This window comes from Chenopodium quinoa, unplaced genomic scaffold (assembly GCF_001683475.1).
Source record: "Chenopodium quinoa cultivar QQ74 unplaced genomic scaffold, ASM168347v1, whole genome shotgun sequence".
NCBI classification, from domain to species: Eukaryota; Viridiplantae; Streptophyta; class Magnoliopsida; order Caryophyllales; family Amaranthaceae; genus Chenopodium; species Chenopodium quinoa.
This window is the reverse complement of record NW_018744469.1, coordinates 500756-572844: the sequence shown is the minus strand read 5'-3', so window position 1 is coordinate 572844 and position 72089 is coordinate 500756. Positions and strand designations below refer to the sequence as shown.

The window sequence follows — 72089 nt, the reverse complement described above, 5'->3', positions numbered from 1 at the left end:
GAAGGCGAGCCAAGATGAAGACCCATGGAAATTGAAGATTTCAAGGGGTCATGATAGTTGCCAAATGCATCTATTTTATGCCTTATATATTGTTATTATATATGTTTGCTAGGTGCATGTCTAGGATTTCTATTATGTTGCGACGATTAGTTAAGTTCACTTAAATCAACCAACATAGAAACCCTAGGTCCCTTAAATAATATTGAGCTTAAATTTGTCGTTCCAAGAACAACACTAACCGAACTAATGCGCGTACGTGATGGATTATGCCAAAGTGAGGCATCACTACTTTCCTAGGAACGTAAGGTATACTAGGTATACAAGTTGTCTTGGTTAAGCTCAACGATATCAGTAAGGAGTCCTTAGATGTCGTGGCAAAAGAGATAAAATGTCAAGAATGCATTAGATGCGACATTTTATCAAACCGAGAGTAGCTTAGAGCTATTAGAAATTGGATTGCTTACCTTAAGATATTTAATGATTAAGAAAAGCCAAAGCATGCTTAACCATTTCTTTATCTTTGGGATCTTGGAATCATTTTATTCTCGCCCATAAGGGACAATTTTAAAATGCGTGGATAAAATGCTCAATAAGTTTAAATATGTGCATGAACGCTTTAAATTTTTAACTTATTGATGTATGAATGGTTTTTCACTTCAAATTCTTTCAATTGTAGAATCATGTCTGCAAGTAACTCAAACAACAACCAAATGTGCCTGACACTCCCCGAAAAGTTAGCTATCAAGCTTAACTTAACAAACGTTGATGAATGGGAAGAAGAACTCAGGAAAACTCTCAGGAGTTGTTCCAAAGAGTATGTTCTGGATACTTCCCTCCCAGCCCTCTGTTCCAAGACCCTCTTGAGTGACGAAACTTATTGTGCATGGTCGAAAGACTGCAAATTAGTGTCACAACTCATGGCTAACTCCATCTCGGAAGAATGGAAGGAAAACTTCCATTCTCTTTCCCGGACTTGTTCCTTGGAGGACTAAGGGATGTTGTCGGTGTGAGATTCTCTAAGAGTTTCAACGACAACAATGATGGACTCTTGTTTGAAGTGACTAGGTCACTTACGGACATGAATGTAAATCCATCGGATCAAGGTTGTCTTGCGAAAGAGAGGTACCATCTTTGGTCTACGGTCTACAATACTATGTTGAGACCGGGTATGCCCCTCCGACCCCATGTGGCAAGAATGACTAAGCTCTTCAAGCACATGGAACTCCTCGGAATTCCACTAGAAGATGGAATGGCTGGTCATATTTTGCTCACTTCACTCCACTCAGGATATGATGCACTAAAGGCATATATTTCTGAATCAATGGAGACACATTACTTGAAAAATGTGGTGGAGCTACTTCACCGGGCCAACTCATTTGGGGCAACCAAAAGACCATCAAGAAGGAGGGATCTCAAGGTTAAGGCTAAGATGCGTTGCTTCTACTGTGGCGGGTAAGGCCACTTCAAAAGAGAATGCAAGCTCTTTCGGGAAGAGGAGGAGAGGAATGGAGCATCCGCCTCAGGTATCTTCCTTAACACTTGTGAGTCAAGGTATTGGATACCAAGTATGACTCACTTAATGTTGCCTTTTCAGGGACCAAGTGAAGAAGCTTACCAAGTGTTTGTGCATGGACAAGAAGACGACGAAGATGGTTTTTCGGTCGTGCTTGCATGCACTATTTTGTCTATGACATGTAATTAAACTATTTCTAGTTTTTCATCATGCTTTGAACATATTATGATCCACGGTGTTGGACACCTAGGAATCTCAAGTGTAAGACTTTGACAATAGTTGTTTCAAGTTTGTCTTACAAATTTATGTTCAATTAAATTCCATGCTTTTAGATAAGATTAGACAAAAGTTGATACCACTAGCTAAGACCATCGAGTCGAATCAAACCTACTTGTGGCATTGTCGTCTTGGCCATATTAACATCAAACGCATCAAGAAACTTCTTCAAGAAGGTGTTCTTGACCCATTTGACTTAGAGACGTTTGAAAATTGCGAAGGATGCTTATTAGGCAAGATGATAAAACAGCCATTCTCCAAGTTAGGAGAAAGGACAAGTGACTTATTATGTCTAATACACACGGATGTATGTGGACCAATGAGCACACCCGCAAGACAAGGTTACCGATGTTTCATCACTTTCACCGACGATTATAGTAGATATGGCTATGTCTACTTAATGTCAAATAAATCTGAATCCTTTGAGAAGTTCAAAAAATTTCAGAAAGAAGTTGAAAATCAACTTGGCAAGAAAATTAAAGCACTTCGATCGGATCGAGGTAGCGAAAATTTGAGCCATGAATTCGACGATCACTTGAAATAAAATGGCATTCTTTCAGAGTTGACACCTCCCGGAACTCCTCAATGGAACGGAGTGTCCGAACGGAGGAATCGAACCTTGTTAGACATCGTTCGATCAATGATGGGTCTTAGTGAACTCCCTATCTCTTTCTGGGGACATGCGCTACAAACAGCTGCACTAAAACTGAATAGAGCTCCGTCAAAAGCTGTTGAAAAGACTCCATATGAATTATGGACTAAGAAACCTCCTAGGTTGTCTTTTCTCAAGATTTGGGGATGCGAAGCATATGTCAAGCGATTAATTTCGGACAAACTTCACCCCAAATCGGATAAGTGTTTCTTTATGGGATATCCAAAAGAAACCAAAGGGTATTACTTCTACAATAAATCCGAGAACAAAGTATTTGTTTCTCGTGATGGTGTCTTTTTGGAGAAGGATCACCTTTCCAAAATGACAAGTGGGAGGAAAATCGAACTCAACGAAGTTCGAGAGGACGAGTAACAATGTCAACCTGACAAAACTGACAATCTAGATACTTTGGAAGCATCTAAGAAGATTGGTCAGAATCAAACAGACAATGTCAATGCTCAACCGATTACCCTACGTAGGTCGCAACGGCAAAGATCTCAACCAGACAGATACCTTGGTATCGTCTTAACCGATGATCAGGACATCCTAGTCATGGATGGTGATGAGCCGGTGACATACAAGCAAGCTATGACGAGCCCCGACTCTGCAAAATGGCAAGAGGCCATGAAATCCGAGATGGACTCCATGTCTGAAAATCAAGTCTGGGACTTGGTGAATTTGCCCGAGGGTTATACACCCATTTGTTGCAAATGGATCTTCAAAGTGAAGACAGACAAGGATGGAAATGTATCAATACACAAAGCTAGACTGGTGGCAAAAGGTTATAGACAAGTCCACGGGATTGACTATGATGAAACTTTTTCACCAATTGCAATGCTAAAATCCGTCCGGATCATCCTAGCGATTGCTGCATATTACGATTACGAATTTTGGCAAATGGATGTCAAAACCGCCTTCCTTAATGTAATTTTGGACACAGCCAGAAGGTTTTGTCGATCCAGGCAACGCTGGAAAGGTTTGCAAGCTGAAGAGGTCCATTTATGGACTAAAGCAAGCCAGCAGAATTTGGAATCTGCGATTTGATGAAGCCATTAGCAAGTTTGGTTTTATCAAGAATCCAGATGAGTCTTGTGTATACAAGAAGGTCAGTGGGAGTGATATTGCATTCCTAGTCCTGTATGTCGATGACATACTGTTCATTGGAAACAGCACAAAATTATTGGTGTCCGTAAAGGGCTAGTTGGGAAAGTGCTTTTCAATGAAGGACTTAGGAGAGGCACAGTACATATTGGGCTTCAAGATCTACGGGGATAGATCTAAGAGGATGATTGGATTAAGCCAGAGTACTTACATTGATAAAGTACTAGCTCGATTCAACATGGAAAATGCCAAAAGAGGGCATTTACCCATGTCCCATGGCGTAACTCTCAGCAAGAAACAGTGTCCGCAGACACCTGTTGAGCGAGAAAGAATGAATCAGATCCCATATGCTTCGCAAAACAGATCAATCATGTATGCCATGATATGTACAAGGCCAGATGTATCGTATGCCCTGAGTGCAACGAGTCGATACCAATCGAACCAAGGAGAGGCACATTGGACTGCGGCCAAGAACACCCTTAAGTACCTAAAAAGGAATAAGGATAAATTCCTGGTGTATGAGGCCACAAAGAACTGATTGTTGAAGGTTACACCGACGCTAGATTCCAGACTGATAGAGAAGACTTCAAGTCACAGTCGGGGTACATATTCTGTCTGAATGGAGGAGCGTTTAGCTAGAAGAGTGCCAAGCAAAGCACCACTACAGACTCTACAACTGAAGCCAAGTACTTGGCCGCTTCAGAAGCTGCCAAGGAAGCTGTTTGGATTCGCAAGTTCATTAGCGAACTTGGTGTTGTACTCTCAATCAAGGGGCCGATAGACCTCTATTGTGATAATAATGGAGCTATCGCTCAGGCCAGGGAGCCGAGAGAACATCAGAAGGTCAAACACGTGCAAAGGTGATTTCAAATGATAAGGGAATGGAAATCCGAAGGTGAAATCAGAATTTGTAAGATCGGCACGGATGATAATGTAGCCGATCCTTTGACTAAACCTTTGCCTCAAGTGAAACACAACAAGCACATTGAGGCAATGGATATCAAGCATGTTGGAGACTGGCTTTGAAATTCCCTGTACATGTGTTTTAATTAAATAGGATATTTAATGTAAGACACTGTATTAAAACCATTCATCAATGGAGTAATTAATTTTTGTGCAAAATTATCATTCACTCCAGTACTATTTAATTGTGGTTTAGAATTAAATAATGAGTCCATTCGATTTACAAAAATATTCAAAATAGGGTATCAAGACCATGTCTTGGATAAAGAAACACCTGTTAAGTGAACATTGAATATTAAATCGAAAAGTGTCCCTAATCGAGGTCATCTAACAGATGGAAGATTGATGACCGCCATAGATTAGTTTGTAGTATGATTTACAGCACCGTTTCTTGTGCTGCAAGGACGTGACGGTCATAAATCATTTGCACATGTACAATTTGGAGCTGTACTGGATAAGACCTATGAGAGTACTGTGAACTTTTCTTGTTTGATTACTAGACTCTTTGATGTTTTTAAACGACTGCCGTAACTGGGGATCATAACGGGAACACTCGGGAGACTATGTCCTCTTAGTAAGAAGAACTTACAATACAAGACTGGGATTGTCCCCCTACTAACAATAGGGAAAATGTTTTGTTGTTTACAAGACCGCTCGAAGAGCGAGACTGTGAAAATGCATGGCCGTGCTCAGATGGATTTTAGAAATCGTCTGCTTATTGACAGTCAAACTTGGAGATCGAGAAACACTTCTGAACATAATAAGGATGACAAAGAATCTTACCTTATAGTTCACAAAGAAACATTAAGTGACATAGGAAATGAGCTATACACTATATGCACACTTGTCCGGAAGGACAAGTGGGAGATTTAAAGGAATGGTGTCCTTTCAACAAGTGTATTCTTCCGATAGAGGGTTCAGAATTATTACAGAGCTAATTCTTCAGTAAGGTCAAGTGATCGGAATGCCTAGGTGGAGGCCGCTTCCGATTAGTAATATCGAGGTACAATTGATATTACAGCTTGATCTTAAGTGACCCCTTCGGGTCGAACCCAATCGAATCACGGATCCGAGACGACAAATTAATCCGAAAGGATTTAATGAGTCGACAGAGTTTTACGAATACTGACGTCGGACATCGAGCCTAGGGCGTCGAGACCGAGCGTCACAAAATCACAATCGACAAGTATGAGCGTAGCCATAGCTAGGCAAGGCTAGCTCATCATAGGCACTAGGCGCGCCATAGCAGCCTTAGCATCATGCCTAGGCGCTATCGCAGTCTTAGCGTGATGGCTAGGCACCATGGCTGGCTATCGCTAGCACCCGGCGCGCCAACACATCCCTAGCATCATGCTTAGGCGCTATCGCAGCCCTAGCATGATGCTGGGCGCCATCGCAGCCCATCGCAAGCCAGCAGCATCACTAGGCGCACCATGCGTGCCCTAGGATGGCTGGGCACCATCACAGCCCAAGCAGCATCACTAGGCGCACCATGCGTGCCCTAGGATGGCCTGATGCCATAGCAACCCTAGCATAATGTTGGGCGTATGGCAGGACCACACGCACCAAGCACAGCTAATGCTAGGTACTGGCACATGCGTGGTGCGTAGTGCTTGGGCGAGGCATGTACGTGCATGGTGCACGGTGCATGGCCGAGGCTGATGCGTGTAGCTGTGCGAGTATGTGCGAGGGGCTAGAAAGCTAGCAACGTTAGGCCAAGCATGCGTGGCTTGCTAGCAGCACGCATGCTAGGTATTGCGTGCGAGAGAGGCTGATGCGTGGCGCGCATGATGTGCGAGTATGGTGTGAAGCGAGAGGCAAGCATGCGTGGCTCGCTAGCAGCACGCATGCTGGGCCATGTGAGCATATGGTGTAGCGATGATGCGTGGGATGCTGGCACCAGCGCCAACACGCACCAGCCAGCACCAGCGCCAGCACGCACCAGCCAGCACAAGCGCCAGCACGCACCAGCAAGCACCAGCGCTGCTGCTAGGCTTGTGCTAGCATGATGGGCTAGCTGGCACAGCCAGCTGGCCAACAACCTTGGTTGAGGCGGTTTGTGAGGAGAGTAGGGACCAAGGCTTTGTGAAAGCCTTGGGGAGCAAGGCATTGGTCCCCCCCACCTCTCCATGGTCCTCACCAAATACGCTCTCTCCTTTTGACAATTGTCGAATTGTGATTACATTTATTTATTTATTTATTTTAGAAATAAATTAATTAGCAAATAAAACATTATCCCACATTGGTTGGGGAATGAAATGCAAGGGTTCATTTCCCTATAAATACCAAGCTTGGGTATTGGGAAATGAACAACCTTGAGTGGAATTAAAAAGGCAACTCTAAGAAAAGAGTAAACCTTTGATTCGTAAAACTCATAGTTATTTTGTCCAGTTCTTGACTAACCTTCAAGACTTAGGACGCTCGGGTCGGGTCAAGGGTACGATCCGTCGGAGATCTCGTGTTTTCGGGATTTTGAAGTAAGAGCTCTTTGGGAGCGAAGCACGCGGAAAAGGTATAATTCTTGTCCTTAATCTTGTTTGATTAAGTTTATTATGCTTGTTTAATTGCTTTAATTAAGGGGCAGGTCTTGGTGGGTTTCCTTCCGCGTAGTGTCGAGTCACTACGAAACCCTACACATGCCCCTCCGACCTCATGTGCTTGGAATGACTAGGCTCTTCAAACACATGCAGCTTCTCGGAATCTCATTAGAGGATGAGATGGCGCGGCATATCTTGCTTGCTTCGCTCCACTCGGGCTATGATGCACTTAGAGTGCATATAATTGTGGGAAAGGAGACACGCTCCTTAATGGAGGTGGTGCAACTACTCAGCCAAGCCACCGCATGTGGAATGACCGAGAGGCCCTTGAGAGCAAGGAGGAGGGTGTTCAAGAAGGTCAAGGCAAAGATGCGTTGTTTCTATTGTGGTGGGCAAGGCCACTACAAAAGAGAATACAATCTCTTTCGGGAAGAGGAGGAGAGGAATGGAGCATCTACCTCAGGTATCTTCCTTAAACACTTTTGAATTAAGCTTATCATAGGTATTAGATACCAAGTATGACTCACTCTATGTTTCCTTTTCAAAAACCATGTGAGAAGCTTATCAAGTGTTGGTGCAAGGACAAGTAGACGACGAAGATGGTTTTTCGGTCGTGCTTGCATGCACTATTTTCTCTATTACATATAATTAAACTAATCTTAGTTTTTCATCATGCTTTTGAACATACTATGATCTATGGTGTTTGACACCTAGTTATTTTGAATGTAAGACTTTGACAATAGTTGTTTCAAAATTGTCGTGCAAATATATGTTCAATGAAATTGCATGTTTTTACATATGATTAGACAAAAGTTGATACCGCTAACTAAGACATCTAAGAATTCAACTTCGTTAACAAACATTGGTAGATATGGCTATATCTACTTAATGTCGAATAAATCTGAATCCTTTGAGAAATTCAAAGAATTTCAGAAAGAAGTTGAAAATCAACTTGGCAAGAAAATTAAAGCACTTCGATCGGATCCAGATGGCGAATATTTGAGCCATGAATTCGACGATCACTTGAAAGAAAATGGTATTCATTCAGAGTTGACACCTCCCGGAACTCCTCAATGGAACGGAGTGTCCGAACGGAGGAATCGAACCTTGTTAGTCATGGTTTGATCAATGATGGGTCTTAGTGAACTTAATATCTCTTTCTGGGGACATGCGCTACAAACCGCGGCACTAACATTGAACCGAGCTTCGTCAAAAGTTGTTGAAAAGACTCCATATGAATTATGGACTAAGAACCTCCTAGGTTGTCTTTTCTCAAGATTTGGGGATGCGAAGCATATGTCAAATGATTAATTTCGAACAAACTTCACCTCAAATCTGACAAGTGTTTCTTTATGGGATATCCTAAAGAAACCAAATGGTATTACTTCTACATGAAATCCGAGAAGAAAGTGTTTGTTGCTCGTGATGGTGTCCTTTTGGAGAAGGAACACCTTTCCAAAATGACAAGTGGGAGGAAAATTGAACTCGACGAAGTTCAAGAGGACGAGCAACAATGTCAACCTGATAAAACCGACAATCTAAGTGCTTTGGAAGCAGCTGAGAAGGTTGGTCAGAATCAAACAAACAATGTAAATGCTCAAACCATTACCCTTCGTAGGTCGCAACGACAAAGATCTCAACTAGACAGATACCTTGGTATTGTCATAACCGATGATCAAGACATCCTAGTTATGGATGGAGATGAGCCAGCGTCATACAAGCAAGCTATGACGAGCCCCGACTCTGCTAAATGGAAAGAAGCCATGAAATCCGAGATGGACTCCATGTCTGAAAATCAAGTCTTGGAGTAGGTGAATTTGCCCGAGGGTTACACACCCATTGGTTGCAAATGGATCTTCAAACTGAAGACAGACAAGAATGGAAATGTATCGATATACAAGGCTAGGTTGGTGGCAAAAGGTTATAGACAAATCCACGGGATTGACTATGATGAAACCTTTTCACCGGTTGCAATGCTAAAGTCTGTCCGGATTATTCAAGCGATTGCTGCATATTTCGATTATGAAATATGGTAGATGGATGTCAAAACCGCCTTCCTAAATGGGATTTTGGAAGAAACTGTGTACATGACACAGCCAGAAGGTTTTGTTGATCCGAGCAACGCTGGAAAGGTTTGCAAGCTTAAGAAGTCCATTTATGGACTAAAGCAAGCCGGTAGGAGTTGGAATCTGCGATTCGAGGAAGCCATCAGCAAGTCTGGTTTTATCAAGAATCTAGATGAATCTTGTGTATACAAGAAGGTTAGTGGGAGTGACATCGCATTTCTAGTCCTATATATCGATGACATACTGCTCATTGGAAACAACACAAAATTACTGGAGTCCGTAAAGGGCTGGTTGGGAAAGTGTTTTTCAATGAAGGACTTAGGAGAGGCACAATACATATTAGGCATCAATATCTAAAGGGATAGGTCTAAGAAGATGATTGGATTGAGCTAGAGTACTTACATTGATAAAGTACTGTCACGATTCAACATGGAGAATGCCAAAAGAAGGCATCTACCCATGTCCCATGGCGTATCTCTCAGCAAGAAACAGTGTCCACAGACTCCTGTTGAGCGAGAGAGAATGGATCAGATTACATATGCTTTGCTAATTGGGTCGATCATGTAAGCCATGATATGTACCAGGCCAGTTGTATCGTATGCCTTGAGTGCTACGAGCCGATATCAAATAATTCCTGGTTTATGGTGGCCATAAAGACCTAGTTGTTGAAGGTTACACCGATGCTAGCTTCCGGACTGACAGAGACGACTTCAAGTCACAGTCAGGGTACATATTCTGTCTGAATGGAGGAGCGTTTAGCTGGAAGAGTGCCAAGCAGAGCACCACTGCAGATTCTACAACTGAAGTCGAATACTTGGCTACTTCAGAAGCCGCTAAGGAGGCTGTTTGGATTCGCAAGTTCTTCAGTGAACTTGGTGTTGTACTTTCCATCAAGGGTCCGATAGATCTCTACTGTGACTACAATGGAGCTATCGCTCAGACTAGAGAGCCAAGAGAGCACTAGAAGGTCAAACATGTCCAAAGGCGATTTCACATGATAAGGGAATGGAAATCTGTAGGTGAAATCAGAATTTGCAAGATCGGCACGGATGATAATGTGGCCGATCCTTTGACTAAACCTTTGCCTCAAGTGAAACACAACAAGCACGTTGAGGCAATGTGAATCAAGCACGTTGGAGACTGTCTTTGAAATTCCCTGTACATGTGTTTTAATTAAACTAGATGTTTTAATGTAAGACATTGTATTGAAACCATTCATTTATGGATTAATTAATTTTATGCAAAATTATTTTTCACTCCATTCCTATTTAATTGTGGTTTAGAATTAAATGAGTCCATTCGATTTATGGAAATATTCAAAACAGGGTATCAAGACCATGTCTTGGATAAAGAAACACCTGTTAAGTGAACATTGAATATTTAAATCAAAAATTATCCCTAATCGAGGTCATCTAAATAATGGACGATTGATGACCACCAGAGATTAGTGTGTAGTATGATTTACAGCACTGTTTCTTGTGCAGCAAGGACATGATGGTCATAAATCATTTGCACAGGTGCCAGTTTGGAACTGCACTGGATAAGACCTATTAGAGTACTTTAAGAGATTCAAAAATTGTCATAAGTACATTTCTCATTATAGCTATCGGAACTCGTTTCCTCGACCATGAGTATTGTGAAGTTTTCTTGTTTGGGTACTACTCTCTTTGATTTTGCCTAACGTCTGCCATAACTAGGGATCATAACGGGAACACTCAAGAGATTAGGTCCTCTTAGTAAGAGAAACTTACAATGCAAGACTGGGAATGTCCCCCTATTAAAAATAGGGAACATGTCTTTGTTGTTTACAAGGCCGCTCGAAGAGCGAGACTGTGAAAATGCATGGCCGTGCTCAGATGGATTTTAGAAATCATCTGCTAATTGACGATGAATCTTACCTTATATTTCACGAAGAGACATTAAGCCACATAGGAAATGGGCTATACACTGTATGCACACTTGTCCGGAAGGACAAGTGGGAGATTGAAAGGAATGGTGTCCTTCCAACAAGTGTATTATTCTAATAGAGGGTTCGGAATTATTAGAGAGCTAATTCTTCAGTAAGGTCAAGTGATCGGAACGCCTAGGTGGAGGCCGCTTCCGATCAGTAATATTAAGGTATAATTAATATTATAGCTAACTGAACCCTTCGAGTTAAACCCAATCGAACAACCGATCCGATACGACGAATTAATCCGAAGGATTTAATGAGTCGTCGGAGTTTTACGACCACAAACGTTGGACATCGAGCCTTGGGCGTCGAGGCCGAGCGTCGCAAAATCACAAGCAACAAGTTCGAGCATAGTCGTAGCATCACAGTGGCCTAGCCATGTGAACACTAGGCTAACTCGACCTAGCATGCACCTAGCATGGCTAGGCGCATGCCTAGACACACTAGGTGTGCTAGGCGCACCATCGCTAGCACTAGGCGCTAGCATGCGTGTATGCCTAGCATCGCAGCACCATGTGCATGTGTGCGTTCCTTCGCATGGCACATAAGCACCGCAACATGTGTGCCTGGGTGCCATGGCGCCATCGCAGGCCACACGCACCAAGCACAACCATCGCAGTGCGGGGCACTTGCGTGTGTGTGTGCATGTGCGTGTGTGTCTCGCACTATCGCAACAGCAGCACTAGCCTCGCTCAGTGCGTGTGCATGCATGCCATCGCAACATCAGTGGCATAGCACCAAGCATCGCATGCTTGTGCATGTGGCTGGTGAGGCGATGCCCAGCATGCGTGGCTCGCTAGCAGCACACATGCTGGGAGTACGAGGGGCCTTGCGTGTGTGTGTGCGATGGCGAGGGAGGCAGGGGCCAGCAGCTTGCTAGTAGCGCCCAGCGCCTAGCAAGCAGCAGCAGCGTAGGCACTGCCCAGCATAGCCACACGCATCATGCTTGTGCTGGCTAGGCTGGTGCTAGCTGGCTGGGCTTGTTGGCACTGTTAGCTGCGTGCTAGCTGGCTGCCATCCCAGCAGCACCTTGTACCGGTTTTGTGAAGTGTGGGGACCAAGGCTTGGGCAAAGCCTTGGGGAGAAAGGCAATGGTCCCCCCCACCTTCTCTTGGACCTCACTTAACTCTCTCTCTCCCCTTGACACTTGTTGGATTGTGATTGATTTGATTATTAATTTAATTTGGAATTAAATTAATTATCAAAATTACTCATTCTCCCACATTGGTTGGGGAATGAAAATCAAGGGTTCATTTCCCTATAAATACCAAGGCATTGGTATTTGAGAAAGAACACACTTGAGTTGAAAAGTAAAGGAAACTCCATTGTTGAGCATACCTTTAAATTCGTAAAACTCTAGTTTATTTTGTCTAGGCCTTGACTAACCTTCGAGGCTTAGGACGATCAGGTCGGGTTCGAGGGTACGATCCCGTCGGAGACCTCGCACTATCGGGGTTCAAGTAAGAGCACATAGTTGAGCGAAGCACGCGTCAAAGGTATAATCTTTTATCCTTTCTTATGCTTTAAATTATGTTTTGCTTGTTAATTGCATTTATTATGGGGGCGGGTCTTGGCGGGTTTCATTCCGCGTAGTGTGGGTCACTACGAAACCCTACACGTGTGTATGAGACCCAATAAGTTACTAGCCCTTTCTCCTAACTTGGAGAAGGGTTGTTTTATCATCTTGCCTTGTAGACGTACTTCGCAATTTTCAAACGGCTCTAAGTCGAATGAATCAAGAATCCCTTCATGGAGATGTTTCTTGATTCATTTGATGTTTATATGGCCTAGACAACAATGCCACAAGTAGGTTTGATTCGACTCACTAGTCTTAACCCTTTTGGTGGTATCATTAGCGCTTTAACCTGTTTGTCTAATGAAAGCACATAAATACCATTTTCTGAATATTCCGTACTATATAAAACATTATCAAGATAAAAAGAACAACTATTGTCCCTTATCCGAATTTCAAAACCCTTGGCGTCCAACGCCGAAATTGAAATAATGTTTTTGGTGATGTTTGGAACATGATAGCATTCGTTAAGTTCTAAAACAAGCCTTGAGGGAAAAGACAAACTGAGTGTCCCTACGGATACAGCTGCAATCCTTGCTCCATTGCCTAGCCGAAGTTCCTCTTCTCCCTTCACTAGCATTTTACTTTTCCTTAGTCCCTGAGCATTGGAACAAAGGTGTGAGCCACATTCGGTATCTAACACCCATGAAGCTTTACTAGTAAAGTTAAGTTTATAACAAATATACTTGATCCAGAAGCAACGGTGCCGTTCTTCTTATCTTCCTTGAACTTGAAGCAATCTCGTTTCCAATGTCCCTTTTTCTTGTAGTAGAAACATTCGGAACCGGATAGAGAAGATGCTACCTTCTTTTGTTTGTCTCCTTTGGTAGCTTTTGACTTAGGCAAAAAGTTCTTCTTACCCTTCCCCTTATAGCCTTTCTTCTTGCTTGGTCGCGTTTGCTTGGCTTGCTTCAACATCCTTCAGCGTTTGCTTGGCTTGCTTCAACATCCCATGAAGCTCGGTGAGGGTTTTCTCTTTGCTATGCATGTTAAAGTTCATCTTGGACTGATCACAACCTTTGTGCAGCGAGTGAAGAATGATGTCAATTTCCATCTCGTTCGAGTATCCCGCATCAAGCCTTTCCATGGTCTCAAATAATCCTATCATTTTGAGCACATGAGGGCTGATGGGATCTCCTTTCTTGAGCTTGCTTTCAAGGATTTTCCTATGGGTCTCGAACCTCTCAGTTCGGGCTTGCTCTTGGAACATATTCTGAAGTTCAGATATGATCTCAAAAGCCGTCTCCATCTCAAAGGAAGTCTTTTGAGATCCGGAGACATTGTGGCCAACATGATGCATTTGACATCTCGATTGGCAGCGTGCCATCGATTTAGGGCAGCCTGTGTGACCTTCTCATTAAGAGCGTCAGGCATTTCCTCGTCAACGACATATTATTTTTGCTCTTGCTGAAGAACTATTTGCAAATTCCTTTGCCAATCAAGGAAGTTTGACCACTCAATTTCTCCTTATCGGGAATTGAGCGTAATGAAAACTGGTTGTTGTTGGTGTTAGTTGCAGACATTTTGCTACAAATGAAAGAATTTTCAATGAAAAACCATTCATAAAACCAACAAGTTTGAAATTTAAAGCATACATGCAAACTTTCAATCTTATTAAGCGTTTTATTCACAGTTTTATAATTTGCCCCTTTTAGGCGAGAATAAAACAGTTCCAAGACCCTAAAAATTAAAAAATGATTAAGCATGTTTTGCTTGTCTTAACACTTAATATTTTAAGGTAAGAAATCTAATTGCTAATAGCTCTAAGTAATTCTTGGTTAGATAAAAAATCGCATCTAATGCTTTCTCGACGTTTATCTCCATTACCACGACATCTAAGGAATCCTTACCGTTATCATTGAGTTTAACTAAGACTAATGCGTATACCTAGTATACCTAACTCCCCTAGGAAAAGAGTAATGCCTTGCTTTGGCATAGCCCATTACTATTCTCATTAGTTCGGTAAGTGTTATTTTGGAATGGAACATTTTAACTCAATTTTACAGGGACCTAGGGTTTCTATGTTGGTTGATTTAAGTAAACTAAACTAATCATTCAAGATTCGAAATCCTAAACATGCATCCAATATCACAATTATAATAAATAAAATATATACGGCATAATTAAAGGTGCATTGGAAAACAAGCATGACCCCTTGAAACTTGAAGCATCCAATCTTCAAAAGTCTTCATTGCATCATCTTCTTGGCTTCATCGTCTTAGAAACGCCGTCTTGAGACATCACCACCAATTATGCAACTACTAGAAAAACTAGGACTAATCTAAATAATTTAAGTACAAAATACTTAATAGCACGTAGTTCGTATTAACATTTACAAAAATACAAAACGGAACGCAGTCCGTATTTACTATCCTAGTCGGGCCATACTAGTTGTCTTTTTGTAAAACCTGCATTATAATACTTATAATATTTAATTCATCCATTCACTTCTAAAGTAAATGGCTCATGCATTTTACAAATAAATCAAGCAACAATACAAAACATTGTGTCGAAACGAGCGCACACTAGTTACTAACTTAGGTGGTTAATCTGATTAACATGGCAAATTAAAATTAGTGAACTGTTTATCCGATTATGTGAACAAATGCAATAAAAAAAGCACAATCAAGGCTAAATTAATCTCAAAACGATTAATGAAACTCCCACTAAATTCCACATCCAACTTAATTAAAATTAATCCAATTAAAATTAATCAAGCCGATCAAACAAAATTTTGTTAAAAGTTTTTTCAAGTAACTGAAAAACCGAGGCCTAGCCTTAATTTAAACAAAACGTAAAAAAAATTAAAAAATTAAAAAAAAAATAAAAAATTAACGTAAAACTGAGCCAAGTTCCTAGCTCCCAAGCTAATGGCTAGGGGCTTCTAGGCACCACGACTTGCGTTGGCCGCGCGACCATAGCAGCGCACCAACGCAGGTGCTTGTGGGTGCCCAGCTATTGGTGCGTGCTAGCGCTGGCAACAGGTGCTGCTTCGCAGCCCTAGTCATGCGCTTGGTGCAGGGCGGGTAGTAGCTCATGCCCGCCACACTACTAGGTAGACCCAGCTGTAACACCCCCAAATTACTCTCTAATATTAACAATAATAATAAAACTTTAGGGGAAACTTTAAAGTATTACCGCCACGTGATTACGTAAGTCTTAACAGAGATTAATAATAATAATAATAATAATAATAATAATAATAATAATAATAATAATAATAATAATAATAATAATAATAATAATAATAATAATAATAATAATAATAATAATAATAATAATAATAATAATAATAGTAGTAGTAGTAGTAGTTCAAACATTAATACTAAAATAGGTGATTACTGCCCATCGCCCCTAATGCAACATTAAGTTCACGTCATCCGGTCATCATCACCTAACTACTCATCATTAATGATAAGTAAGGCCAAGCCAAAACAAAACAAAAATACTTATTCGCCAAAATGCTAAGTGTATACAATTGCCAGACACATAAAACCAATTCAATTAATTAAATAAGCTTTCGAATTGTTCGACTTTAATAAATCATAATTTATCCTAAAAACTCACGAATAGGAATTCACATATTAAAATATGTTAAAAGAACAAATTTCCGAAATCATCAACATTCTAAAGATAATTCCGAAGCTTTAAATCCACATTTTCAGGAGTTACTATCAGAATCATCAACATTTTAAATCCACATTTCATAAATCATTTTCCCACCTAAGTGTGCACACCCCCAAGCTATTAACTCCATTACATAGTGCTATCAGGGAGAAAGACTAGGCCATACACAGTCCATAGTCTTCAACTTACTCCACATAGTAAGAGTTATAAATCCAAAGATCCAAGGAATAAATCCTGATAAATAAACTTTCCAATATCCCTTACACGGGAAGATTTAAAATACGATGAATAAATGTTTTAATATCCCATACACGGGATGATTTAAAATTTGATAAATAAAATTTCCAATATCCCATACACGGGTGATTTAAAATCCGATAAATAAATTTTCCAATATCCCATACACGGGATGATTTAAAATCCGATAAATAAAATTTCCAATATCCCATACACGGGATGATTTAAAATCCGATAAATAAAATTTCCAATATCCCATACACGGGATGATTTAAATAATAAAATTTTCTTTTTAAACAACTTGAAGATCTTCGTAAGAATTTAAACAGTCGTATAAAACATTTTGAACATTTCAAATAATAATTAAAACATGCTTCATAATCTTTCAAACATTTTTAGTAAACATTCAAATCATAAATCAACTTGCATAAAATCACTTTATAAATGATCTAGCCATGTGTACGTACCTTGATCCTTGCAAACTAGTACGAAGTTTCTAATTACAAACTTGAAATCCCTACTACAATAAACACAAGGTCCTAATCAATCATTCTTCAACCTATAGACATAAGTACTTAAAATATAGACCCATTACTTAGTTGTGCATGGACATTTGTCTTAACTCTTTATAAAATCGACACTTATTCTTAAGTTTAAGAAACCTTTATAATACTTAGAGAGTTAGTGATAATAATAATAACAATAATAATAATAATAATAATAATTATTATTATTATGTAATCTGTATAAGTAGTAATAGTAGTAACAGGAATATATATGGTAGTATGACAAGCGCACTTTAGGGCGCGCTTTAGAGCATATTTTAGGATGATTTTGGATGTATTTGGGGCCGCTTTGGCCGATTATTACCTTGTTATGCTTACGTTCCCCATATTACGTGCTTCACGGGTTTTCGGTTTGTTTTTGATGTGTTTTCAGGTAATATCAACCGAGTTTAATCGGATCCCGAGCCCTTGATGCGTAACCGAGCTAGCCTTGACCGGAGTCCGAGGAGTTAAGGAAGTTCAAGTGTCGTGCATTGATTACATAGCACGGGCAGCACGGCCGTGTTACCATAGGCACACCCGTGCTGGCCTATAAGCAAGCAACCCCAGGCAAGGCAGCACGGCCGTGCAACCCAATAGCACGGCCGTGTCAGTATCCACGCACCCGCACGGTCGTGCAGGCCATTAGCACGGCCGTGCCAAATGTTGCCCGTGCCCGTGTCAGCTTCAGTATGAGCCCCGTGCTAGAGCATATTCAGCACGGCCGTGCCATTTTTAGCACGGCCGTGCTAGGAAGCTGCACGGCCGTGCCAATTTGAAGAAGAAATCCGGTTTACTTACTGACAAGCTAGCACGGCCGTGCCAAATTCAGCACAGCCGTGCTGATCCAGGGTTAACTGCGCGCTTGACTTCTCCGAATTAGAAGACGTATATAAGGCCCAACTTTAAGAGGATTAAAAAGACAGTTTTAGAGATAGTTTTGAGAGCCTTTTTAGAGAGTTATTGAAGAACGTTCTTAGTATTAGAGATTCATTAGTTTTCTTAGAGATTATTCTAGCGATTTTAGTTTTCTTGGATTGATTTGAAGCAAGATTTGTGAAGATTCTTTGTATTATTCATTGACGACGGATATCAAAGTTCTGAACTTTTCCATTGATTCGCATCAATACAATTGGTATTATTCATTCTTGTTTATTAATCAAGCTTTATTATTCCTTAATCAGAATTCATGTTTATATCTATTATGCTTTTGGAATTCATTATTGCTTTGATTATGAATATGTGTGAGTAGTCTCCTAGCTAGGGTTTCGGGATGAAACCCGGCCTAGGTAATCTATGTAATTGAGGATTGATTTTGATAAACGGATTGTGATTAAATTGATTATATGCGATTGCATGTTAATTCATTATAATAGGAGTAGCTAACCTAGAATCTTGAATTTGATTGCATGATATCCTTGATTTGAACAAGAGATTGTGAATTGAGTATTTCATTATTGAATGTGGTTTGATTATGTATCGAGTAATGTTAAGTGCATGAGAAATCCAAGCTTAGTATTGCCCGTTGTCTTCCTATCACATGATATTGATCAGACATATAGTCTTTGCATATCCCGTTTGTCTCTGTGATTCCTTGTTGCGTAGTTACCGATGGTTTGGTGAATTCCCGTTCTCCCTAGTGTCTTAGTTTATTGATTTATTCCATCTTATTAGTAGTATTTTAGAACACCATTTTCCATTGATTTCGAACTAGCTTAGGTTTAAGATTGATTTGCAATTACTCTCGTTCCTCGTAGACCGAACCTTTATTTGCCATTGTACTTGGTTATAGGGTGTTCGTATAAGTATTGTTTGATTGAGAGTTAGATTGTAGCGACCGATTTAACCCTTGTCAAAATGGCGCCGTTGCCGGGGAACGGTGTTTGTTAATTGCTTTTTGATTTCTTGAGTCTAGTTCATCATAAAAAAAGCACAAAAAGATTTTTCCCTTTTGGCTACACTTGTAGCCCTGCTATTTAATTGGTTTGGTTAGTGTGTATGCGCAGGTCTAAACAGAGAGAATTAATACCCTTCGATCCAGAAATCGAAAGAACTTTGAAGAGCAATCGTAAATCTCGATTGACGTCATCAAACTCTCAAGGAAAAGAACACAACACACAACAGGTTCCAATGGCAGACATACCGCGCCAACCCAATCGGCCAGCACCACGACCCCTTAAGGAGTTGGGAACTCCTGGGGCGTATAGAGCTTCAAGTGGGATTGCTCCACCCACTACTGAGGCCAATGATTTTGAGATCCGGCCGGTTATGATCACCCTCATCGAGAGAAGGCAGTTTAGTGGTGCCAAGCATGAGAGCCCTTTGGCTCATTTGAACGAATTTAAGAAGTACTGCAATACCATCAAGGTTAATGGGGTGAATCAAGAGTTCGTGAGATTAAAGCTTTTCCCCTTTTCACTTATTGGGAGAGCTCTCGAATGGTTAGAGAAGGAGGTGAAGCCGAACTCTCTACACACTTAGGATGATGTCACGACAGCATTTTTGGGAAGATTCTATTCTCAAAAGAAGACGGCCGATGCTAGAGCCTTGATTCAAGGGTTTCGGCAAAGGAGTGGGGAGTCGATCTATGAAGCATGGGAAAGGTACAAGGAGTACCAAAGAGAGTGCCCACACCACGGAATCCCAACATATCAAGTTTTACAGATTTTCTATGGAGGATTGAGTCCTCAAGGGAAGACCAGTTTGGATGCGGGAGCAGGTGGCCCAATAATGAACAAAACTGAAGAGCAAGTCATAGATATTATCGAAGATGTGGTACGACACCACATGGATTGGCAAGACGGTGAGCGAGATGCTGTGAACAAGAGTGGAGGAGCGGTCTATTCAGTGGACCACCTCAATGCCATTAGCTACCTGACATCACAAATTACGAACCTCGGGAAGGAGATGTCAGTGATTAAAGCCAAGCTCGATTCCGTGCCATTGCAAGATCTTCCCTCCCAATCTAAGGGGAGAGGTATGAATCCTAATCCTTCCGTTTCTAATATGCCTGTAGGATGTATTTTCTGTGAAAACTGTGGGTCTTATGATCATTATGCTAATGCTTGTAATTTTGATCCCTCATATGATCCTAATAATAATGATGGTAATAGATATAATAATGAACAGGTCAATGCTATGTCTTATGATAACGGACCTAGGAATGACAATAATAGATATCTTCCACCTAATCAAAGAGGGAACAATTATAATCAGGGAGGTAATGATTTTGATTATCAAAACCAGTGGGGAAATAGGGGCCAAAGGGACCAAAATTCCCAAGGACCCTATAATCAACATGGTGGTTTTGGAAATCAAAACCAATACCAACAGGGTAATCAAATGAATCATAATTCCCAAGGGCAATTCAATCAAGGGGGAAACGGCATTAATAACAGGGGAAACTGGAATAATAATAAGGGGTACTCTAATCAAAATCCCCAATAATCTAATGTGTGTGGTTCCCGAGCTACAAATGATAATTATTATGCTCATGGACCACCACAGAGATCTAGCTTGGAGGAAATGATGGAGTCCCAGGCCAAAATGTTCAACACTTTTATGTCCACCACTGATAAAAAGTTTAGTGAAGTGATGACACATAATAAGATGCTTGAAACCCAGATTTCTCAGTTGGCTAGTGCTATAAAAGATGGGGTTGGAGTTTCAAAACTACCGCCTCAAGGTATTGACCCTAAAAACTCTGTAAATGCTATCACCACTAGGAGTGGAAAGACATTGAGGGGGAGCGATGAAGTAGTACCCCCTAGGAGTCAACCTGTGACTCCACCTATCACTGATAATGTTCTAGGAAGTGAGGATGAGAGGACCAGAGAAAAAGATAAAATTAATGAGGTCCCAAAGGAACAGGTGGGAGCACAAACCAATGAACCCGTCCTTTTTGGACAAATTTGTAGGATTATCCCACCGACCGATCCGGCCTACCAAGTTCTACGACCCTTTAGCCGCTAGGGCTCTAGGGATCGAAAGCGACATGGTTCAACTATTTTCATTTACCAACTTTGATTCTTTCCTTACCATGCATGCTCTCACTTACAAGAGGCTTACCCTCGAATTTTTGTCTTCTTTGTACGTGCATCGGGATGAGAATAACTCACCCCGGTACTTGTCCTTTCAAATAATGAACTCGGGCACCATTCAAATGTCGGTGGCCCAAGTTAATGCAGCCTTTGGGTGGACATCCGACCTGAAATATGGTCCTAAGGATGGCCACTCAAAACACTACAACTCCGGGTTGTTTTGGCGGCAAATCACGGGGAAAATGGATAGAGATCCCCGTAGGGATAAGGCGACTTCCATCGTCAATCCCGCCTTTCGGTTGTCCCACAGGACCTTCTCCTCTACTATCTTTGCTAGAGGAGATAGTTCGGTGTAGTCTCCATTAGGGAATTACAGTTTATTTGGCACCTCACCCGTGGGGACGGGCGTCTAGACATGGGAGCGTGGTTACTAGACCACCTCGACGGTGTAGCCCGGGGTAGGGGTGATATTACTATCGGTGGCATGATCACCATTCTTGCGCAATATAATGGGATTGATTTTTCTGAATTGCAGGCTATCCCAGGCACTACGAGGCTTGATATGCGCACCCTGAGAGCCATGCAGTGGCTTGAAGGGACATCCCAGCCGGATTGCTATTTGTGGCTCGTAGCAGGCAAGCCATACGCCTACTTGCCCGATCCGGAGAGGACGGTGGTTTACAACAAAGACAACTGGATCTTCGACCCCGACTTCGCCTGGCACGAGGGCGGAGGCACGGAGTATGTAGACCGCAATCCCCAGCCTCACCAGGGGGATGAGCAGGCCCACGGGGGCCAAGGAGGTGACGATGCTGATGATGATGATGATGACGAGGATGGTGGCCCGGATGCGGCCCAGCAGATCCCGGCGCAAGACTTCGCCTGGCTCCGCCAAGGAATGGAAGATTTGAAGCTCGAGGTAGCGGATTTGCGCCGGTCGAACGAGGATATGACCTCCGCCTTCAGAGACCTGAAGAGGAGTGTTGATGATATGGCCTCCCGTTTCCCTTATGGCCCGGGCGGGCCTAGCTCGTGATCCCTTTCCCTTTCCCTTTAGTTACCTCCCTCTCCTTACTATTGTAAGTCCTTGATGTATAAACATTGAGGACAATGTTTGATTCTAGCTTGGGGGGGTCTTACTTGTATTCATTCTAAAACAAAAAAAAAAAAAAAAAAAAAAAGATTTACTGCTTTCCTAGACTAACCTTAACTTGTTTGCTAGTATGTCTTTCCTTTTTACAGATTGGGAACATTCGAGACGCGGCATGAGTTTGAAGAACGATGCTATGGCCGTTAATTGGAGCTCCCGGGAAGCAAATTTGGTGAGATTTTTTTTTTTTTTTTGTGCTTAGGATAGTTTAGTTTAGGAAGAAGTTGAATGGTTCGAGGATGTTTGATCGGTTCTAAAGAACCTGGGATCATTGATGTTGATATCATTCGATCACTTGTTTGTCGATTGGGATTTTATGTGATTTTTATGCCTCGTTATGTGCCTTTCAACTTATTCAGTTGGCTTAGTTGTACATATGTTTGTGTTAGATAGGAAAAGCTTCTGCTATGAGGATGTGTGGTTTAGCTTATATGATATGCCTCGTAGTCTTTTCCTATGTTTTTGGATCATAATAAACTTGTCTAATTGCAAAATTTTGGAATATTGTTCATGTTGGATTCGAAATGTGAATGAATGTGTATGGAATGTCTATTTCCACTTAAGCCAGTGATGAATACACAGTTCGAGTCTATTGTTGATCAATGTGGACGAGTCTAGGCGAAGGGTAGAAATAGAACACTTTTGTCATGTGAAACTTTATGCCTTTGGGCTGTGGTAAGATGGAGTCGCTTCCCGGTTGTGGATTTGACCCCCTTGATTGGTAGTTGCTTTATTTGTTAGATCCCGTGAGGTTTATTTGTTCTAGCCTTCATCATTCTTGTTGAGTGGCATATTTGGATCCTTGATTACGCATTTTTCGATCTTTGTGTTGACTAGTAGCTCCCGAGACCGACTTGACACTTTTAAGGGAGGAAGAGGGCACCTTTTTCATTTTTCTTATTTTGTTCCTTTTGTTTTGTTACAAATTGATTTTCTTTTTACATCATCTTACTTGCTAACCATGTTGAGCTTTAATTCCATTCTTGGTTAACCGTGTTACAAACCCGATGGCCAATGTTTTACCAACCCTTAGTTGTGAAGCGTTTACCTAGATAGATTTGTTGAGCTTATTGTTTACTAATCAAGAAATAAAGTTTGATAGTTGGTTTGAGCAGGTGTGAAAGTGAGCCTAATTGTAAATATGTAATGTGAAAGTCATTTTGCCATCAATAAAAAAAAAAGAAAAAAAAAGAAGAAGAGAAAAGTCGTCCGAATTGTGAAAAAGGCAAGGACACATAAATAAAGTTTTGAAGTTTGAAAGAGGTCATTTGAGTGTGTATTATATGGATAATTTGGGATGTGTAAGAATGTGAATGAATGAGATTGTGGAAAGTGAATTACATCTTTTGAACTATTGTTTTTGAGAATTGTGATTCTTGCGCTTCATTTAGGAATTAACCCCACTTTTTTAAATTGTTTTCACCTACCTTACCCATTGCCAATACATTACAACCCTTTTAAGACCCTTAGACTTTAGAGGTGTTCGGTTCTCAAACGGTGGAGGGAGATACCTTTCAACCCTATGGAAAGATTATGCGTAATCGAGATGTCGGGATACCTTTGTTATTTCCTCAAAACATCACTTCTTCCGGTTCCTTCGAGGAATCACGAGGGGCCAATTAGGGTGGTGATTTGAAGCAAAAGGGGAAGACGTGGCCGGTTTGGTCGGGTTTAGAGGGAAGCATGATTTCTTTGTTCTCTATGCTTGGTTTAGGTCTTGTTCGCATTTGATCAACGATATCTTGGATTGTGTGTCTCGTTGCTTGTTTGAGTGATTTTTCCTTCCGTGCATTATTGTTCTAAGTAGGATCCATTGATTTCATTCCGTGCTTAATTTGATTTGTTCGCAATGGCATAGTTTATTTGATCTTGTGTGTGTTTCCCTTGGTTTTTGCTCGAGGACTAGCAAAAGTGTAGCTTGGGGGGTTTTGACAAGCGCACTTTAGGGCGCGCTTTAGAGCATATTTTAGGATGATTTTGGATGTATTTGGGGCCGCTTTGGCCGATTATTACCTTGTTATGCTTACGTTTCCCATATTACGTGCTTCACGGGTTTTCGGTTTGTTTTTGATGTGTTTTCAGGTAATATCAACCGAGTTTAATCGGATCCCGAGCCCTTGATGCGTAACCGAGCTAGCCTTGACCGGAGTCCGAGGAGTTAAGGAAGTTCAAGTGCCGTGCATTGATTACATAGCACAGGCAGCACGGCCGTGTTACCATAGGCACACCCGTGCTGGCCTATAAGCAAGCAACCCCAGGCAAGGCAGCACGGCCGTGCAAGCCAATAGCACGGCCGTGTCAGTATCCACGCACCCGCACGGCCATGCAGGCCATTAGCACGGCCGTGCCAAATGTTGCCCGTGCCCGTGTCAGCTTCAGTATGAGCCCCGTGCTAGAGCATATTCAGCACGGCCGTGTCATTTTTAGCACGGCCGTGCCAGGAAGCTGCACGGCCGTGCCAATTTGAAGAAGAAATCCGGTTTACTTACTGACAAGCTAGCACGGCCGTGCCAAATTCAGCACGGCCGTGCTGATCCAAGGTTAACTGCGCGCTTGACTTCTCCGAATTAGAAGACGTATATAAGGCCCAACTTTAAGAGGATTAAAAAGACAGTTTTAGAGATAGTTTTGAGAGCCTTTGTAGAGAGTTATTAAAGAACGTTCTTAGTATTAGAGATTCATTAGTTTTCTTAGAGATTATTCTAGCGATTTTAGTTTTCTTGGATTGATTTGAAGCAAGATTTGTGAAGATTCTTTGTATTATTCATTGACGACGGATATCAAAGTTCTGAACTTTTCCATTGATTCGCATCAATACAATTGGTATTATTCATTCTTGTTTATTAATCAAGCTTTATTATTCCTTAATCAGAATTCATGTTTATATCTATTATGCTTTTGGAATTCATTATTGCTTTGATTATGAATATGTGTGAGTAGTCTCCTAGCTAGGGTTTTGGGATGAAACCCGGCCTAGGTAATCTATGTAATTGAGGATTGATTTTGATAAACGGATTGTGATTAAATTGATTATATGCGATTGCATGTTAATTCATTATAATAGGAGTAGCTAACCTAGAATCTTGAATTTGATTGCATGATATCCTTGATTTGAACAAGAGATTGTGAATTGAGTATTTAATTATTGAATGTGGTTTGATTATGTATCGAGTAATGTTAAGTGCATGAGAAATCCAAGCTTAGTATTGCCCGTTGTCTTCCTATCACATGATATTGATCAGACATATAGTCTTTGCATATCCCGTTTGTCTTTGTGATTCCTTGTTGCGTAGTTACCGATGGTTTGGTGAATTCCCGTTCTCCCTAGTGTCTTAGTTTATTGATTTATTCCATCTTATTAGTAGTATTTAGAACACCATTTTCCATTGATTTCGAACTAGCTTAGGTTTAAGATTGATTTGCAATTACTCTCGTTCCTCGTGGACCGAACCTTTATTTGCCATTGTACTTGGTTATAGGGTGTTCGTATAAGTATTGTTTGATTGAGAGTTAGATTGTAGCGACCGATTTAACCCTTGTCATAGTAGTGTATAGCATAAATGAGAATAGTTATGACAATAAGAATTGGTATGTAGTAGTGATGTATAGTGGGTTGGTAGTAGTAGTATCATTTTATAGTGGTAGTAGTAGAGAAATGGTATATCAACAACAATAATAATATATATTTCACAAAGGTTACCGCTTCTACAGAATCCGCCTATTCTTTAACTCCTCGACAATCAGCATTGCGGTCCATATTTTGGGGTCGGGTCACGCGATGAACACCAAGACTTACTGATGTGTGCTATGCTACCGGTTGGGTGTTCCATTATTCTCTATCACGATGCCGTGCTCTGCTTGTTTAAAGGTTTTTACTAGGGTTATTTTCGATGATCATGCGGTGTCTTATGCTCGTATTGTTGGAATTAAACATCGGCATAATGTTGTTCGGGATACCCTTGTTGATGTTTGCTATCGGTCAAGGATTTCCGCTAGAAAGGATATGGACATTAGGTTGTCTAGAGGGAACGACAGGGCCCTCAGACCTGCATATATTCTACTTTATTCCTAGGATTGTGGTCGCGATGTTTGTGCTGAGTTGACAGGGTCTTCTCCTTTAACACAGTCTGGGCTATCTGACTTTGTTCCTTGACGATTTGTGGCTGATGGGCCCATCGGAAAGCGGGTTAAGTATGAATCCAGTTGTTGAGCAATTAGATATGGCTTAATTCCTTTCTCCTTCTCTTCACTTGGGGAATTAGAAAGGGAGGTCGTTGCATTGCTAAAGCATATCCAGAATTTCTCAAAGACTCAGGACATTAGGGCACGTGCTGCTGCTCATATTTTCACTAGGATAGGTTTTGCTATAGCTAGAGGAGTTGGGGCCCAGATTGTATCTCGGCTTCCTACTAATTTTTTGTTGGTTGTATGACTTTGTCTATTTTTGAGATATAATAAAAATAATGATAGTATAACAATAGCATAGTAGTAACGATGTATATGTAGTAGTTTGGTAATAATGTAATCAAATTGGTTAAAATAAAGTTAAGGATATAATAATACTTTACAATAACAAAATAACAATTGTGTATAGTAGTAGTACTTAAATTAGTAGTAGTATCCAATAATTAGTATTAAAATTAGTGGAAATCAAAATCAATGATTAAGGGAGGAATAAGGGTAGGTGGCGTCACCTTTGGTGGTCGGCGGCCGGATGACGGCAGGTGCTTGGGGTGAAGCTCACGACCACTAAACAAAAGCTAGAAGAAAGTAAGTATGGAGAAGGAAGGAGAAGAGAGCTTGGAGGAAGAAGAGGAAATGACTCAAAAACTAATAAAAAAGGGCAAAAGCATGAAACTCTATTGCATTCTACCCCCCTTAAAAGGAGTTACGCCCCCGTAACTCGACCACTAACCTTAGAAAACAACTCTGGATATCTTTTCCTCATATCTGCTTTGGCTTCCCAAGTCGCTTCCTCGGTTTTATGGTTTGACCATAACACCTTGTCTACTTAACATCATTGTTCCTTGTGCTCCTCACTTTACTATCCAAAATCTTCATAGTTCTTTCCTTATAGGTCAAGTTCTCGTCAATCTCGATGGTTTCAGGCTGTAAGACATGGGAAACATCTAGTATGTACTTCCGGATATTGCTCACATGGAACCCATTGTGAACTCTTTCTAGTTTATTAGGACAATCCAACTTTTATGCTACCTTTACCACCTTTTGGATGATCTCGTAAGGCCCAATGTACTTCGGGCTTAACTTCCCTTTTTTCCCAAACCTTATCACTCTTTTCATTGGGGATATTTTCAATAAGACTCTCTCACCTAATTTATATTCTTCATCCCTTCTCTTCAAGTCTACATAACTCTTTTGACGATCTCGTGCGGCTTTTATTTTCTCTTCAATCATTTCTGGCCCAAGTATAACAGTCTCACTTATGTCGTCCCAACATATCGAGCTTCTACACATTTGTCCATACAAAGCCTAGAATGGCGCCATCCCAATGCTTTTATGATAATTGTTGTTGTAGGAAAACTCTATCAAGTCCAAATAATCTTCCCGCAAACCCTGGTACTCCATTACGCATGATCTTAACATATCCTCCAAGGTTTGTATTTTTCTCTCTGTTTGACCATCAGTTGCGGGGTGGAATGCAGTGCTCATCAACAACTTAGTCCCCATAGCCTTTTGTAAGTTTTTCCAAAAGTTGGATAAGAACCTCGAGTCTCTATTCGAGATGATGTCCGTTGGCACACCACGGTATTTCACTACAAATTTCACGTATGCCCTTCCCAATTGATCCATTGACCATGTACTCCTCATGGGTAAGAACGTTGCAGACCATTTTTAATGGATCCATGATGACGCAAATTGTATCATTCCCTACTCAAGTCTTCGGTAGAGCTCCCTCAAAATCCATAGAGATCGAATCCCACTTCCAACTAGGCACCTCCAAGGATTGAACTGCTCCTTGTGGCCTCTTATGCTCAATTTTGACCTTTTATCAGGTCAAACATGTAGCCACAAATTTTTCCATTTCTCTTTTCATATTCAGTCATTAGAACGTTTTCTTCACATCTTTATACAACTTATCCCCTTTGGGATGCATTGAATAAGGAGAACTATGAGCTTCTTCCATCAAATTCTGGTTCGATTTTGTGGAACACACCATCGCCCTTTAAATATCATGCTCCCATCATCAGCTATCAAAAAGTACAATATTTGCCCTTCCTCGATCTTCTCTCTAATTTTTTTCAACTTCTCAACCCCAGGTTGACTTTCTCGAATCTTATCGTAAATCGACGATTTGATTAACAAGGCACTCAACATTTTCTTTACTTCTCCTTGTTCTAATACCTCCAAATTCATTACTTAGAATTCCTCACATAATTAGTCCTGGAGAATCATTGCGTTAACCGCATGGCTTCACTTTCTACTCAAGGCATCGGCCACTACATTCGCCTTCCCCTCGTGATATCGGATATCCAAGTCTTAGTCCTTAATCAACTCCAACCATCGACGTTGTCTCATGTTTAACTCCTTTTGAGTGAATATATACTAAAAACTCTTATGGTTGGTGAAAATCTACAATTCACTCTGCATATGTAGTGTCTCTAAATATTCAAGGAAAACACAATTGTCGCTAACTCCAAGTCGTGGGTTAGGTAATTCACCTCATAAGGCTTCAACTGTCTCGAGGCATAAGCAATCCCCTTTCGATTATGCATCAACACACAACCTAACCCAAACTTCAATGCATCACTATACACCTCATACTGCTCACTTCCATCAGGCAAGGCTAACACATGTGCTGTAGTAAACTTCTCTTTTAACGACTGAAGCCTTCTCACATTCCGGTGTCTACTCACACTTACACTCCTTCCTCATTAAGCTCGTCATAGGCCTTGAAATTCTCGAAAAATCCTTAACAAATCTCCTATAATAACCTGCTAACCCAAGAAAACTCTGAACATCTTAAACACTCCTCGAGGTCAGCCATTCACTTACCGCCATTACCTTCGACCCATCAACTGATACTCCTTCCATAGAAATCACATAACCTAGGAAAGCTACCTTCTCTAACCAAAACTCACACTTTGAAAGTTTGGCATACAATTGGTGCTCTCTCACCGTTAACAATATCGTCCTCAAATGATCCTCATGCTCATCCCGGTTCTTCAAATACACCAAAATATCATTGATAAATACTACAACAAACTTATCCAAGTATGGCCTAAAGATTCGGTGCCTTAAGTCCATGAAAACTGCAGGTGCATTGGTTAACCCAAATGGCATTACGGTGAATTCATAGTGACCATAACATGTTCTAAAAGAAATCTTCGGAATGTCTGACTCTGCTATCCTTTACTAATGATACCCTGATCTCAAATCGACCTTCGAAAATATTCCTGCTCCTTTCAATTGATTGAATAAATCGTCAATCCTAGGCAACGAGTACTTATTCTTGAGTGTCACATTGTTTAACTCACGGTAATCTATACATAGCCTCAAGCTCCCATCTTTCTTCTTCACGAACAAAACCGGTGCACCCCATGGTGATGAACTAGGTTAAATGTATCCTTTCTCGAACAAGTCATCTAATTGAGTCTTTCACTCTCTCATCTCTGCTAAGACCATCCTATATGGAGCCTTTGAGATAAGTCCTGTCCCGGGCATTCAATCTATGGTAAATTCAACATCCCTTACAGGTGGCATCTCTAGAATTTCCTCAGGAAAAACATCGAGAAATTCATTCACTACTAGAGTACTCTTCCCATCATCTCTATCTCGTTCTTCTATCTTTTGGACACTACACATATACAGTGGATATCCTTTTGTTACACACTTCTTAAGTTGTAAAGCAGACACGATCTTCAACCCTGATTTCTTCCCTTCCCTTCGATAGGTTACTTTAACCTTGTCTAGGCCACACAACGTGACCTTTTGGGCCTCGCAATCGATTTGGGCCTTATATTTTCCTAAATAGTCCATTCCCAAAATGACATCGAGATCTTGTAAGTCAAGCTCAATTAAGTCTGACAGAAATTCTACCTTTGAAATAACAAGAAGTACACCTTGATGCATCTTAGTGCAACTCATCACTTCCCCTGATGAGACAGAAATATCTAAGTAAATAGACACTAGACTCTCTATCATGAGTTTATATACTAAAGTTCTAGAGATAAAAGAATGAGACGCCCCTCAATCGAACAATACTTTAGTAGACACAAAACAAATAAAGAAATTGCCAATTAGCACATTAGAAGCAGTTACAGCCTCACTGCTATTTATCACGAACACACGACCTTTGGGAGCAGCTCCATTGTTGTTGTTGGGTCTAGGATTAGGAATGAATCCACTGGTCTGAGTTGGCTTGGGTTGGTTCTTCTCATCTTGAGGCTTACTCGATTGCTCATCAAAGGTTTTCTTAAAATACGCATACCCTTGGTGTGACCTAATTTTTTACAATAGTGGAAAGTTACTAAGTTCCCCCGACGATGCCTTCCTAGATGGTTTTTCCTACAACTTTTGGAAATATAGGATCTCATGGGTTTATCTCCATTCCTTTGGTTCCCATGCCCTCTTTTGAAATCACCCCTATTGTCCCTTTTTCCATTAAAAACCCCACTAAAATTCCCATCAACCTTGGGTTTCTTCTCATTTCCTTTGAAAACCCCACTAATTTTCTCCTTTTCCCCGGAAAAGTTTCCCTCTAGCTCTTTACCCTTGATCCTATAAAGATATGCTGATCTCCAATAAACCTCATCTAGAGTTTCAAAGGTCACTCCTCCCAGTTCCCCTTGAAGGGTCAAAATTAAACCTTGCTCAAACCTTAAGTGCTTCAGTTGGTACAACCTCAGGTGCAAATCTCATTAATTCAATGAACTTGCTATAATACTCATTTATTGTCATGCTCCCCATCCTAAGGTTAGTAAAGTCCATACACTTTTGTTTCCTAAAATAGGCAAGGTAAATTTCTCTCTTAAAGCTTCCTTAAATTCAGTCTTCCCAAAGTTAGGATTACTCATCAAATCATCTCTCCTGTGGCTCCACCGTAAATCCTCTTCCTCTCTAAAGTAATAAACAACATTATTAAGCCTTCATTCCTCGGGGCAATTGATAGCATCAAATAGCTTATCATACTCTCTCACCCAATTTTCCAAGCTTGCTGGGTCTACTTTGCCAAGGTAAGTGGGTAGTTTGGTTGTAGCTACTCTTGTAAAAATTTCCCCAAAAGGATCACTATCATTATGGGACTTTCCTTGGTTTGAGACAATACCAGTTATGTTTTCGGTTATTTTGGTTAGCCTTTTGATGACAGACCTGACTTCGGAACTACTCTCTCTCTTAATTTTTGCCTTAGAGACATGGTGCTAAATAACGTGGTAATTAAGCATAATGTATTCATTTAACTTGAACAACAAATCAATCATCCATCCAATAAAGACTTAGAGAAGTGACAACTTTATTTTATTTTTCACGAAATATCTTGAGTAATAAACGTTCTTTAAATTAATTATTAATTCCAAATTACCATTTAAAAGCAACTATAGATAATATCTCAAAATGAGTCGTCACAAAGTTTCATCAGAATTTGCATATAATTATAGCACACAAATCAACAATCACTTCACCATATAATTCACATAAGAGTGTAATTCACAAAAGAGTGTAATTCACATTTCAATCCATTTCTAATTTAGGAATAATTATCGAATAATTCATGAATCTTCACTAATATACCTTGGAATATAAAAATTCCCAAAAGACCATTAATAAGCTTGCTATAATTCGAAATTTAATTTGAAACTAATACTCTAAAAATATAGAATGGACGTTTGCTTAGTCCATATGCAGATAATTCACGTAAAATTTTGAAATCATTTTGGAATACGTTTCAAACTTTTTAATTTTGAAAATATTATATATTTATAAGCTGAATACTTGATTCATAATGTGGATTAGTTAGACCGATGAGATCTTAGTTAGGAGACGTTAGGGTCAATGTTGCCCTGAGCCAAAATCCTGCCTAGCTAGAGCTCATTCCCAATCCCACAATCCCCACTATTAATCTTTCTTCAAAATGAAAAGTAAGTTTTACTTAAATACTTAATATATACTTAAGGAAAACAAATGCGAAACTCTATCCTATATGCCCTTCTTAAGTCTATCCATCAGTTTTGTTTTCTATTTTAATCTTATTAAAACCCGAAAAACTAATACCACTTTGTAACGCCCCCAAATTACTCTCTAATATTAACAATAATTATACAACTTTAGGGAGAAACTTGAGAGTATTACCGCCACATGATTATGTAAGGTTTAATAGAGATTAGGAGCGGAAGAAATTAATAATAATAATAATAATAATAATAATAATAAATAATAATAATAATAATAATAATAATAATAATAATAATAATAATAATAATAATAGTAGTAGTAGTAGTTCAAAACATTTTTGGAATTACTAAATGTAGGGTTTCGTAGTGACCCGACACTACGCGGAAGGAAACCCACCAAGACCCACCCCTTAATTAAAGCAATTAAACAAGCGTAATAAACTTAATCAAACAAGATTAAGGACAAGAATTATACCTTTGACGCGTGCTTCGCTCCCAAATTAAAACGGCAAAAAATATCGAAAAAACATAGCTCAAGTACTAAGCAAAACGTCCCACAAAGCCCTTTGAGGGTGCGCACCATGGCTGCTAGGCAGCCCATGGCATGGCGCCATGGTGCGTGGGTGAGGCCTGCAATGCCCAACAAGCATCGCTGCTGGCCCAGCTGCCTGCTAGCATGCTGCGCATGCTTGCTAGCATGTTGGTGCTTGCGAGCTGCTTGTGTGTTGGGCTGGTGCCTACTGCCACACACTTCCATGCATTATCATGGCACACCCTTGTGCGCACCATAGGCAGCCACATGTGGGATGCTGGCAGCCCGGCTACCCTTGGTGACGCTTGGGGGTTTTTGCCTTGATTTATGTGCCAATTCTCGGAATTTAATTCCGATTTGTGTGTGACAATAATCAATTCCATATTACATTTTAGAATTAATTTGAGGGAAAATAAAATAAAATAAAATTAAGTCCTACTTAAATAAAATTTATTTTATTGGTGCAAAAGCCTAAATTATCCAAAATTTCAATTTTGAACAAAATTAGGTCTAATTTTATGCTTAAAATAAAATGAGCTATGTCCAAAATTAATCTTGCCAATATGCAAATTAATAATGGATGTGACAAATGGGAGTTGGAAAAATAAATTAACCATCCAATGATAAAATTTTCCAACTTGCATACTTGTATAAAATACCAAGATTACATCTTCAAATATGAAGATTAATCAAATTTTACTCAGAAGTAATTGAACTTGATGGATTTTAATCAACCAAACATGAAAAAATCCAAACTTTGTTCAACATGGAATTTAGGGTTAGGGTTCCAATCATTTAAACCTTTAAACATTAGAACTTTAACATTATTTGGGAACTTAAAATTACAAGATCACAACAAGTTTTCACACTTTATTGCAATTTATTTGCAAAATTTGTGAAAAACAAGTTTATGTGAAAATTGATATATCAACTTAAGCACTAATAAAAACTCCATTATTATGCTTAAGGATATTTTAAAACTAGTAGATTAGTGATGCAAATGAGCATTTAATCTAACCTTGTAATGCTTGCATTAATCAAGGCTTAATAAGAATTAAAAAATTTCGTTGAAAAACCCCAGAAAAATTGGGTTCTGGTTCGAATTTGGCTTCTGGACAGTCCTAAAAGGGTTGAATCTGTTCCAGAATGTTAATTCCACCCAAAAATCAATAAAAACGAAAATAAAATCAAGTTTTAAAATTAGTTAAAACGAGCATCTAATCTAATTAGAAGAACATGAACTAGAAAATTAAATTCTTTTAAAACACCTTAATTAAAAATAATTGCAAAAATCAAAAGGAGCGTGGCTCTGATACCACTGTAGGGTTTCGTAATGACCCGACACTACGCGGAAGGAAACCCACCAAGACTCGCCCCTTAATTAAAACAATTAACAAACATATTAAACTTAATCAAACAAGATTAAGAACAAGAATTATACCTTTGACGCGTGCTTTGCTCCCAAAGAGCTCTTACTTCAAAATCCCGAAAACACGAGATCTCCGACGGATCGTACCCTCGACCCGACCCGAGCATCCTAAGTCTTGAAGGTTAGTCAAGACCCGGACAAAATAACTATGAGTTTTACGAATCAAAGGTTTACTCTTACTTAGAGTTGCCTTTTTAATTCCACTCAAGGTTATTCATTCCCAAATACCCAAGCTTGGTATTTATAGGGAAATGATCCCTTGATTTCCAATCTCCCATCAATGTGGGAGAGTTGGTAAAATGATAATTATTCAATTCCAAAATTAAATGATTAATCAATTCAATCACAAATCGACACATGGCACAATAATAGAGAAAGCCAAGTAAGGACCAAGGCTTGGGGGGGACCATTTCCTTAATCCCCAAGGCCATGATTTGGTCCCCCCACTCTATGCACAAAACCGGGTCAAGGAGGGCTAGCTGGCTGCCAGCTAGCACCGCCTTGTTGCCCAGCACCCAGCCAGCCAGCTAGTGCGTGCTGCTGCTGGGCTGGTGCTGGTGCTTGTGTGCTGGCGCTGGGCGCTGCTAGCACATAGTGCTGGCACTGGCCCCAGTAGCCCACGCACACTTCCTTTGCGTGCCATTGCTAGCACACCCAGCATGCATGCTGCTAGCGAGCCACGCATGCTAGCCCTTCCCTCGCATCATCCTACGCACCACGCATGCAGCACCCCACGCATCCAGTCCCTCTCGCACGCAATGCCTAGCATGCGTGCTGCTAGCAAGCAACGCATGCTTGGCTCGACGTTGCTTGCTTGCTAGCTCGTTGTGCTTGGTGCTGCCATGCGAAGGCACGCACACAAGCACACAGCTCCGTGCTGCTGGGCTACGGTGCACACGCACACGCACACACGCATGTGCCTAGCACTCGATGGTGTTGTGTGTGGTGCTATGGTGCTGCGATAGCCTGCCATGCGCACCCAGGCTAGCACGCTGCTAGCTGCGATGGGCTGCCTGGTGCTTGTGGCACTTTGCGATAGGCTGCCATGTGCATGCCTAGGCTGTGATGGTGCGCCTAGGCTGCGATGGTGCGCCTTGAGCTTGCGATGGTGCGCCTAGCACACCTAGTGTGCTTAGGCTTGCGCCTAGCCATGCTAGGTGCATGCTAGCTCGAACTAGACTAGCATCTACATGGTTAGACCATTGTGGTGCTACGGCTACACTCGTACTTGTCGCTTGTGATTTTGCGACGCTCGGTCTCGACGCCCTAGGCTCGATTTCCGACGTCTGTATTCGTAAAACTCTGCTGACTTATTAAATCCTTTCGGATTAATTCGTCGTCTTGGATCGGTGGTTCGATTGGGTTCGACCCGAAGGGTTCAGTTAAGATTAAGTTGTAACATCAATTGTACATTGATATTACTGATCGGAAGCAGCCTCCACCTAGGCATTCCGATCACTTGACCTTACTGAAGAGTTAGCTCTGTAATAATTCTGAACCCTCTATCGGAAGAATACACTTGTTGGAAGGACACCATTCCTTTAAGAATAAACTAGGAACTAATGTATGAAAAACTAGAATTAATCAAAAGAATATAATGAATCAATAAACTAAAACATCCAAGATCAAGTATCACCACAATTACGATCGATGCAATTATCTATCTACCCCTAGCATACAATTCCAAATAACATGGGGAAAAGTAAACCCTAATCAATACCAAGGATCTCTCTCGAGTATCAATGGCTTCTCTAACCACAATCAAGCCTACTCTCATGGAATCATGCAAATTAGAGACATTAAACACTTTACTTCACTTCCCAATTATCAATTCAACTACTCTCGTGATGAATTTCAAACCCTAAATTGATCTACTCAAATCCGTTAAAACCCAACTCTCGTTTTGATTAGAACTATGGAATAATAACAATACTAATTATCTCTAATCTAGTGTTGGCATAATCACAATCAATTTAGCATAGATAATTGCAATAGTTATTAGAGAATTTAAAGAATCAATTCATGCATCAATCATAATTGGGCTACCCTAGATCTTGGAATATAAAAACTACTCACACATGTCGAAATAAGCAATAACAAAAATAATCAAAGAAAACATAATTGAAAACAATAATAATTGAAAGAGAAGGGAATAGAGATTAATACCAATGATGCTTCAATTGAAATAACTCAAATTGTTAATTAACAATACTCAAATCTAATGAAGGAATTAATTTGCTTAAAAGTAATAAACTAGGGTTCTAGAGAGAGAAATAAAACTTAAGGAAAATAATAATTGTTCTAATGATGATTACAAGGGGAATTTATACCCTTAACAAGATAAAATTGCGAAAATATTAAAATCGGATTCCGCAAGCCTTTGCCCGGTCCAACCGGGCGAGCACCGCCTGATCGGGCGGATGGTATACAGGTTGCTCCACTTGCGTTTTGCTTCTTCTCCCTTGCGCCCGGTCCCACCGGGCAGGTGGTTCCCGATCGGGCGCGCAACTATGCTTCTCCAAATCGATTGCTGCCTTCTTGTTTAAACGCTAAGCTTCTACTCCTCTGTGCCCGGTCCCACCGAACGGACCATGCCCGATCGGGCATGTAGGAGCTGCAGCAATTACTCCATATTAAACTCATCTTTCATTGCCCTGTTGGACCGGACAAGCTAGGGTCAACAGGGCATAGGGGAAACCTTCTTCTTCACACACCAACCTCTTCTATAATCATCCAAAACACGTCTGATTCATCTAAGAAACTCTGTATTCCTATTAAAACTTATAAAAACACACCGAACACACTAGAGAAGAGATTGTTAGCGAGAAATGGCTCTAAAGAGCCTAAAACCATGCAAGAATGTGATGTAATATCGGGATAAATTTATGTATAAAACGTGTATATCACATAGTAACCTTTTTTTGGAGATATAAATTTTTTGGAATAGTAACATTTTTTTCACAATATAGTGATCTTTATTCCTAATTAGTAATCTTTATTTCATACCCTTGTATTGTCAGTTTTTCACCATTAATTAACATATAGTCCATAATTTTGACATAGTTACCTTTATATTTAGAATAGTAGCCTTATTAATAAAATAGTGACTTTATTTTAACATATAGTGACCTACGATAATTACCATTAATTTAACATAGTCCTTAATTTTGACATTATACAATATTGAAAACGAAGTGACCTTTTTTAACCAAATAAAGACCTTATAAATAATGGCTATTTTACCAAATGCCACTGAGCAATTGCGAAATTCACCAAATGTCATCCAACTTTTCAAAATTCACCAAATGCCATCCAACTTTTCAAAATTCACCAAATGCCATCCAACTTTTCAAAATTCACCAAATGCCACCGAGTTTTAAGAAAATTCACCAAGTGCCATTAATGACTAACGGTTGTTAGTTGACCGTCAGTTGACCCACCACTTGCCATGTGTCACTTTCTGATTAGTCTTTTTTTAAAAAAAATTTAAAAATAAATAAATAAAAACTAAAAAAACCAAAAAAAAAAAAAAAAAAAAAAAAAAAAAAAAAAAAAAAAAACCCTTGAAAGTTGAAACCACCCTTTCCACCACCCCGTAACCCTGCCCCTCCCCTTACCTTGCCGGAAAACGGCCAGCCTCCTTAACCAGCAAAAATCGGCCAGCCGGTCCTTTAGCACCCCACATGACCCACCGTCGACCCCCAAAACCACCTACCCAACCTACCTCGACCCCAAAACCACCAGCTAATCTCTCGAAATCAAACGCCCTCTCCTTCCTCTGCCGCAAAAAATCGATCACCGGCGAATTTGTGGGTTTCGAAATCTAGGGTTTGACGTCCTCAGTGGGTCGCGACGGAAAAGAGGGGGAGAAGGGGATGGGGGTTGCTTCGGCGGTCACCACCATTATACCTAAACTGTCGCTATCATCGCCCAGCTTGCAACAACTTCACCCGGTGATCGATTTTGGTTTAGGTGGGGGCAAGTGAGGGCGTCTTCGGTTCACGTGGAGGCAAGTGAGGGCGTTTTCGGTTTAGGTAGGGGCGCGTTAGGTGGTTTCGATTCTGGTAGAGGTTAGGGTTCTGGGTGGGTGTAGGGTTTCGGAGGGTGGTGGTTTCAATTTCTGGTGGATTGATGGGGGTGGTGGTTTCAATTCTGGTAAAGTGATGGGGGGGTGATTTCAGATTAGTTGGCGGGGTTGGTGGAGGCAATGGTTTTGGTTGGGGTAATAAGGGTGGTGCTGTTGAGGTGATTTTTTTATTTTTTTTTTTTCTGCGTTTTTTTTTCATTTTTTTTTTTAAAAACGGATCAATCAGAAGGTGACACGTGGCAAGTGGTGGGGTCAACTAACGGTCAAGTAACGGTCGTTAGTCATTAATGGCACTCGGTGAATTTTGTTAAAACTCGGTGGCATTTGGTGAATTTTGAAAAGTTGGATGGCATTTGGTGAATTTCGCAATTGCTCAGTGGCATTTGGTGAAATAGCCGTATAAATAATATAGTGACTTTATTTTAACATATAGTGACCTATGATAATATAGTGACATTTCATCGTAAACCTTTTCAATATATATTTAACCTCTAATATTAACATAGTTACCTTTATTATCACATAAAGACCTTTATAAAGATAAGTTTAAAATAACATTTCACATTAACATAGTCACCCGTATGTTAATATATAAATCTTTTTTTTTTCAGAGACCTTTTTTATTTTAATAACAGAGAACATTAATAATTGAATTAAACAAACAATATACCATTTTCATAAAATGTTGGCAAATGCTTGTTTACCCAAAATGAATATTTTTCCAATATTCAATAACCTACACAAAAGTTGAATTAATACTAATTAGCTATACAATGTTCAAAGTACTTTGCTTAGCATCAGAAAATTATGATCACAACTAAGTCAAAAAATCAATTACACAATGTTTTGACATCTTAAGCCTTCCCCTTTCCTTTCTTCTTCTTATTCTTCCTCTCTTCAATCTCTTTCTTCCTTCTTTTCTTCAACCTCTTTTGAAAGACGCTGCCTATCAGGTTTGACTTCAGCCACCTTACCAATTATAATTGATCTAGCTTCATTCATATCAGATAACACCAAAGATGCAGCAATTTGAATCCGGAGAATCTTCCTATTTGAAGCCTAAAAAAGTAAGTAAGCAATATAAGATATTGTGATATTAATAAAAAGAAATAAAACAAATAATTTAAATGGGAAAGAATCATAACTGTTTTTATAATTTCACATTTAAACTCATCAGCTCCATAGAATAAAAGCATGCTCATTATAATATAAACACCAGAATCTGAATTATCTTTGCTAGATCTCCAATTCAAAGTAGGAAACTCCAAAGCATAGTCAACCATAGCTCCAGATTGAGTAAGCCTTTGATCAAAGAAGGTACTGATCATATCACGCTAGCAAAAAAGCATATAATCAGATCACAGACGCATTAAACGATCTATTAAGGGTCATTATAACAACCATGCTGCAACTTTATGTTCGCTATCAGCTACAATGTTGCCTAACAAAGTTCAGACCACACAAAGTGCAGATCAAGTTCAAGAGAGATCAGATCCTAATAACAGATCAGATGATAGCCATACTCCTGCTATCACAACAGGAAGCATCACAACAGCCACATAAGCAATGCGATAGTAAAAAGAAAGGGTCTTAAAAAGATGATAAAAAGTGATTTAAACAAAAATGCCCGGAATAAAATCCAAAACACCAGACAAGAAAAGAGAGAGAATGTTTGGCTCACTATGAACAAGTCAATACAAACAATAAACAATAAACTTAATTGTGAAAAGAGTGAGAAAGTAATACCAGGAGACTAGACAACTTTTTCAAAAAGATACAATTATCCTCATCATAATTCAGATTATCAATAAACTGAATTTTTCCTTTAGTCAAATTCACCACAAATAAGCAATAGTGATTGCCCCAAAGACAAGGTAAAAATATTTGCAACAATAATACCACCATTAGTCTGAATAAAAAAAAACACATATAGATTCCATTTTTAATATTATAGTGACCTCTTTTAAAAATATACTTATGCAATTTTCAATAGTCACTCTCATTTCAAAAAAGGTATCTATACATAAAAAAAAAGGAACTATATTTTTCAAAGCATAAAAAAATAGAAAGTATTACCAGCTCCATTTCTGACAAATCAAAATCATTGCAAGCTCTTGTCATCCACTCCTCCAAACCTTGATAAACATTGTCCATTAGTTGTGAATTGCCATCACTGCCGGCAGCTTCTACTATTGTAACCTTCATAATATTTTAACAATTCAAAAAAAAGTAAAAAGTATAAACCTTGAAATAATTAAAAAAAACTCACACTAATTGAAGAACCAAAGTACAATTTTCGAGGTCCATCCTTTAAATATTTATGATTTTCTTTGAGAAGCAATGCCGAGCAATCCAAAATACTACTGCTCATGATTTCAGAAGGCTCTCCTAATTAATGTGTAGAATTCTTGCCTTTGAATCAAATGCTTTTCGTGAAAAAATACCAACAGTTCACTGAGTCAAAGAGTATAAAATAAGAATTAAAAAGGTGTTTCATAAATAAATAAATAAGAGAAAATCAATGTAATTAAACAAAAGGTTACTTACTTAGGAGCCAAACAAGAATCATTAATAATGCAATAGTCAACAATCTCTAGGACTAATGAATCCAATAGCTTCATTTCCTTGTTATTTAACTTCAAAAAGTGTGAAATAAGTATAAGCTTTTCACCAGATTTTCAATCCAAAGAAAACAAACACCTGGACCCTCCATTTGCAAGAATATTTTCAAAGCCAATCACAGGCAAAGTGCCTCTAATAACCTTTCTCCCTCTATTTGTTTTGTTGTGGTCAAATGTAAAAATTTGATCCAACACCTCGGGTAATTTTGTCACCAAATAGCAAGTCCGGAGATCTCGTCAATCACAGATTGAACTCGAGGATCCATAAAAAAACGAATTATTCTGGGACAAATTAATACTAGGAGAGTTGTTGGCCTCACCACGTGAAAGAAGAATCTCTTTTATCTTGTCATTGTAAAAACAAGAAATCACATGCATATCTCTTTTCATGAACAAAAATTGCTCATGAACGGGCTGCAAAAACATTAAAAAAAACATGTATAAACATTTAAATCATATCCAATAATAAAAATAATAATATAAAATAAAAGCCAGCTGCTCCTTACATCAATAGCAGCCAAATGGATCTCTTAATCTGACATCGAACATGGTGGGAGAATGAGCTGTATTGTACCCTGGGAATCAAGCACATCAACACTCCCCCCGACATTCCTCACAACATTATCAATCCCCACAACGTAACATTCCCCATACTTTTCCCTGCAGTACCCACAACATGTCCATCCAGAAACTTCAATTTACCACTAACAGGATACACATCAGAGAGTAAAATCTCACACCCAAAACATTTGGACAATTTTTCCTTCTTAATTCTATCCCTAATCAACTCATGATTTCAATGTTGAATTAAGGGTAAAGAAGTACTTAATTCAACATTCCTAAATTTCAACCTATGGAAGTAAATAATCTCCAACATCAAAATACAACCACAACAGTTCTGAATTTCTCCTTTTATGTAATTTTTAACACCTTCACACAGTTTTTCAAGAATATATTTACACCAATTCAAATTCTTAATTTGTTCAACATCATCAAGTGCCTTGACAATCCTAAGATCAGTGGTTCTGTTAGAAGTAGGAGCTAAAAACGTGGATATTGCATGCATAATAAAGAGTTGCTTAAACTCATCTCCACCTTGACCTAAAGTAGGTATCCTAGTTTCTAACAAATTAAGTGGAATTTGATCATTGTCATCTGTCAACCCAAAATGCAATCTCTAATTATGTTTGAAAACAAAGTCTGAATTATTTTTATTAGCAGATCTAGGTATCTCCTCAACATTTTTGGGGTTCAAAGGAAGGCAAAACACGTCATACACATCATACTCAGTCACCACAAACTCCTTATTATTATTGATTCAAAACATGAAGCTACCACAATCAAAAGAATCAATTAGCCACCTGTACATACTAGTAGCATTCCTTTTCAACTTCAATGATAACAAACCTCTAAAACCGATTTCATTTACAGAATTGTTTTGATCAAGAGTAAAGTTAGACATCATGTCAACCAAATGCAAAGGCCTACATTTAGTTTAAAATGGCCGCAATCTAGAAAGTAGAAATAATAATGCTATCAACATTAAATCAACATCAAGTTAACAAATCAAAAAATCAATGCAGTCTGACAAGTTCAAATTAGTGCCCAATAATTAAAGGTCAAAGAAGCACAACTTAACCACAATCCAGTCCCAAATTTGCATAGTCACACCAACATACATTTTGAATCTAACTTTTTGAGAGCACTCCAAAGTAAATAAAGTTATTTACGTAAGTACATCACCACCAACTTCAACTATCGATTTCTTCGTTCTTATCCTTGGCTTCTTAGGATGAACAAGAGCAGCAGCTTTAGCTTCATCTTCATGATTTCTCTTACGACGAGACGAAGGTGAACCAATTGCAGAAACTTGTTGCTCAAGAACATTTTCATGAACCTCTATAGCAACACTCTTTTTCTTGTTAGCTCTAGTTTTCTTCTTCAAGCATTGGGCACCATTATTATACAAAAGAAATCAAAATGTAAATTATAGTGGCCTTTCTAAAACAAAAATGACCAGAAAATCACAAGAATCAACCCTAAAAAATAGAACCATTACAAATTACATAATGCAGGCCAGTAACCAAAGTATCTAAGCTCGAAAATTCAGTAAACTTCATTCAAACAACAAAGACATAAAAACTAATGAATTAACAGCGAAAACATCATCGAGCACAAATCATCATCGAGTACAAAACATCATCAAGTACAAATCATCATCAAGTACTGGAACTAAACTCAAAAACAATAAATCAACAACGAAAACAACTAAATCATGAAAAAAATTAAAATCAATCAAAATTCAACGAGAAAACAAACAGCTAAACAATCGAAACAAAATTCAATCGAACATTTATTGTGGTTTTATGTGTTCAATCAAACAATAAACAGAGAAAACAATCGAACATCGAAAAACCCTAGATTTTCAAATAATCTTCAATACGAAACAAAATTCAAACAAAAATTCATGCAAATAGTAATTTCCTTTTGTAGCTGAAGTGGTTGATCAATTAATCAGCTCAAAACTGCAGAAATCAAATGATAAACAAAGATTATACTAGAAAGTGGTTGATCTACTTTTGTTGCTGAAGAACGAAGGCCTCTTCTCCGGTGAAATGTGCCACCACCTCGAGTTCTTGCCATTGAAGAAGAATTCAAGCAATTTTACAGAAATGGCAAAGCTGATTTTGAAGAGAGAGAAAATGGAAGAAGGGAAGCTTGGAAGAGAGAGAAAGTGTAAGCTAAGGTGCGTTTTGTTTTGCGAAAAGAAAGAAAGGGAAAAAAAATAGATTGTTGTAGTAATTTGTAAGAAGCTGGTAGTAGGGGTAGCTGGCACGTGTCATTTCTGGTCCACAATAAATTTATTGTGGACCAGGTTTATTTAAGAATTTGTGTAATAATAATTATTAGATAATAAAGTATACCAATGCCCTTAAAGCTCATTTATAGCCAGCAACCAACTTCACCAAACATATTTATTAAGAGCCAACAATCATACAACCAATATAAAAAGTCAATGCAAATAGTTGGTTAGACCACCCAAGAGAAAGGGTGTTGTTAAACGTTGTTCGCAAATTACGAGGTGACGCTCGCATTTTTTACTTGAATTTCCTAATTTTCCCCTCGTACATAAATACTCGAGAAACTGACTTCCGAAACGCACAAGTCATTTCACAACCCCCACACTCTCTTTCTAAAATTTTCTCTCTCTAAAAAAAAGTCAGAAATTAAAAAAAAATCAGAAAATTTTATTCAAAAAAACCCCAAACTTTGAAAATCAAACAAAGAACAACGAACAGCAATCAAAGGTTGAATCCGGGTATGGCGGATGGGCGACGCATTAGGCTTACATACGGTGGTCGTGGGGCTGTGTTAGTGGCGGCGAGCAGGTTGGTTGTAGTTGTATTGTTTCTGATTTTGAAAAAAAAATTACGAAAAAACCCAGACTTCCGCCTGAAATTTCCCCAGACTTTCGGAAATTTCAGGCGGAAGTCTGGGTTTTTTCGTAATTTTTTTTTTTCTGTTCTTCGTGATTAGTATATTTTTTTCATTATTTTTGAGTAATATAATTTGATTGTTATTGTTATGTATTTGTTTTTTATTAATTTCGGAATTTTTTTTTCCACGTAATTATTGATATGTAATTTTTTTTTTTAGTAATATAATTTTAATTGTTTTTATTGTTATTGTTATGTGTAATTATTATGTATTATGGTTTTTATTAATTTTGGAATTTTTTTTTCCTCGTGATTATTGTTATGTTATTTTTTTTGGACTAATATGATTATTGTTTTTGTTGTTATTGTTATGTATTGTTATTGTTATGTATTGTTGTTATGTAATTATTAATGCTATGTATTGTTGTTATTGTAATTATTGTTGTTATGTAATTATATTGTTTTTCCTCGTGATTATATTGTTGTTGTTGTTGTTATTGTTATGTATTTTTATTAGTTTCGGAATTTTTTTTCCTCGTTATTAATATTTTTTCGACTAAAAAAATGGATTGAAATTATTGTTGTTGTTGTTATTACCATTGTTGTTCTTATTGTTGTTGTTGTTATTACCATTGTCGGTTTTGTGGTTTATTATTGTCAAATTATTATTAGTTATTATTGATCCTTGGTAATGTTGTTATTATTGTTTATTTGATTTGGTTTATTATAGTTTTGAAATGATATTTTTGAATTTGAATATTAGCGATTCAAGTTTGATATCATAGTTGTGTGTGTAAGTATTAATGAAATCTGATTTTGTACTTATTTAATGCAGATTGATGGTTCGGGCGCTCGACATGCAAGATCAAGACGTTTGAATGCATCAGTTAGGAGGGAGTTAGGTGGTGCAGGACCTTCGGAGGCACCGTTTCATCATGAGCAGCAGTACGGGTCTGCTGGTACTTGGTCGGGGGAGCATCAGTCAGATGGGAGCGCCCCCATGTACTCGTCGGGTAGAGTGCCTGTATCTGATGAGGTGAATCTGATCCCAACCGTCAACACTTGGCTCATGGTTCTCGGTCCACCAACCTGCAATCGGGGGAAGAGGTGAATCTGGTGCAAGGTCAATATAGATAAAATGTGAGCCCACAACTGTAGCGATCACAAACTCTCGTTCAGGTGCAGTGACCCCCCTTCGTGCCCGCAACGGCAAAATCGTGAGGCATGGGTAGTAGCAGGTTGGTACGGTGCCAACACCAAGAATAATAACCATTGCGTTGAACCAATTAGCAATAAGAAATAAATCTTGAATTGCAGCCATCCAATGACGTGAATCAACCGCCCCACCGTCCCATCTAATTCGCTCCACATTGATCCCAAGTCTTCCAAGCCCGTAAATCCTCTCGTACAGGGCTGGATAACCAAGGACCTCGTTTGCTATTGTTTCTCGAGCATCATACCATCGTCCTTGATCACCGAAGAAGAACTCGACCACACAACGAAAGCCGCAGTTACCATCGCCGATGACATCCTTCCATCCTGTAATGTAAGGCAACATCGGTCCTGGAAGCATGTGTCAATAACGGCTTTGGCTAATGTCACATGGATCTTCTACACAAATTTAGGGTTCAGTTATTAGTACAGTAAATAATGAAATACGTGAAAATCACAATAGTCAATCTTATCTGTTTGGCGTGCACCACGTGCAGTATTCTGGCGGTTCACATGTTCAAAATAACAAGGATCACGTCTTGTATCCTTGTTTCTTCGTCGACCACGAACCTGGTGGTTTACAGCAGTATCTCCGAGTTCTGAATGATCCGGATGTAGTTCTTCTTCAATGATGCGAGATACGTTTCGAAGAACAGCAGGATCACTACCGATTACCTCATCCATCAGAGAACGAAAATGTGCGGTGTCCTCGGTCGAGTCATTACCGAACATCGGTCCATCATCACCATCACCGATAACCAAGGTCTTCCAGAACGGGTGAATTTTCCTGATATACAACCCTGTCCCCGCAGCTAGAGAGTCATGTATCTGGCAAGCACAGGGCAAACCGTGGGTGACACGCATTGCACATCCACATCGCTCATACACCTGATAGCTCAGCTCCCTCATCATTTTCGTCTCGTCATCGAGAACCTTCAAACAATGCTGAGACACCTTGCCGTTAATACGTGGCAGTGGCAATTGTTGGTACTTCTGACTAATCTTCGACCTAGATGCCTCTAAACCGTTACGAATTACGATGATTTGATTACCAATGTGGCAATGAACTCGGGCCCATACGGTATTAATCAAAATAATAATAATCATAACAAAAAAAAAATCATCATCATAACAATAAAAATATTAATATTAATCAATAACTATAACAAAGTCCAAACAGCGAACCTGTCGAAGATTCAAACCACATCTTCACGGCCGAATGTTGGCTCTCAACTCTGCAAGTGCTGGTGTTGCCTAGATGAAGAACTTGGTTTGTCCAGAATGTCACAAACTTCATTTTATGACAAAGCCATGTTCTCTCAACATATTGTATCACCGCTGGATAACTTACCCACCGATCTTTCATTGTATCTACAGCAACATCATAATCCTCCTCGGTTGCAGCATCCATGATACGTTTCCATTTCCCATTTTTGAATTGCGCACTGATCTTCTTGTTTTTTAACATAGCAGTGACCCGAGCCTCTACATCTTTGTTAATGTGTCATCGACAAAGTAAGTGCGGGGTCCTTGGAAACACTTCCCTCAAGGCCGCACATAGCTCAAGCTCACGGTCTGACAAGATAACCGACGATTTCTTATTATACCCAATCAAGTCTCTCAATCTCTGCAAAACACATTGATAGCTTGTCGTGCACTCGTTGCGCATGAACATGTAAGCAACGAGGAAATTCTGATTTGTCGGTGTCACACCAACTATCTCAAAGAATGGCATCCCGTATTGGTTGGTCTTGTAAGTGGAATCCATACCGATCACATATGGGTACGTTCGAAAGATTTCTACCGTGACTGGGTGCGCCATAAAGGCGTGCTGTAAAACACCTTCATCATCAGACATGACCCAGTAAAGATACTGACTCTGTCTCGCCAAATATAGAAACTACTGAACAACTCCTCTGCCGTCAGACATCTCCGATCTCAGGTCATTCCGACAGTTGTAGATGTGTCTGATGTTTGGATGATCATCGGGAAACTGCTCGGCAATAGTCGCCATGATGTTACGCGGTGCAACCTTATACTTCGTCATGTCACACACAACCTGCTTCGCATCCGGGCTCAACCCACTAATTTTATGATGCCCCTCTGGATACGCAATCATTGGATGGTTGTGGGTCCCAATTTCATCATTTTTCGCCCGGATAATCCAACTGTTGGTGATGAACTCGTAGTATATCTTGATGTAGAAAGGACAACCATTGGCTTTGGTTTTTGTGTCCTTCTGAATTGCGTTCTCAAGATCTCTCGGCTTACTCCTGCGTCCCCGATCACATCTCAAATACCGATATGGTCGACCATCTCTGTTTTTGTTGAAAGACGATTTCACCAAAATAAATCCTAGATTTATGGCAACAGCATTCGCCCATTTTACTGCATCCTCAAACGTTCGAAAAACCGTGTCTGTCACAAAATGTGCACTGTAATTCACAACGTCACCGCCTCCTTCAACCTTCGAATCCTATAAAATTACAACAGAAACACATAAAACACGCAAGGATTAGTATTTTAAATTTAATAATAATAATAATAATAATAATAATAATAATAATAACAAAAAAATTAGTAATATTAACAAAATTAATAATAATAATAATAATAACCATAATAATAATAATAAGTACATAACATTAACAAATAATACATAATATAAAGTAATATTAACTAATATCACTATTTTCATAATAATAATAATAATAAAACAGGCACTAACGTTAAAAAAAAATAATAATAAAATATATACATATATATATATATATATATATATATATATATATATATATAAGCTTCTGTCCAAAATTTCCGGAAGCTTAAGTGGGATCCGCCCAGAATTTCCTTTTTTTTAGGCGTATGAACGTTGTCGTCGTTCATCGTCTAACACGGCTCGATACACTTTCCGTTTGTGCCTCGGGATTTTTAAATTGCTCGGGATTACCGTACAATAGTGGGGTCGGGATTTTTTGGGCATCGGGATTTTTTTAACACAAGTGGTGGGCTCGGGAATAATATTTAACTTGTCGATATCTAAAGTGACTTATGGTGGACCCTTATATAGAAAAAATACACACAAGGACAAAAAAGTCATTTCACCTAAAAATGGGAGTGTCACCCTATAATTAGCGAACGACGAATAGCAGTTCACAAGAGAAATAGCTAGTAGCCGATTACTAAACAAGGCCTATAATAACATATTAAAAGAATGAGGGGTGGTACCGAAGTACGGTGTTAGACTTTTTAGGGGCACATGCACCCTATGTTACTCGGACACGGCATTTTTGTCGTCAAACTCGGGTCGGTACGACCCGTCACGGTACGGATCCGGGTATGAAATTTGTTTGGACTCGTCGTCTAGCTCTTGGGTACGGTTATGTTGTAGTGAAGCAGGGAGGAAGATGAAGTCACAGCAGCCATTGAAGAAAAGAAGCTTCTAGAGAGAGAGAGTAGAGAGGGAAGAACTAAGAAAGCGGCCATTAAAGAAAGATGAAGGGTTTTATGTATTTCTTTACCTTTATTTTATTTTTTTTGAGAAATAACTTTATTTAAAAAGCTTTTCTAGTCTCCTAAGAAAGAGATTTACTGTACATTTATTTAAAAAAAAAAAAGCTTTGGGGTTTCCCAAGAAATTGGTACAGAAAAGCTTTGTGGTGCTCATTTTTTTAATAATAAATCTGGTTTGGTTTGGCTTCCCAAACCAGCTTCCATGAGATTTAATAATGTTTGAATTAAATATTATATTATTTATCTTAGTTATTTAAAAGATATGTATTAAAATTTATTGAATAAATATCGACTCAAAAGATTTTTGATCTTTGCCAAATAAAAACATTTTTGTGATTGATTTTTTTTTTCCTTAAAAATTTTTATTAAAGTATCTGTATCCAAGTCCAAAGTTAAGACGGTGTCTCCGTTTCCTAAATTTTAGAAAATGACGTATCGGACACTCGGAACCATACCAATATCGGATACCCGTACCAGTGTCAATGTAATATAGGGCACACCATCATCACCCCTTGCCTTAACTCCCTCCGTCCTTTTTTTTTTCCTCTGTAAAGGTAATGTATGTTACTTTATTAATTTTTGGTTAGAAAAAAAATGATGACAATAAACGGTGGTGGGGTTAATGGGATGATTATGAGAGAAAAGGAGTGATTATATTTCCAAAAATAAAAAAGGGCAATTAAAAAGACGGATTAAAAAGAAAATTGGGACAAACAAAAATTAATTAACAAAGGGAGTATTTGATATCCCTTGCCTATATAAATGAAGGATCATAGTTTAAATACTATTTTTATATTATTATAAAATTGACAACTATGCAATCTGCAACTTTGTATGATCCTTCAATGTCTAATGGGGGATAGATGTTATGTCACCAAACTATAAATTTTTTTCGATTTAGTTATTAGGGATTGGTTGTGATCGTTTTTTTTTTTTTGGAAACTATACACAAGAAATAAACGGTTGTTTTTTGTTTTCTAAGTTATTTCCACTTCTCTGTTATCAATTTCAAAATTATTATAATTAAAACAAATTCGACAAATTTTTTATCATATTGTTCGGAAAAACAAAAATCCAAAAAAATAAACTACAGTGACACCGAATAGATACTAAATTAAGTTATTTTCACTTTTGTATTGTCAATTACTCAGTTTTTAAATTATTACAATTTTAACAAGTTTGACAATTTTTTAATTCATTATGACATACAATATATCATATGTTTTTGAAAAACAAAAAACCAAAAACATAAAACTACAGCAATACTAAACCGATCTTCAATAGTAGTTTTTGTTTTACCTCAAGTAAAACTGTCTTTTCTTGAGGTTAAACACTTGTGCAATACTGCAATCTAGGAGCTGCAAAAACGCAACCTTATCATTAAATCCAGATAATGCATCACTTCCCTAAAAAGGAAGAATGTGTGTATTGCAGATTGATAGTAAAGTCGACATAATTCACACTTCTTCCATTTTCATGTTTCTAACATCAACACACAAAAGTAATACTGCACAGCTGCTTACTGCAGGTCTATTAAACATAATCGATCAAGTATAGACATATCACTAAAGATATTCAGGGCACAATATGAGAGTGCTTTCATGGTTGATCACGACCCATAGCCTGTCCCCCAGGAGGAACCATAACCAGCACTGCCTGAGCATTCAAAGCAGGGTGTGGCAGCCTTCGACGAATCTCCCGACCTTCCTGGCAGAGTGAGCATGGATGACACAAGGCATGGGTGGCAAAGTCACAAGCGGTTTCCAACTGTTCCCGTTGCATCTCATCATCAAAAATGCTTCCACAACACCCATAGTTTCGTGTTAGAGCCTCACAATTTCCCTATTAAGAAAATAAACCAATTATCTTTGTGAAAGGTTTCCTTAAAACTTTAATTGATTAGTCTAATATTGGTGGAAGATTAAGGGCATTAGACTTCAGCAGATCAGTAGAGGCTTTCAAATCATTCAAGAGACATTTAATGAAAAACAGAATAGCAGCTGACCTATTGTCACAATCGAGTGGTGGATCCTAACACCTATACTCCTAAAAAATGCATATACTGCTTCTTTGACCCATACTTTCCAAAGCAAAATCATAATTAAAACACACACACACATGCTGCACAAGACTACCAAATATAAGAAGATAATTTTATCAAAACCAACCAAACCTCAAGCCAAATCATAATGCTCTCACATTATATAAGGGTTTTGGATCACATGTCCATGTTTTTGCACATGTAATTACACTACATGATTACATCCTTGATCACACAAAGCACCAAAAGCAACAACCTAAATATGCATGTCAGACCAAACCCATGAATGTCAAGCAAAGGCTTAACAAATTTCAAACAGCTTGTAAAAGAATGTTGATTCATCCTATTTCCTGTTTAACTTTATGTCAAAGAAGTTTGGATTTTAAGTGAATTAACATCCATACGCATAAATTTAAAAGAACACAATATTCAAAAATTTTAGGGCTAAGGTTTCATTGTCAAAATTTATCAGGGAACATTAAAATATAATACTGTCCACTTTATTTCCAGATCTCCCTTACAAAGAGAAGGAAAAAGAATGATTCAAAAAAAGTTGTCAAATAAAGACGTAAATACAGTAACTTGTCAGTAAACCTATATTGATCTCACTAAAATACATGTTTATGAGATAAACCATTGTTTTTTAGCTTTCATCAGTAAATTGTGTCCTATCAGATCACAGATTGGCAGTAATAAATTATAATAATGGATGCAATTGAGCTACAAAATATCAAGAGTCCAGTTCATATATCCAAAATGCACAAGGCTGCGTCCACTACACTGAATGTCCAGTTTGGGTTTTCAACTGTTGGAAAAAGCCAAAGAGCAAGTGCAAACAAAGTTGGATAGTAATTATGCACAAAAGATTGGTATTAAAGTAGAAAGTAAAGACATAACAACCACATCATTGAGTAAAAGAACCTGCCTCAAGATTGAAAGTACGACGAACAGCAGTACGGCTTGTATATGAAAGACAAGGAGCCAAAGAGTTCCACCCAAATAAGGAATTTCCGATCAGGTACAGAGCAGCATAAGACAAGCAATGATTAGAAAAACTCCCCGTGGTTGACCCCAGCCTCTCGACATTGCTTCCATAGAGAACACACGGTGCCATACTTCCAAGAAGACCTGAAAACCAAAATATTTGGCTAGGGTAAGAAATATATCACTCACATAATACTACGCATATGCTTTTGCACAAATTAACTAAGGCATGATATGAAACCTGGATAATAATGAGTGGCCTCAATAGAGCCCGAATCAGTAAATTTTTTTGGATGAACACTTGAAATAGCAACTCATTATCTGTATTATTAATGATTTACAGTCTCAGCCAATGTTGACTCCATTAATCAAAAAGGCAAACGGCCAGTCAACTTGTACAGGAATTATTTACAGATCCAGTTCTATAAAGGTTTGATACTTATGAATTAGATAAAAACAATAAATGATATTTGCCAGTCAAGCCTCCCCTTAACAACTACCTGAAACTATATATATACAAGCTGATTGTGTTGATAAACCATACAGTACTTCCTTATTATCAAACAGTCACAAGATTCCTATCATTGGAGAGAGCCAAACCTTTCCTTGCGAAAGCAAATTTATAGTATAAAGGAAATACATGTTTTAGCGATACTGCCTCACATGTTCACAACATTTCAGGGATTTAATTCACATTTAGACATCTTCTTTGAACATGAAAAGATCAAATTGACACCATTTATACATTAGCCTTTCCAAAAAGACCAGAACTTTTCTCACTTGCTCAAAACAATCCCATTCACAGTCAGTATCTATCCCCTTATACATATAAGTTATTTTAATTTTGGTTTTAGCAGTTCCCTGTCAATTTAAAAGAAAATCTAGAGTTTAAATGCCTTTTCTTAGTATAAAATGTATGTTCGAGATATACTAAAGAAAGAGTTTTACCTAGATAGTAAATCTAAAGTTCTCAACTTCTCATGAACCCTTGTTTTAAAATCTTGGATGTGGTCATGATTTCAAGATTACAGTGAGTCTTAGTAACGGTTACGGAACCACTTTCGCGGCCATTACGGATGGTACGAGGCTGCTGTAGCCTAATATTTCGGTTGTGGTAAGCTCAAAATTCTTTACAGCGGTGATGCGGTCAAAATTTAATACCACGCATGAACCTTTTAATAAATTCTTGGCAAGCATATACATCTATTCCTAATTCAAGATATTATATTACTGTAATCACATACATTGGAATCAAGGCATGTCACCAAACAGCTCTTGGCAAGGGGACCTAAGGAATTAAGGATATGCTGATATGGTTCTAAAACAAAACAAATGACAGTAGTGACCAATTTAGTCAAATTTCAGAAAAAGCAGTTGGCAGGAAGTGTATCGTGGATATAACTTTGAACCCTTGCTCTGGAACTACAATTTGTAAAAATAACTTTTTACTTTCATGGACTTTCCTTTTAAAGATCTTTTCAAATCCAGAGTTCAAACTTCTTAAGCTCCAATAGCAAATGCATATTCACTAGCAATAATTAATCTGGTATCACTATACATCAGACAAAAGCACAGTAAAAGCTTAGACTGCAGTCTACAATGCTTTTGACTCAATGGATAAAAGCAATCTCTCTTCCAATGTCATAGATTTAAATTCCACATAAGAGCTTCAACTTAACTGAAAGTATAGATTACCAGAAAAATTACCCCACAGGCCACGCTTGAGACGAGGGAAAGGGGTAATTAGGTCTTAAACAATGAGGCTGATGTGGAGGCAATGGTACTTGGAAGAGGCAGCCGTGGGTTCTTATTACATTCATACAGGGATAATCAATTACATTAGGAAAGGGTGGGTAAACATCATCTTCATTTTAAGGTAATGAACTCCGAGCATAATTCTATTTCCTATCCTCCCTTTTATTCTCTCATCCACCAAAATTACTAACAACCACCACAACCTCCTTTCATTAAGAACATCTTCTAATAAAGCAATGCAATTAATACGAAAACATAACTAATAAAGCAAATAATTTTCCTACCAATGCAATTTAGGTGTAAAAATATCAAGAAAATAGCAAAAGCTAAGGTTGCACGCGACTCCGAAGACCCTCAATAGCGGATCTATACATGGCAATTGATGGGTTTCAACATAAACCAGAACTAATTTGTGTCATCTACAAATGGTTATATGAGTAATATGACATTCAAGAAACAACGTCAACCCATGATCAATGTTTCCTTCACCAATGGTAATAAGACATTCAAGAAATTGTAATTAAGCAAATTACGCAATCCCTATTAAAAGGAAAAAAAAAAAACTCAAATCTCTCCAACAATCACAAGCTTAATTTATATCTATCAAAATAATCAACAAATTCTATCCACAAAACCCCAATTCAGCGGAAATTATAAAATAATTCATAATTAACAAAAAAAAAAAAAAAAAAAAAAAGAAATACTCACAAACTTCAAGATCGCTGCTAAAAAACTCATCATTGCGACCAAGACAAGAACAAAGGCCAGAATTCCAGGGAGTTCGGCTCATCATAGGTTGACCAACCACATCCATAGGAAAGCCATCAGCAGACCAACCGTAGGTTTCGGCCACCTGAGGCTGAGATACCTTCGGAACAGGCGGTTGTTTCGGCGGCGGAGATGGAGGAAGCTTTGAATCATCGATTGTAGCATTTGGGTTTGATTGGTTTTTGTTGGTGTCGGTGGTTCGCAACAAAGGGCTTGATTCTGATTCTAGGTTCGATTGGTTTTCGTTAGTGTTGGTGGTTCCTATCAGCGGGATTGATTCTTCTACTGGGTTGTTCGCCATTTTTGTTGAGTTTTCAAGAGAAATTTGAAAGATATTTTTTGACAATAAATTGTAAAGAGTTGAAAATAGAGAGAACGATGAACAAAATTTATGAACGCCGCGTAAATTGAGGTGGAAGTCACGAAGTAGCAGTTTGATTTGGTGCGGGGACTTTGGGACTTTTTAAATTTGGGTATATGAATTGAGTTGGGTGAAATCGGGTTGGTCTATTTTTAAATTTGAATCATATTAAATTATTGTGATTAAACAAGGTAATATTTAAGTTAAATTTTTTTGGACCCGGTTTTCAGGTCGGATTGGTCGGGTAGTTTTTTGACACCTCTATTGTGGGCAATTATCTTCTATTACTTAGTTGTGTCAATTCAGGTGTCTGGGTCGAGTCAGGTCGGACCATTCTATTTCAAACTTGAGTCATGCTAAATTATTATGTCGATACAAGGCAAAATCTAGATTGAGTTATCCGGTTGATCGAGTTAGGTTATTTTGGATATCAACCTATTCAAGTTTTTTGGTTCAGGTTATTTCGGGTAATGATTGGGGTAAAAATTACTCCTGCCACGTGGCCCAATGAGGGCCTGACACGTGTCACCCTCATACAGGCACCAAAGGATCTAATCAGAGGATGCCACGTGGCATTGAACCCCCAATGGGGGAGCAGATTCTCATCTGCTATAAATAGGGGAATCATCCTCATTTATTGGCATTCATAAATACATACACAAATCCCGAGCAATATTAATTGCGGAATCTCCTTGAATCAAAGGGAAACAACCATTTTACTTTCCGCATGCTTACTCATCCGGAATCATACTAACTTGATCTTCGGAGGCGGAACTCCACCCAACCGGAGTTTCGTGGTTTTGCAGGTACAAAAGGCAGGCGCTCATACTCAGTATTGTAACTCTCCCGAGGGACTAAAAACATCCGAAACATTTGGCGCCGTCTGTGGGGAGAGTACTACTGAGATGACATCTGATGCTGTACCGAATGCAAAGGGCAGCCGGCCTACGACTGACCTTGAGGTCCATACGGACCATGAAAGTGGCAGTGGTGACGACTACGATGTCGAAACCTACATGGCCCCAGACGGGTCATTCCGCTGTAGGCGCACGCGTTCCAAGGAAACAAGGGAAAGGGGCCCCGATAAAGTTGGTCCCAGCAACCCAGGCGGCAAGCCTGTGGGACAACCCCCAGCCGGCGAAGGGTGATGTCCCCATCACCAGAGACGAGCTCATGAAATTCATGACAAGTTTCAAAGGGGAAATAAAGGACATTATCAAGAAGTCAACTAGCTCAAGCAAGGGTCAGTCGGCGAAGAAGCCTTCTTCCTCCGGGAAGAAGCAAATCAAAGACCGGGTGCCTACTCCTCACCCCAACCCCAAGGGGACAGATGGGCCCCTGATCGACCTATCTAAACTTCGTTTCCCAGAATCAGGGCAAAGGAAGGCCATCCGGCATACATAGCCGGATGGGTCAAAGAAGACTTTCTCTGACGCCCGGATGTTCATCCAGGAGAAGAGAAGTCAGAGCATGACTCAGTCGGTCTCTACGTCGACCTACTTAGACAGTTTCGGAATGCTTCTATGAAGCATTCAGAGACGCAGCAAGGGAGTCAGTCACGCGGTGTGTGATCCAGCAGGCTCCGTATGTGCCTCAACAGCAATACGCTCCGTATGGATCTCCATTCATGCAGTCGGCTCCCTTCAGGGGTCAGGCGGCATACCAAGTCCAGCCTATGGACTGGCAGCTCCATCTGCTTAACCTTGGGGAACAGCCTTCGGCTTTCTTCCGGGAAATAACCGAGACGGCACAGCCGGCCAAGGTTAAAAATGTGTTGGTTGGTGCCTACGACGGTACCACCAACCCGGAAGATCACCTAATGGCATACACCAACCTCATGTACCTACAGGGGTTGGATGACGCCGCATGGTGCAGTTGCTTCCCGGCTACATTGAAGGGCATTGCCCAGCGATGGTTCGGCAACCTGCCGGCTGGGTGTATCAACAACTTCAAGACGCTTGCATATCTGTTTGCGTCCAACTTTTTCATGAACATCCCTGCAAAAAAGACAAGTCTCGACCTAGGGGCAATCCAGCATGGTGACAAGGAGGGACTTCGCTCCTATGTCAGGCGGTTCAATCTGATGAGAATTCAGATTCAGGGGTTGTCTGACGAAGTTGCATACACAGACTTCTTCAAGGGTCTAAAGGATGGGTCAACTTTCAAATTCGACCTGGTCCGCAAGAGGGTAGCTACCCTCCAAGAGGCGCTGATGGAGGCGGAGGCCTATATACAGGCAACTGAGCTCTGCGCCATCAAGCATCCGTCGGAACCCAAGCGGTTCGACAGGAGAGATAGTCGGCCTACCCAACCGGCCAAAAAAGAAGAAAAGAAAAGAAAAGAAGTCTGGGCAGCAGACCGCCTAGGTCAGCCGTCCCAGAAGAAGCAAAGGAAGTTGGAACCGTACGTCCGCAAGTACGAGTTCAACAAAGACTGCTCCTCCATCCTCATGGAGATAAAGGACCGGTTGACAATTGAAAAACCGGCTGCAATGAAAAGCTCTGTCAAGAACAGAGACAAAAGCAAGTACTGCTAGTTCCATGAGGACGTTGGCCATGACACCAATGGTTACTATAGCCTCAAGCGGCTATTGGACCGTCTGGCTGATGAGGGGGCTCTAGAGTCCTACCTGGTGAAGTCCAAGGGCAACCCTAAATCAAGCGGTGGACAACCGTCCAGAAAGCCGGCTGCAAGCTATGAAATTGATGAAGAGCACATCTTCACCATAGCAGGCGGCTTCGCAAGCGGAGGTCCCACCATCCGGGGCACCAAGGATAACATCAGAAAATTATCCAGCCCAAAGGATGAGGGCTAGGCGTCGAAAGACACCTTCCCTAAGTTCTTCATCTCTGAGAAGGATAGGGGCATGGTCAGGCGGCCCCATGATGACCCCATTGTCATCGAATGCAAAGTTTCCAATCAATGAGTTGGCCGGATCTTAATCGATACCGGGAGCTTATCTGACTTGATCAACTATTAATGCTTGACAAAGCTCAAGTATAAGCCTAGCAGCATGCACAAGGCTCCCCACCCCCTAGTCGGCTTTGGGGGAGGGGTAGTGCATCCGGTAGGGAGGATTGACCTACCCATCCGGCTAGAAGACAAGGGGGAAGGGAGACACATGGTTGTCAAGTTTTTGGTGGTCGAGGAATTCACCGCCTACAACCTTATTATGGGTCGCCTCACCCTCAACGAGTCTAAGGTGGTCATCATCCCCTCTCTTATGATGATCAAGTTTCAGAGGGATGATGGATCAGTGGGTGCCCTAAGCGGGGATCAAAAGACGGCAAGAGAGTGTTATCTCTCAAACGTCAGGCCGACTGTTATAGCAGTCGGTCATAATGAGGAACCTGCTGACCTCGAGGACAAGGAAGCCGCGCCTGCCTTCAAGGCAGCCGGTAAAAAGAGAAAGGCGGACCAGATGGCCCCCGCCAGAAAAACAAAATAGCAATCACTAGCCGGGGAAAGGCCGGATGACTCCCGGCCCCAGCCGGCTGGTGAGAGTGTGGATGTCGTCCTAGACGACAGCCGTCCTAACAGAACAGTTAAGGTTGAGACGGTAGCTTTTGAAAAGTTGGGGTCAAACCTGCTCCAACTTTTGAGAGAATTCAAAGACATTTTTGCCTTTGTAGTGGAGGAGATGCCAGGCGTCAGCCCGGATCTAGCTGCCTACAAGTTAGCCGTTGATCCCAAAATAAAGCCGGTTAGGCAAAAGAAGAGGGATCAAGGCGAGGAGAGGTCTCAAGCGGCAGCGGCCGAGGTGAAAAAGCTCCTGGATGCTGGGTTCATTCGGCAATGCTATTACCCGGATTGGGTAGCAAATGTTGTTCTTGTCAAGAAGCCAAATGGTACCTGGCGGATGTGTGTAGATTACACAGATCTGAACAAGGCATGCACGAAGGATAGCTATCCGCTTCCTAAGATTGATAGTCTGGTTGACTCCACAGCCGGCCATGCCTTGATGAGCTTTATGGATGCCTACTCAGGCTTCCATCAGATTCCCCTATGGAAGAAGGATTAGGAAAAGACGACTTTCGTCACTGATCAGGGGTTTTACTGCTACACGGTGATGTCGTTTGGGTTGAAGAACGCGCCTGCTACCTTCCAACAAATGATCAACACGGTTTTCACCAATCAAATCGGAAGGAATGTAGAGGCGTATATTGATGACATGATAGTCAAATCCAAGCTATAGGCGGATCACCTAGCTGACCTCCGAGAAACCTTCACCACCCTCAGGCGGCACAAGGTCATGCTTAATCCCAAGAAGTGTGTCTTTGGTGTTGAGTCTGGGAAGTTCCTCGGGTTTCTGATTGATCAAAGAGGCATAGAGGCCAATCCGGAAAAGGTACAGGCGGTGATTGACATGAAATCACCCCGCACTGTTAAGGAGGCCCAGAAGCTAACCGGGTGCCTGGCGGCATTGGGAAGATTCCTCAGCCGGTCAGGTGACAAGTGCCTTTACTTCTTCCAAGCAATCAGGAAGAGGTCTAGATTTGAATGGGGAGAAGAGGCTGAGGCGGCATTTCAGAGGTTAAAGCAACACTTGCATTCTTTGCCAAGGCTAGTGAGCCCCCTGCCTAAGGAGGTTCTCTACATGTACCTAGCCGTCTCAAATCACTCCCTTAGTGCTATTCTCCTTGCTAAGAGAGACGGCAAACAGCTCCCGGTGTATTTCATCAGCCATATACTGAGAAATGCTGAACTCCGGTACCCAATGATTGAAAAATTTGGGTTGTCTCTTTACAAAGAAATCAAGTGGTTGAAGCCCTACTTCTTAGCTCATCCGGTGATTGTCTATACTGACCAGCCACTCAAGCGTCCAATGATTACTATAGAGTCATCCGGCAGAATGATCAATTGGGCTGTTGAAATGCAAAGCTTGGAGATAACTTTCGAACCTAGGCGGGCAGTGAAAGGTCAGGCGTTTGCCGACTTCATTGTTGAAATGACTAGGCTGGAACAGCCGGAAAATTCTGATCAGGTTTGGAAGTTATTCGTAGACGGAAGCTGCTCTACCTTGAACGGCTGTTGTGCAGGCGTAATTTGAAAATCTCCAGAAGGGGATACGTATGAATATGCAATATGATTCAAGTTTCAAGATTCAAACAATGAGGATGATAATGAAGCCTTGTTAGCCGGTATACACATGTGTAAGGCGGCAGGGGCAAGAAAAGTTGACGCCTGTTCTAATTCTCAATTGATTGTTAGCCAATTCAATGGTGACTATGAGGCCACCCATCCGGCAACGATCAAATACCTTCAGGCAGTCAAAGATGAGGCGAGGACACTTGACGAATTCCATCTAAGTCAGGTGCCCCGGTCAGAAAATAATCAGGCGGATTCTTTGTCCAAATTGGCCTCATCCGCCACTTGTGATACGCCTAGGTTAGTCTTCTGGGAGGTCATGAAAAAAGAAGTATTGAACATGACCCCATTGGAATTCTTGACCAAAGCTCTACCTGGATGGACCCTATCCGGGATTATTTGGTAGACGGCACTTTGCTTGATGCCTCTTTAAAAGCGGCTGCACTGAAAAAACGAGCTTTGAGCTTTGAAATGTACAAGGGAGAACTCTTCAGAAAGGTTTACCTCCAGCCGTTGCTGAAGTGTGTTACCCCAGAAAGGGGAAAAGAGGTGCTAGAGTACCTGCATGCGGGCTTTTGTGCGTCACATATAGGCGGCAGGACTCTAGCAAAGAGGGTCAGGCGGCAAGGTTACTTTTGGCCCACCCTTGAGGCAGATGCCATGGAATTAGTGAAGAAATATGACAAGTGCCAGAGGTTTGGCCGGCTCATACACCGTCCGGCAACAGACCTGACGGTCATCTACAACCCGGTTCCATTTGCAAAGTGGGGCATGGACATCTTAGGTCCTTATACGCCTGCCACAGGCGGCAGAAGATATATTCTGGTGGCTGTAGACTACTTCACCAAATGGGTCGAGGTAGAGGCCGTCAAAGGCATCAAGACAAAGGATGTCATCTCCTTCATTTGGAGGAACATCGTCACCCGGTTTGGGGTTCCTATGTCCATGGTGTTTGACAACGGTCCTCAATTTGAAACGTCTACCCTCAAGAGTTGGTTGGGAGATCAGGGGATCTCATACTGTTTTGCATCTGTTGTCCGACCCCAAGTAAACAACCAAGTTGAAGCCTTCAACAAGCTCATCTCAGACGGCATAAAAAAGAAGATTGAAAGAGCCGATGGTCTTTGGGCGGATGAGTTACCTCACATCCTTTGGGCCATCAGGACAATAGAAAAAGGGGGCAACCGGTGAGACCCCGTTTCTCATGGCATATGGCACTGAAGCCGTCTTGCCTATTGAACTTTATGAGTCAACACTCCGAGTCATGCTCTATGACGAAGAGGCTAATTGGGAGGCCATGCGTCTAGCATTGGATTCACTCCCGGAGCGCAGGGGCAACGCCGCCTTGCATCATGAGATATACCGTCTGAGAATGACGAGGGCTTACAACAAAAAAGTACACAAGCGGCCCCTCAAAGTGGGAGACTTTGTGTTATGAAAAATGGAGGCAACCGGTAGGGCAAATGAACAAGGAAAGCTAATCTCCAACTGGGAAGGTCCCTACCAGATTTTTGTAGAAGTACGAGGCAGCACCTACCGCCTGGAAACGCCAGACGGCAGGAAGTTGGCCAGAACCTGGAATGTAGATAACTTGAAAAAGTACTACTTCTAAGGAGATGTAATTATTTTTTGTAAATAGAGTAAATGAATGAAAGTAATACTTTATTTCAATTTTTTGTGTTTGTCCCAATGTGAAATGCACATCCGGGCATCTTCCAAGTCCCCTGTGCAATGCACATCCGGGCATCTTCCAAGTCCCATGTGAAATGCACAACCGGGCATCTTTCAAGTCCCCTGTGCGATACACAGTCGGGCACCTATTAAGACCTAATGATGCAATGCACAGCCGGGCATCCATTTGCTTAACCAAATAAAATGCTAAGTGCCTAACTTAGCTGTTAAAATGCTAAGTACCTAACTTAGACGTTTAAAGGCACAGAGCCAACATAATCTAAACCACCTGCTTTAACCATAAACAGGCATCTGGCGACGCCCATCTAGATGAATTTGTCGAAGAGAACATCTCCCTTTCGGGTGGTACATTGTTCTATGCGTCATAAACTCAAACGGCTTTAACCGATTAGGTTAAAAATAACCCATGTCCGTTCGAATGACCTATCGCAAACAATATACACCCGGCTAATGCCCCAAGGCAATACAGACGGTGAATTAAATCTTGTTAATCAGCCGGCTTTGCCCAAAAGCATTACAGCCGGACCCCGTTTACCCTAATTTACTTCGGAATTATATCTTAAAATTTGTAACTGGCTATTGCCCCAAGGCAATACAACCGGCAAATTTTGTCATGCTACAACCGGTTATTGCCCCAAGGCAATACAGCCGGAAAGTAGCGTCATAGGTCAAAACCGGTTATTGCCCAAATGCAGTACAGACGGTAATATCGACCTTGATCAGTAGCCGGCTTTTGCCCAAAAGCACCCCAGCCGGCCTAATGATCCATGCGGAAGGTCAGACCTTGTTGACCCCAGCACCCGCCTTGCTGTTTCCCCATGGCAAAATAGGCGGCAATTTGCACGTCAGTGCGTAACCGGCCTTTGCAGGAAAGCACTACAGCTGGTTACGACGATGGAAGCAAGGCCAGAACCTTGTCTATATGTCCGGTCCTAAGCCGCCTGTATGAAGCCGGACAACTCTTTTCTACAATAACTCGGATGATTATGGACGGCTGCCTACTTAGGGTTGGACTAAGAAACCAACCGTCCAAGGGCATACATAGCTAGTGCATCTGGCATATCACCAAAAAAAAAGAAACAAAAAACCGGCAAGAATTCAAAAGTTGCAAAAATTAAAAAGAATCGAAAGTGAAAGAAAACCGACCCAGTCGGCATATATATAAATAAGATTTGTTCAAATGTTAGCCGGACCCCTGTCCGATGAAAGAGATACATCAGATACACGGCACGCAGGCCGGAAAAAGTTGAAGACATAAAGCTTTAAGACTGAGGCTTAGCCGGGTCCTTAGAGATGGCTTCTGAAGCTGGAGGGACGATCTCTTGATTTTCATCTTGATTCTCTCCTCCGTCTGACTCGATCTTCGCCTGTATGGCTTCGATCTGCTTCTTGGCCCACTCCTCATAAGGCTCCGGAGTCGGCTGGTTTGATTCCTGCGCCTCAATGGCAAGATCAGCGTACTTATAGGCAAGTTTCCAGACGGTATACTCTGTGTCGGGATGAACCAGGGACCAAGCCATTTGCATTCTGTTAATGCACTCTTGCTCATTCTCTTCAATGAGCCGGCTATGTTCAGCTTCCAGCATGGTTTGGAAGTTCTGACTGGCAGGGGCCGCCTCCTTCTTCAGGCAGACGTTGTCAGCCAGGAGTGTCGAATTCTCCTTCTTGGCAAGGTCTAGAAGCTTGATAGAATCTGACGCCTTCTTCGCCTCCTCTTCAGCATTCTCCTTCGCCACCTAGTGGTTGAAAATCTTGGTATGGGCTTCATTGAGAGATTTCTGAAGAGTTGTGATGGAGTCCGCCTGTTACATGATTATGCTTTTAGTTTTCAATTCATGCATAATCATGGAATATTGGGCAACGTTATGTGCCTCAGACGCATCCCGTTTAGCCCGTCTTACCTCCTCACACATGCGGGCATAGGCTTTCTTAAGCCCCTCCATGCGCAGCATTGACTGCAAAAACCTAAGCGTTGTTAAGAAAGGTCAGACGGTATAATAACTTGATAAATAATTCAGTTGAGAAACATCCTACATCAGCCAAGCCGGCCATGACCCGGTCGGCATTGAAGGTGTTGATCCCTGGGATCGCTTCCTTCTCTTCTTTGGAGACGACCTTCAGCATGGCCCGGGCATACTACTGTACATTCGGCCAGCGAGGGGACAGATTTGCACCAGAAAAAGATGGTGAGAAGGCAACATACTTCCCTACAACTGACTTCCGGCTGCCAGAAGAGTCTTCTGGCTGGAGCTGGGAGTGCGACTCGAACCGCATGGGCTTGCCAAGCAAAGAAGGATTGAAAGGATCATTAGTACCTTGAGATGTTGGATGAGGGTCATAACTGCCCTCAGCCGGTACTGAAGCGCCGGATGCCCTAGGCGGCGCCGTCTCCTTGGATACCTTTAGGACATCCGGCTGCCTGGGGACAAGATCGAATCCCAAACTTGTGGTCTTGACAGATTTACACCCAACCGTCAGCCGGCTGGGAACTGTCTGGGAGGAGGTCTTCCTCGTCTTATTTTGGATAGCCGACTCTTCCCTCGGCCTGGGTCTGATAAGCTTTGTTATGGAGCGGGGCTCCTTGATTCCATCCTGAAATAGAAAACGCACAAAGTCAGCTGGCAAGAAGCCATGCGGATGTTGAAGGAAAGAGGAAAAGCAGTATACCTTATTTTTGCCGCCTAGGCAGCAAGCTTCTTCTCCGCATTTTCCTTGTGGATGTCTGTGACAGACTTAGCCGGGGTCTTGTCTACTGGTAACAAGGCTAAAGCACGCACTGCAGAAAAGAACCCAATCGGTTAGAAGAAGTTGGGAAAATCATATGATATGTACAACGGCAAAGCAGGATCAAGTATTAGCGTGGCCTATGTTTTTTAAACTGAGTGCTAAGCTTATAGGCAGACAAGAACGCCTCATCACGAAGGAATTCGTGCTTTGGTACCCAGTTCCTGGGCAGACTTATTAATTCCCCATTGGAGAGGGTGGTTGTGGTCTGTTCAAAAAATTTTGCCTCTATTATTCTCTCGTAATCCCCATCCGGGATTTGAGGCCTTTTTCATTTGTGTCCCAGAAGGTCTGGCTTCCGGTTGTATATCCTATACTCCCGGTTTTCCTCCTTGGTGGGAGCATAAACCAAATAAAACCTATTCTTCCAGTCCGACCACTTGGACGGTTTGTCTAGGGTCATCAAGTATTGAGGGTATATGGTCAATGTATACCAGGCTCTCCACCCGCCTGGGCTTCTACTCAGATAGTGCATGTGGGCAAAGGCTTCCCAGCCGGGGTTAATGTTCTGCATCTCGCAGGCGGAGATATAACCTAGGATGTTAACCCATGAATTAGGGGTTAACTGCCAAATACCCAGACCATACCCTCGAAGAACGGCCTTGATGGTGTTATGCAAAGGGAAGTGGAGACCGGCTAGAAACACCGCCTCATAACAGCCGAAATACCCGTCTGAATTCGGCTGATCGTCTTCCCAGACTATGGTGTCCATCTCAGGCAGCATGATTATTTTCCAATTTGAAAGGAATGGTGTCCTTCCAACAAGTGTATTCTTCCGATAGAGGGTTCAGAATTATTACAGAGCTAATTCTTCGGTAAGGTCAAGTGATCGGAATGCCTAGGTGGAGGCCGCTTGCGATCAGTAATGTCGAGGTACAATTGATATTACAGCTTGATCTTAACTGAACCCTTCGAGTCGAACCCAATCGAATCACCGATCCGAGACGACGAATTAATCCGAAAGGATTTAATGAGTCGATAGAGTTTTACGAATACAGACGTCGGACATCAAGCCTAGGGCATCGAGACCGAGCGTCGCAAAATCACAATCGACAAGTATGAGCGTAGCCATAGCTAGGCTAAGCTAGCTCATCATAGGCACTAGGCGCGCCATAGCAGCCCTAGCATCATGCCTAGGCGCTATCGCAGCCTTAGCGTGATGGCTAGGCACCATGGCTGGCTATCGCTAGCACCAGGCGCGCCAACACAGCCCTCGCATCATGCCTAGGCGCTATTGCAGCCCTAGCATGATGTTGGGCGTCATCGCAGCCCATCGCAAGCCAGCAGCATCACTAGGCGCACCATGCGTGCCCTAGGATGGCTTGATGCCGTAGCAGCCCTAGCATAATGCTAGGCACATGGCAGGACCGCACGCACCAAGCACAGCTAATTCTAGGCACTGACGCATGCGTGGTGCGTGGTGCTTGGGCGAGGCATGTACGTGCATGGTGCACGGTGCATGGCCGAGGCTGATGCGTGTGGCTGTGCGAGTATGTGCGAGGGGCTAGCAAGCTAGCAACGTCAGGCCAAGCATGCGTGGCTTGCTAGCAGCACGCATGCTAGGCATTGCGTGCGAGAGAGGCTGATGCGTGGTGCGCATGATGTGCGAGTGTTCGAGAGGAAGAGCAACAATGTCAACCTGACAAAACTGACAATCTAGATACTTTGGAAGCATCTAAGAAGATTGGTTAGAATCAAACAGACAATGTAAATGCTCAACCGATTACCCTACGTAGGTCGCAACGGCAAAGATCTCAACCAGACAGATACCTCGGTATCATCTTAACCGATGATTAGGACATCCTAGTCATGGATAGTGATGAGCTGGCGACATACAAGCAAGCTATGACGAGCCCCGACTCTGCAAAATGGCAAGAGGCCATGAAATCCGAGATGGACTCCATGTCTGAAAATCAAGTCTAGGACTTGGTGAATTTGCCCGAGGGTTATACACCTATTGGTTGCAAATGGATCTTCAAAGTGAAGACAGACAAGGATGGAAATGTATCAATATACAAAGCTAGACTGGTGGCAAAAGGTTATATACAAGTCCATGGGATTGACTATGATGAAACTTTTTCACCAGTTGCAATTCTAAAATCCGTCCGGATCATCCTAGCGATTGTTGCATATTACGATTACGAAATATGGCAAATGGATGTCACAACCGCCTTCCTTAATGGAATCTTAGAAGAAACTGTGTATATGACACATCCAGAAGGTTTGTCGATCCAGGCAACGCTGGAAAGGTTTGCAAGCTGAAGAAGTCCATTTATGGACTAAAGCAAGCCAGCAGAAGTTGGAATCTGCAATTTGATGAAGCCATTAGCAAGTTTGGTTTTATCAAGAATCCAGATGAGTCTTTTGTATACAAGAAGGTCAGTAGGAGTGATATTGCATTCCTAGTCCTGTATGTCGATGACATACTGCTCATTGGAAACAGCACAAAATTATTGGAGTTCGTAAAGGGCTGGTTGGGAAAGTTCTTTTCAATGAAGGACTTAGGAGAGGCACATTACATATTGGGCATCAAGATCTATAGGGATGGATCTAAGAGGATGATTGGATTAAGCCAGAGTACTTACATTGATAAAGTACTGGCTCGATTCAACATGGAAAATGCCAAAAGAGGGCATTTACCCATGTCCCATGGCGTAACTCTCAGCAAGAAACAGTGTCCGCAGACACCCGTTGAGCGAGAAAGAATGAATCAGATCCCATATGCTTCGCTAAGCGGATCGATCATGTATGCCATGATATGTACAAGGCAAGATGTATCGTATGCCCTGAGTGCAACGAGTCGATACCAATCGAACCCAGGAGAGGCGCATTGGATTGCGGCCAAGAACATCCTTAAGTACCTGAAAAAGGAACAAGGATAAATTCCTGGTGTATGGAGGCCACAAAGATCTGGTTGTTGAATGTTACACCGACGCTAGCTTCCAGACTGACAGAGACGACTTCAAGTCACAGTCGGGGTACATATTCTGTCTGAATGGAGGAGCGTTTAGCTGGAAGAGTGCCAAGCAAAGCACCACTGCAGACTCTACAACTGAAGCCGAGTACTTGGCCGCTTCAGAAGCTGCCAAGGAAGCTGTTTGGATTCGCAAGTTCATTAGCGAACTTGGTGTTGTACCCTCAATCAAGGGGCCGATAGACCTCTATTATGATAATAATGGAGCTATCGCTCAGGCCAGGGAGCCGAGAGAATACCAGAAGGTCAAACACGTGCAAAGGCGATTTCACATGATAAGGGAATGGAAATCCGAAGGTGAAATCAGAATTTGTAAGATTGGCACGGATGATAATGTAGCCGATCCTTTGACTAAACCTTTGCCTCAAGTGAAACACAACAAGAACATTGAGGCAATGGGAATCAAGCATGTTGGAGACTGGCTTTGAAATTCCCTGTACATGTGTTTTAATTAAATAGGATATTTAATGTAAGACACTGTATTAAAACCATTCATCAATGGAGTAATTAATTTTTGTGCAAAATTACCATTCACTCCATTACTATTTAATTGTGGTTTATAATTAAATAATGAGTCCATTCGATTTACGGAAATATTCAAAACAGGGTATCAAGACCATGTCTTGGATAAAGAAACACTTATTAAGTGAACATTGAATATTAAATCGAAAAGTGTCCCTAATCGAGGTCATCTAACAGATGGACGATTGATGACCGCCATAGATTAGTGTGTAGTATGATTTACAGCACCGTTTCTTGTGCTGCGAGGACGTGACGGTCATAAATCATTTGCACAGGTACAGTTGGAACTGTACTGGATAAGACCTATGAGAGTACTGTGAAGTTTTCTTGTTTGAGTACTAGACTCTTTGATGTTTTCAAACGTCTGCCGTAACTAGGGATCATAACGGGAACACTCGGGAGACTGTGTCCTCTTAGTAAGAAGAACTTACAATACAAGATTGGGATTGTCCCCCTACTAACAATAGGGAAAATTTTTTGTTGTTTACAAGGCCGCTCGAAGAGCGAGACTGTGAAAATGCATGTCCGTACTCAGATGGATTTTAGAAATCATCTGCTTATTGACAGTCGAACTCGGAGATCAAGAAACACTTCTGAACGTAATAAGGATGACAAAGAATCTTACCTTATAGTTCACGAAGAAACATTACGTGACACAGGAAATGAGCTATACACTGTATGCACACTTGTCCGGAAGGACAAGTGGGAGATTGAAAGGAATGGTGTCCTTCCAACAAGTGTATTCTTCCGATAGAGGGTTCAGAATTATTACAGAGCTAATTCTTCAGTAAGGTCAAGTGATCGGAATGCCTAGGTGGAGGCCGCTTCCGATCAGTAATATCGAGGTACAATTGATATTACAGCTTGATCTTAACTGAACCCTTCGGGTTGAACCCAATCGAATCACCGATCCGAGACGACGAATTAATCTGAAAGGATTTAATGAGTCGACAAAGTTTTACGAATACAGACGTCGGACATCGAGCCTAGGGCGTCGAGACCGAGCGTTGCAAAATCACAATCGACAAGTATGAGCGTAGCCATAGCTAGGCTAGGCTAGCTCATCATAGGCACTAGGCGCGCCAAAGCAGCCCTAGCATCATGCCTAGGCGATATTGCAGCCTTAGCGTGATGGCCAGGCACCATGGTTGGCTATCGCTAGCACTAGGCGCGCCAACACAACCCTGGCATCATGCCTAGGCACTATCGCAGCCCTAGCATGATGCTGGGCGCCATCGCAGCCTATCGCAAGCAAGCAGCATCACTAGGCGCACCATGCGTGCCCTAGGATTGCCTGATGCCGTAGCAGCCCTAGCATAATGCTGGGCACATGGCAGGACCACACGCACCAAGCACAGCTAATTCTAGGCACTGGCGTATGCGTGGTGAGTGGTGCTTGGGCGAGGCATGTACGTGCATGATGCACGGTGCATGGCCGAGGCTGATGCGTGTGGCTGTGCAAGTATGTGCTAGGGGCTAGCAAGCTAGCAACGTCAGACCAAGCATGCGTGGCTTGCTAGCAGCAAGCATGCTAGGCATTGCGTGCGAGAGAGGCTGATGCGTGGCGCGCATGATGTGCGAGTGTGGTGTGAAGCGAGAGGCCAGCATGCGTGGCTCGCTAGCAGCACACATGCTGGGCCATGCGAGCATATGGTGCAGCGATGATGCGTGGGATGCTGGCACCAGCGCCAGCACGTACCAGCCAGCACCAGCGCCAGCACGCACCAGCCAGCAACATCGCCAGCACGCACCAGCAAGCACCAGCGCTGCTGCTGGGCTTGTGCTAGCATGCTGGGCTAGCTGGCACAACCAGTTGGCGTGCTAGCTGGCAGCTTGCCAGCAGCCTTGGTTGAGGCGGTTTGTGAGGAGAGTGGGGACCAAGGCTTTGTGAAAGCCTTGGGGAGCAAGGCATTGGTCCCCCCACCTCTCCATGGTCCTCACCTAATACTCTCTCTCCTTTTGACACTTGTCGAATTGTGATTGCATTTATTTAATGATTTATTTTAGAAATAAATTAATTAGCAAATAAAACATTCTCCCACATTGGTTGGGGAATGAAATTCAAGGGTTCATTTCCCTATAAATACCAAGCTTGGGTATTGGGAAATGAACAACCTTGAGTGGAATTAAAAAGGCAACTCTGAGAAAAGAGTAAACCTTTGATTCGTAAAACTCATAGTTATTTTGTCCGGGTCTTGACTAACCTTCAAGACTTAGGACGCTCGGGTCGGGTCGATGGTACGATCCGTCGGGGATCTTGTCTTTTCGGGATTTTGAAGTAAGAGCTCTTTGGGAGCGAAGCACGCGTCAAAGGTATAATTCTTGTCCTTAATCTTGTTTGATTAAGTTTATTACGCTTGTTTAATTGCTTTAATTAAGGGGCGGGTCTTGGTGGGTTTCCTTCCGCGTAGTGTCGGGTCACTACAAAACCCTACACAATTTGCTCCAAGAGGATGTATTTTGACGAAGTCCTCTAAGTTTCTGGCCATGCTGGCCCTATCTTTGGCCGAGACGGCGATAAGGAAAGGGTCGCCTTTATTGTTCCATGTGGGCCTCTCCTCCTCTTCGCTATCCGTATCTGGTGTAAGAAGGCTGCTGCTGCTGCCGCTTTGCTCTGAACCGGATGGTGAGGCTGTCTCTCCATCACTCGCGTTTTCTGAAGGGCTTTCCCTTTCAACCCTGGATGGAGAGGCGGCATCTTCACCGCCTTCTTGACCTAACCCCAGTATTCCATCACTGGGAGTGCTTGGGGTGTCATGCAGAGATCCTCTTGTCATCTCAACCTGATTAGAGTCAGGCGCCAATTCTTCAGAGGTTTCCCCTTTGTACTCTGGATCAACGGCTGTTTTCCTAGTTCAAGCCATTGCATCCTGCACAGAGACAGAGACGATCGGTATTGGAGATGAACAAGGAGAGTCCCAGTACCCAAAGGCGGCACCCCCGGTCCTAGACTCAGCCGTACTAGGAGACCGGCTGACCTCTAACTCGTGGTGTGCCGTGTGTGAGTGGGGTGAGCCCATTATTCTAACAATATATATACAGCCGGAAAAATTAAAAACCTCTTAAAGTAAGGAATAGGGGCGTTACCTTGTAGATTGAAAGAAGAGATTGGTGAAGGAAGTTGGAGATTGACTAAAGATACCCCAGACGGTAGCACTTTGAACAGACTGCAAATTTGCAAAAGAAAGCAAGGTTAATTACCAATGTTGCCCAAAGATACCACAAGCGGAAGAAATCGGCTGTGGTAGTCATACAGAACAAGTAGTCTGGAGTTTTTATGAAAGGTTGTCCAAAGACTCTCCAGACGGTATAAACCAGCTGAGGACTATTTTAGGCAACTTATGAAGAAAATTGTACGAAACTACCACAGGCGGCAAAAAGCCGGTTGCGCATCCGTTAAAATAATAAATCAAGAGGTTGTTCGCAGATACCCCAGATGGTGTAAAACCGGTTGGGGTGTCAACAAAGCAGCTTAGAAAGGAATTTCTCGCACATACCCCAGACGGTGTGAGACCGGCTGAGGGAACTGCAAAAGCAATTCAAAAGAAATTTTTTTTGAAGATACCCCAGACGGTGAAAACCGGCTAAGGGTCTATTGAATGAAACTCACAATAAGATTGCTTGAAGATACCCCAGCCGGTGAAAACCGGCTGAGGGTCTATTGAATGCAACTCACAATGAGATTGCTAAAAGATACCCCAGACGGTGAAAACCGGCTGAGGGTCTATTGAATGCAACTCACAATGAGATTGCTTGAAGATACCCCAGACGGTGAAAACCGGCTGAGGGTCTATTGAATGCAACTCACAATGCGATTGCTTGAAGACACCTCAGACGGTGTAAACCGGCTAAGGGTCTATTGGGTGCAATTCATCATGTGATTGCTTATAGAAGCTCTAGACGGCGTGAGACTGGCTGCAGCTTTATC

General features: G+C 41.0%; 2 protein-coding genes and 1 long non-coding RNA gene across 3 annotated transcripts; all 3 read right to left on the bottom strand.

Moving 5' to 3' along the window:
• Window positions 1-39841: 39841 nt before the first annotated feature.
• LOC110697556 lies at window positions 39842-43855 on the bottom strand. Its single transcript, XR_002506512.1, has 3 exons — window positions 41537-43855; window positions 40679-41444; window positions 39842-40608 (listed from the first exon to the last, which is right to left on the bottom strand). It is a non-coding gene; the product is annotated as an uncharacterized LOC110697556 (long non-coding RNA).
• A 3724-nt stretch (window positions 43856-47579) lies between these two features.
• LOC110697613 lies at window positions 47580-50733 on the bottom strand. Its single transcript, XM_021874997.1, has 3 exons — window positions 50716-50733; window positions 50527-50598; window positions 47580-48155 (listed from the first exon to the last, which is right to left on the bottom strand). The coding sequence occupies exons 1-3, from the start codon at window positions 50731-50733 to the stop codon at window positions 47580-47582; spliced, it is 666 nt and encodes a 221-aa protein (XP_021730689.1).
• LOC110697555 (cell number regulator 8) lies at window positions 50545-55203 on the bottom strand. Its single transcript, XM_021874920.1, has 3 exons — window positions 54681-55203; window positions 52159-52361; window positions 50545-51034 (listed from the first exon to the last, which is right to left on the bottom strand). The coding sequence occupies exons 1-3, from the start codon at window positions 55039-55041 to the stop codon at window positions 50792-50794; spliced, it is 807 nt and encodes a 268-aa protein (XP_021730612.1). The 5' UTR covers window positions 55042-55203; the 3' UTR covers window positions 50545-50791.
• Window positions 55204-72089: the final 16886 nt, after the last annotated feature.

What these genes read in the sequence shown, in the direction of transcription:
- LOC110697613 (XM_021874997.1), bottom strand. An exon ending in TAGATTGCAGTATTGCACAA is followed by an intron (nt 48,156 to 50,526) that starts GTGTTTAACCTC and finishes GTAATTTTATAG; the next exon opens with GATTCGAAGGTTGAAGGAGG.
- LOC110697555 (XM_021874920.1), bottom strand. Translation starts at nt 55,041, where the DNA reads ATGGCGAACAACCCAGTAGAAGAATCAATCCCGCTGATAGGAACCACC. An exon ending in TAGCAGCGATCTTGAAGTTT is followed by an intron (nt 52,362 to 54,680) that starts GTGAGTATTTCT and finishes TTTGGTTTTCAG; the next exon opens with GTCTTCTTGGAAGTATGGCA. An exon ending in GTCGTACTTTCAATCTTGAG is followed by an intron (nt 51,035 to 52,158) that starts GCAGGTTCTTTT and finishes TTTTCTTAATAG; the next exon opens with GGAAATTGTGAGGCTCTAAC.